Source organism: Chenopodium album, chromosome 8 (assembly GCF_948465745.1).
Source record: "Chenopodium album chromosome 8, dcCheAlbu1.1, whole genome shotgun sequence".
Taxonomy (NCBI): Eukaryota; Viridiplantae; Streptophyta; class Magnoliopsida; order Caryophyllales; family Amaranthaceae; genus Chenopodium; species Chenopodium album.
The window spans coordinates 68,082,389-68,154,477 of NC_137841.1; the positions used below are offsets into that span (position 1 = coordinate 68,082,389).

The 72,089-nt window shown below is 32.0% G+C and overlaps 4 protein-coding genes and 1 pseudogene across 5 annotated transcripts; 3 read left to right on the top strand and 2 right to left on the bottom strand.

Annotated features, from left to right (window-relative positions):
* Positions 1 to 267: 267 nt before the first annotated feature.
* Positions 268 to 9,983, top strand: LOC145556383 (uncharacterized). 2 transcript variants are annotated; one of them, XM_081618029.1, is made up of 10 exons: positions 268 to 416; positions 1,327 to 1,493; positions 1,870 to 2,001; positions 2,085 to 2,135; positions 4,352 to 4,448; positions 6,794 to 6,840; positions 7,539 to 7,755; positions 8,622 to 8,751; positions 8,946 to 8,988; positions 9,472 to 9,983. In XM_081618029.1, exons 1-10 carry the CDS (start codon positions 362 to 364, stop codon positions 9,544 to 9,546), a joined length of 1,014 nt encoding a protein of 337 aa, XP_081474155.1. In that variant the 5' UTR covers positions 268 to 361; the 3' UTR covers positions 9,547 to 9,983. The 2 variants fall into 2 exon arrangements, with proteins under 2 accessions (XP_081474155.1, XP_081474156.1); XM_081618030.1 differs by lacking the exons at positions 8,946 to 8,988; positions 9,472 to 9,983 and adding an exon at positions 8,436 to 8,498.
* A 1,820-nt stretch (positions 9,984 to 11,803) lies between these two features.
* On the top strand, positions 11,804 to 21,507 carry LOC145642092 (clathrin interactor EPSIN 1-like). Its single transcript, XM_081693177.1, has 12 exons — positions 11,804 to 11,997; positions 12,166 to 12,218; positions 12,332 to 12,383; positions 14,610 to 14,689; positions 14,791 to 14,869; positions 14,988 to 15,071; positions 15,179 to 15,324; positions 15,411 to 15,638; positions 17,591 to 17,730; positions 19,083 to 19,279; positions 19,596 to 19,989; positions 20,799 to 21,507. The coding sequence occupies exons 2-12, from the start codon at positions 12,178 to 12,180 to the stop codon at positions 21,104 to 21,106; spliced, it is 1,749 nt and encodes a 582-aa protein (XP_081549303.1). The 5' UTR covers positions 11,804 to 11,997; positions 12,166 to 12,177; the 3' UTR covers positions 21,107 to 21,507.
* Positions 21,508 to 22,178: 671 nt separating this feature from the next.
* LOC145642093 (chlorophyll a-b binding protein, chloroplastic-like) lies at positions 22,179 to 25,503 on the top strand. Its single transcript, XM_081693178.1, has 5 exons — positions 22,179 to 22,338; positions 22,737 to 22,922; positions 23,257 to 23,294; positions 24,283 to 24,797; positions 25,144 to 25,503. Exons 1-5 carry the CDS (start codon positions 22,283 to 22,285, stop codon positions 25,159 to 25,161), a joined length of 813 nt encoding a protein of 270 aa, XP_081549304.1. The 5' UTR covers positions 22,179 to 22,282; the 3' UTR covers positions 25,162 to 25,503.
* Positions 25,504 to 32,761: 7,258 nt separating this feature from the next.
* On the bottom strand, positions 32,762 to 35,135 carry LOC145556385 (uncharacterized). Its single transcript, XM_081618031.1, has 3 exons — positions 34,781 to 35,135; positions 34,180 to 34,309; positions 32,762 to 33,721 (listed from the first exon to the last, which is right to left on the bottom strand). The coding sequence occupies exons 1-3, from the start codon at positions 34,914 to 34,916 to the stop codon at positions 33,016 to 33,018; spliced, it is 972 nt and encodes a 323-aa protein (XP_081474157.1). The 5' UTR covers positions 34,917 to 35,135; the 3' UTR covers positions 32,762 to 33,015.
* A 17,752-nt stretch (positions 35,136 to 52,887) lies between these two features.
* Positions 52,888 to 54,588, bottom strand: LOC145642094 (zinc finger CCCH domain-containing protein 23 pseudogene; annotated as a pseudogene).
* Positions 54,589 to 72,089: the final 17,501 nt, after the last annotated feature.

The following is a 72,089-nucleotide window of genomic DNA, read 5'->3' on the forward strand; positions in this document are numbered from 1 at the left end:
TTTTTTCAAACTAGTATTTTCTTGCAAATATTACGAGCATAAATCCATCGCCGAGTCTAATTTCGGTTTAATTATGTCACTCAAAACCCTTAAACCAATTAACCTATTTCTTCAATGACATGTAAGAATCTTATTGGTCAATATAGGTCTTCATTTTTCTACTAGACTAGAAAAATGAAAATAAAATACTTGTAAAAAAAGGGGGAGAAATTAAGGTGAAATTTCAAATCACTGGGCTATAAATACACTATACTGTCCTGAAAAAAAAAAATACCCAAAATAATAAAAATTAAAAAAACAGAGAAAAAAAAAAGTGAGGTTTGAGCCAAAAATCCGATCAGTCTTGTAATGGTCTGATCAGATGGCGGACGATCCTCCTTCCCACCTCGCTCATGTTCCATTGCCTTCGAACCCAGGTTCAATTTCTTCCTATTAAACTTCTGTTTAATTTATTTTTATGAATTATTTTTGGATTTGCTGATTAATTTTGGGAGTTATGGTTTATAGTTTATTAAATTATTCGAAACTTTTAATGGGTATTCAAATAAACTTTATTTTTGGTTGAAATTTATTGTTTTTTGAATTGGGTTTGTGTTCATTTGTTATTTTGTTGTTGCCATTGTTGCATATATGGTTTGTAGAACTGTTTTATATGTTGTTGTATTGTTTTTGGTATTTTGATTGAATATGTTTATATTGAATTTTTTGGAATTTTTGTGTTATGAAATTGACATTAGGTTTTTGGATGAATTTTGTGTATGATTTTTTTGTCTGATGGAGCTGTAGTTTTGCCTGTTTTGGATTCTGAAATGGTAAAGGTAGTGCATAAGTTAGGCAAAAATGGTGCTGCTGATGTCTCTCGTGGCGACGAAATGCATGCTTAGTTTATTTGATGCTGTGGTTGTATATGTTCATTTATAGAGGATTTGAGGTCTGAGCTATGTTGAGTTGATTGAAATTTAAAATATGACCCAGCATTTTGTGTTTTACCCTAGTTTAGTAGAAATGATTGTTTAGCTCATCTCTAGTTGATTCTCCGTTGGGTTCTGGGATAATCTGAATTGGGGGTGCCATTTTGGCCGATGATTGGGTTTTCGATTGCAGTTCATATTTACATGGGTTGTTGATAGAAATTCTTAGTGGAGAAGTATATACCTTATATATGAGGAAAGCAACGTATTCAAATTCATATTTCTTTGTTATATGTTATTTCCCTCACTATCTTTATGTTTCCTTGAATCTGTGTCATGGAGACGAAGAGGTAAAGATCAAAATCATCCATTTGTATATTTGTTTAGTTGACACGAGTAACTGTGTTTTGTACAGGTGGGTTAGTTTCCGATGATGCTCCACCAGTTCCAATTTATATTGTCACCGAAGCTTCACAGCTTCCAGTGGAGTTCTTAGAGCCAAGTCCTGAAACAAAACTAGTAATTGGCTTCGATTGTGAGGGTGTTGACCTGTGCCGTTATGGAACTCTTTGTATCATGCAGGTGATTGACTATTCCTGTTACTCTCGAGGCATCAGTTAAAACTTGTCTCTGTTTTCTATTTTCTATTTTTTTCTTGTTTATTGACGGGTAGGGTTGGTTGGGGTTTAGGTGGTTTGTTGCTGCTGGGTGTTTGGATTTGATCTGATTTTATGGATTTCGTAATTCACAACCATATGATCTTGCTGTACTAGGTGGCAGCTATACAGTGAGTAGATTTTACATTTCTACTTTGTGTGGGACTTGTAGATTGATATTACTATGGGAGCAGTAAAGTATTGTATATTTATATATTTTGTAAATAGTATGGTTTAGATCATTTTCCATAGTTTGAGCTGAATGTAGACTATGTAGTGGCTTACTTTTCTCTTAATTGCAGATTGCATTTCCTGATGCTATATATCTTGTGGATGCCATAGAAGGTGGAGACATGCTCATAGAAGCATGTAAGCCTGCTCTTGAATCTAGATACATCACTAAAGTTATACATGACTGCAAACGTGATAGTGAGGTCTCTAATTGGTCTATCCACCATCTATAATTGCTTGATGTTTTGCTTTGAACTAAAATATCTGACGACTTTCCATTTTCTAGGCATTGTATTACCAGTTTGGCATCAAGTTACATAATGTCATGGACACCCAGGTTAGCATTTTTCTGTATATCTGAATAGTCAATATTCAGAGTAGCTATAATTATGTACCTCATGTTTTGCTGAATTGCTTCTGTGTGATTTTTGATAGTTGATATTTTGGCTGCATGTTGTAGTGATTCTAGAGATGTAAATGTGAGAAGTCATACGTTTGTTTTGTTCCTATTGTGATTTGTAGTGGACTAAGATTAAAAAGGCATTTTTTAAATTCAAGAACCTGTTTAGGGTCTTCTAAGGTATAGGAATTTAAAAATTTGCAATGCTTCCCTAAGGAATTTATCCTGTTATCTTTAGGAGTCTCTCCCTTTTTACATATCCGTACATTGGCTATTTTGTTTCAGTATCTTCATTACAAACAATATCCGGTCAATTATTTCTGTTCATGATCCCAAAGTCTCAAGTTTTATGACTTTTATCCTTCTATACTTACACCACCTCTCCGTATTCTATAATACTTGGTTTGTTTAAACTGTGTTAGAGGAAGGGCATTGCATTCTTCCAATTTGATGTCTAGAAGATCACAATATTTACTTTCGTTTACTGATATTTGGGCAGAAAATTAAGGAATAAGAAGATGGAAATTTTCTATAAAGCAAGAGATTACAGAAAAATTAACTTCAACTCAAGCTCTTAAGAGGCTTGTTCTCTCTCAAACTGTAAAAACAAAACTGAAATGAACACAAAATAAATTTCCTCATTCCCATTCTCTCACTATTTTGCTCTTATTTATAGCATTTCCCCTCTACGCCACCCACTTATCTTCCTCCTGAAGATACTATTACAGTATTACTGAATTATATTGCAGTATTTGCACTACCTATAATGCCACGCCAGTCCATTACAGTTACTGTCTAAGTATGAAAAGTATATTCAATATTTCAATGACCAGAGTACTGGATCTTTGGATCTTATTGAACTATTTTTGCTGAAGAATGTTATGTTGGGATGTGAAAATTCTCTATCGAGTTGCTTTAACTTTCTTTTTATTTTTATTACCTTTTGTCTCCAGTGTAAATATCCTTATACTCCCTCCGTTATTTTTATGTCATATAATACTCACTATAGATATGTAATTAACAAAAAATAAAATTATTGAAAAAGGGGAGTGGGTTGTAAGATAAAAGTAGGATAAAGTAAGAGAGATAATGTAAATAGGTGGTGGGTGGAAGGAAAAGGTGAATAAAGAGAGAGTGTGAAAAGTTAATTATCGTAGGGTAAAGGGGTAAGATGGTGAAACGTATATGTCTAAAATAGAATAAAGCAAAGTGAGTAAAATGAAAAAGAACGGACTAATGGAAAGTGAGCAGAACAAAAGAGAACGGAAAGAGACTGATTCCTGGCACCTAAATACCAATTTCATTTTACTCGGCTTCATGACTGGGTTTAATTAGCCTTTTACCTCTAACATCTGGCAAGTGGCAACTTATGCGATTCAACTAGTAAAAATGCATAGCAATCTATGTATACTATGTATTAAAAGGCGTTCCTGATCAAGGATACACGCCACGTGTCACCCATCTCTTCCACCAAGAATATGCCATGTCATACAATTAAAAAATATGCACGGTACATGTCAATTAAAAAATGTTTATGTCAGGAATTGAACTTGAGTTCTTTAGAAAATAAATAAGAAGTCATACCATCTTTGCTATCTACTACGTAATAGTTGTGACATTTCATTTCTTACCGCATTTTCAAACCGATTGCTTTTTATATATCGCGTTGGATGATTCCAAGTTCCAACGCTTTGCTTATTTATTTTTCTTAAATATAGTTAATGTAGACCATGAGTTTTTTTTTTTTTTTACAAATTATTTTTTCGACCCAATTATAAAAGTATAAAGATTATTATAATACATGAAAACTATAATATAAGAATATTTAACGTATAGACCCCTGTGCTAAATATTAGTTTGACTAATTATTTGTCACATAAATATGAGCTTTTTTTGTGTGCTGGATTGCTAGTGAAGTATCATTTTGGTTGACCTCACTAAGTGAGATTCATCTTCTCTTGATTGGTTTCTTACAATTGCTTACTATGAATATGCATTTGTTTTTCATTCGCATCCGCTTGTTAAGGGCATGTTACTGACTGTATTGCTTACATCTTTTATTTTTTTAAATTTTTTTTTATCTATTTTTTTATCAAGGATGTAGAAAATTTTAAGTCCTACATGAATTGACGTGATTGATATATATTTCACAGATAGCATATACCTTGATTGAAGAACAGGATGGTCGTCCCAAAGGGCCCGATGACTACATCTCATTTGTTGCTCTTCTTGCAGATCCACGCTATTGTGGTATTATACTTGTCACGGTATTTATTTTATTGTGCCTAACTTTTAAAATGCTTTTACACAAAGATGAAAGTGTAACATTAAGGAGTGCAGTGTAGAAGTAGAATTATAGACCACACCTTTAAAATTTTACTTTCTTAAGTGTGGGTTACTTTTACTAGGGTAGGCTGTACGCCTGTACCTGAACTTAGGTAAATTATGCTTCTAATATGGGTAAAACTGTTTGGGAGTTCATCCAGATTTTTTCTGTGTATCATATCCTTGTCTCGTATGGCTAGACTTTTCTTACTAGTTATTAGATTTTGAAACTAGGAAAGTTCAACTTAGTTACAGCAAGACTAGAATTGTTGGCACTCCATTGCCTGTTTACCAGAATACCAGTCTTAATCTGTAAACAAGTTGATTAATTCATTTGTAAAGAATTCTAGATATTGTGTTAGGAAACTTTCAATGGAGTTGAGATTAGTTGTCCTATAGTGGAGAAAGAGAGGAAGGATGACTGGCTTATAAGATTCATGAGATATTCCATCAAATAAACCAATTGGTTTTTATATGAAGCCTTATTGTGTTTGTAGTCAAATAATCTCCCCGGGTGCGGCTTTTGTCTTATCCCTACCTTTTAAAAAGTATGAGATAACTCTTATGGATAGTGTTTGGACAGTTATATCCATTAAAATGTTTGATGACTTTTTTTACCCTCATTAATGCTAATTGTCTTTTTATTAAATTCCTCAAAGAATAGTGTGTGGACATTTATACCCTTAAAAAATTTGTTTACATATTTTACCTCATTAATATTGCCAACAACTAAGTTTGTGACATAAGGTCATATCGAAATAGCTCAACGGACATGACTAGCTATGGCGCGTGCATCGCACGCGTTAGCCGCCCTATCTAATGAAATTTATTTTCGTAGTCGAGTGGACGATTTAGGCCTATTATTAGCCTAAAGGAAAGGCAAATAACTTAAAAATTGCTAGATGACATGAATATGAATATTTGTTTGGAGCAAGTAGCCTAACAGAATTGTAACCAATTGACCTTGTGTTGGAAATCTAAAGAGGGACCTAAAAGGATGGTATTGACCTAATTATATAGCTAGATTATAGATGGCTCACATGAGAGGTAATGCAATGTGGGTAGTATAGGAAAACAACTTGTATAAGGGCTAGTTAGACCACATTGAAGAAAGAGTGGAAAGATGACCAACTTATAAGACTAGTAGGTTATTCCTATCAGGTCTCGTTTATGTGCCATTGTGCCAATGAAGATTTGTTTTATCAATATGTTGACACAACTTCTTACCTATGGGGACATTCAACTTTTGCATATGGTAATTTTAGGTCAGAGTCTTGGAGAAAAGGGGGAGGATAGAGCGTCTCAAAATGTTATTCTTTGGTAGCACTTGCTTTATTGGTTATTGGAACAAGAGTGATAACATCTCAAATCTCAATTGAACAACTATTTGGAGATAGATTGCGTAATTTGGCATGTATGCTGGCTATCCCATTAACTATAATCTTGATGATTAAAGAATGATGTGCATCTTGGATATAGATGTGAAGATTTACTTTGTAAATCTCTAGTTTCCTTTTTGTATGACCTGGCTTCCTCTAAATTGGGTTTTAATGACAAATGCTCTGAACAAGAATGCAACCTGCAATGAGTGGTTTTTTTTTTTGTTTTTTGGGTCCTGGAATGTCTTCTGGTCTCCCTGAAATTGTCTTCCAGTGATTGGTGAAAACTGATATTGTTCAAATTTTACTATATGTGAATGGCATGCAATCGTGAAACTTTACCTAGAGTTTAGCATTAACATGACATTGGAAGACCTTCATCCCATATTAAGATTGCTTGAGGTGCGTCAAGGTGATAGGGATTTCCCTGTGCCTTAGGCGTGCCTTGGTACAATTTAAATAAAGGTATGGGAAAAAAAGTTGTGCTCCTTACCAAAACCGCCCTGCTTGGACCAAAAAAGGCGCATGGCTTGCTTGCGCCACAGTGCCTAGGCGCACCTTATACACTGGTGAGATAAGACCCTTTACATGATTTCCACGCCACAAACTCAGATTTTATTAAATTCTAGTCAGCAATCAGTCATTTCTGGCCCTGCAAAGCCGTATCAATAGTGCTAATACTCTTAAATATTCACATTAGTATGATGGCATGACCAAATTGGTCAAATTAAAAAAAATTTGGATTGTGTTGTGCCCTTGTTTACTGATGATCTTCTTCATATGCTTGTGTTACATTATGCAATGTGACCTTTTCAGTTTTATCATGCTTGAAGTTCTTGATTTATATTTTCGTTCATATATAACTCTCTTTAAAATGTATGTCCTCTGCAGGAATATCTTATCTTGAGAAGGAGGAGGTTCGGATTCTCTTGAGGCAGGTGAGTTTCAAATAGTCTGTCATTTTTGGTTTAAAGATGGGACCAGACATTGAGTTTCTACTTAATAAGATGTTTTTGAAATGATGCTAAAGCCTAAATGCATCTGCTACCTTTTTAAACTTTCATTTTTGTGTTGATTGAAAAGTAAATTCATATTCTTAAGAATAGGGTCCATTAGGCTCTTTCCCCATATTATTCATGGGTATTTTATATTAGAATGGTTAGGCTTAGGAAGTCAGGATTGCTTGGTTTTAGAGAAGAAATTTGGCATTGCTAATTAATCTATGTAGAAGTTTATATACATGGATGTTTTAGTATAAGCACATTCTTCTCAACTATATTGCACTGTGCTAGTGAGTCACAAAGACAAATTGACAATTTACTAATGAACACAATGGCCCAAATAGTGTAGCTACTGTAGCTCCATGTAGTTATGTATTTTAAGTTTTCTTCTATGATCATATTTTCTGACCGGCTTCCACGCAAGCTAGATGATGATTGTGCAATGATATTTTGCACTATCTTGAGATTTTAGGGAGAAATGACTTAACTGCTGTATGACTTATATGGTTGGACCAGTTATATCTGCTACTTTTTGGACATTCAACGTAATTAACAACCCTCCATTCTGGCCTTTGGCACAGTAACTTTTCTGTTTCAAATTTTTTTTTTTACTGACATTTGTATTTCATTTTCAGGATCCCAAGTTCTGGAAATACAGACCATTATCTGACCTCATGATCCGTGCAGCTGCTGATGACGTCCGTTTTCTGCTTTACATCTATCACAAAATGATGGAGAAGCTAAATGCCCAATCTCTGTGGAACCTTGCAGTTCGTGGTGAATTGTATTGCCGCTGCTTCTGTATAAATGATGATAACTTGGCTGAATGGCCTGCTTTGCCTTCTATTCCAGGTTTGTCAATACTTTTAGCCATAAATTAAACAATAAAAATTTTGTAGCTACTATATGAAGTGCTATAAAATTCTCGTGGGACAAAATAAAAATTCAAGTGCTTTTGTCTTTTTCAAATTAGTGTAGAGAAGTAAAGATTAAGTCACACACTTTTTATATTGAGTTATCATCTTGGGTTCAAACAGCCTTAAGACTGCATGTGGATGAGTGATATATTAATGAAGAGTGTTTTCCTCACAAATTCTATCACGGAATGACTTCTTTTTGGCATAAGGTTTTCTTTAATGTAATTTGGTTCAAAAACTACAAGGTCATGGCTCATATTTCTGTAACAGAGCATGATTTAAATTGAAACATGAAGTTATGTACGATTAAAATCAGTACTTTATTATCAAGAATATATCGAAAAAGAATTTATTGGATCTCAAACAAACCCTAATGAAACATATGAGTAAACCCGAGCCCAAAGGCATGAAAACATTTCTGTCCTATGATAATGCCTGTTTCTTCTTGAATATTATTATTTTTTTTATCATGTGCACATGCATTTGTGCTTGTTACCATTTGGTGTGTGGTCTTGAGGTTATTGTCTCCTCATCTCACCACTGGAGAGTGGCAACTGAAGCTTGTTGATGAATGACAGTAATGAATTTGTTGTTCTCCTTTGCATGTGATGCCAGAATCGAGTTATCCTTTTTCACTTCCTGCTTTAAGAGGTTGTTGTGAGGCTTAAGCCTATATTGGTAATCACCTAATATTCTGTGTTTCAACTTTATGTGTAATTCTTGTTGGAGTGAACACAGAACGATTTGGTTGCCTCCTTGATGAGATGAGAACCTTGTTGACCTGGTGTGTTTATTATTCAGATGACCTGCCTGTGGACACAGAAGCTCCTGAAGAGGAAATCCTTTCTGTTCTTGATGTTCCGCCAGGGAAAATGGGACGTGTGATTGGCAAAAAAGGATCTTCAATTCTGGCAATCAAGGAATCGTGCAAGTAATTTTCATCTACCTTCTTTAACTCACACGATTTTCTAAATACTTGAAACTTTGAAGTATCAGCTGGTCTTGCTGTGTTTAATTTTTAAGTTCCCAGTTTTTTCAACATTGTTTTAAAAGTGATTCTACCTGTTATTCTTTATATTTGCAAGAATTACATCTGACACAGCTGTATATGTTTGTGATCTACAGTGCAGAGATTCTCATTGGAGGCTCAAAGGGTCCCCCTGATAAGGTGAGTTTGGAAATCTATGAAGTAGGATATTAACACCCTATTGGTACTATAGTAATTATGTGTTTCTCCTGTGATGCTACAATGAGGCATGTACCTGATGTGAAACCCTCATTAGGTTACAACAGAGCTACAACGTCACCATCTCCACTTGCTATTCTTTTCTTATTTTTAAGGAAGCAAGAACGGAAAGACCTTCAATTTCCATCGTTAACCTTAAAAGTCATTGCCAAAGGCCCAAAGATAGAAAACAATATACCTCCTTTCTGTTGCAGATTCCCTTTATATCGCTTAACAGTTATTTAGTTGAAAGTATTCCATAACTTTTATGTAAAGGTATTTTGTAATTATGCAAGACTACATTAATCTAAATCCCACTTTATATAGGAGCCTCATCAAAGACATCAGAGGACTTTTGTCTACATATGTGTAGCTTGAAGTACAACCATTGCTATGTTACTTATATAGTACTGTTGTTTTATGTAGGTTTTCATCATAGGCCCAGTGAAGCAAGTGAGAAAAGCCGAGGCCATGATAAGGGGAAGAATGCTGGACATGTAATGAACAAATAGTCTCTTGCAATGCTTTGGATTGTACTGATACAATCTATCTCAATAATAATAAATGGAACTTTTAAAGACACTTCTTTTCTCCAGTTCTGAATTTTGAGGCTGTTTTGCTCTTTAGTTCTAAACCCGCGTTAGTTTATTTGAGCTTCTCCAAGGCACTTCTTGGAGGATCTCTCTAGTATTTTTTAGCAGAGTAGTTTTTGCATGAATGTCAGAGATGACTGGGAGCTCTCCCTGGAATCTAATTGCCGTAGATGCATGAACCTTAGCTTGCTATATGCTGTCCGTCTGTTTTACAATATGTTGAATGTATAGTGTTGATCAATGTAAACGTGAAGCTTGCCATTGATACAATTTGTAGCTTTGATGGTATGTTGCTCGAGTGCTGATATTATATTTTTAGAGTGTGGAATCCTGATTAGCATTGGAGATGTGTCCTTGAATTCTGTTTTATCATAACTTCATTGTACGTGCATGGAATTGTAGGAGTCTATGTCGGGTAGAAATATTAAGTTTCACAGATGAACTTTGGTTATATTGTCTACAAATCTCTAGTTCCTTTTCTTTTTTTGAACATTACATGTTTCCTTTGCCTCCTTCCCTCTGAATTCTTCTTTCAAATTAATTATAGTGGAATCCCAAAAAAAAAATAGGTCATAGCAAGAGTAGTCGTAGAACTTTATGTAGGAGTAAGGGAGTATTTTTACCAAATTTCGTCACTTGAAATTAAGCTAGTCATACACTCATACATAAGTTATATTCACAAATGACAACCTATAAGAGACTAGAACTTGTGAGTTGTGACTAGCAAGAGAAGGTGTAGTAGAATACTTGTTTTTATTTACAACCATTGACATTATATTGAAAAACCCAATGCTAAAACCTTGTCTCATAAAACATAAAAAATGTGACCAAATTAGATGAAAAGTTCACTTCTAGTTGGGAATCGATCTAATGCTTTACTAAAACTTTATTCAATATAAGCCTTTCACAAGATTTTACTGTGAAAATCTTTTAATTCAAGAACTTTCGATCTTTTCTGGATTATCTTTGGCAAAGTGTGTAGTAGACAAATGGTGTCTTGGATTGAAATATGTTATCTTCATAATTATCACTCGCATATATTTTTGTTCAATAAACTATTGTATTTATGGAGAATATCAGTTCACCAATGTCACACGAAAACATTGAATTGTTTTTGCAGTAATGAAACTAGTCTATGAAAAAAGGGTGCAATAATTAGATAAAAATAAGTAGAAAACGTTCATTCAATTTAAATTTAATGAGAAAACATCAATAGCTTTCATGCAATTTAAAATTTAAATCTTTTTTAGATTACATTTTGTATGACATAAATTGTATAAATAAAATAGAGGTGAACATTGGGTGGGCCGGGCCGAGCCGAATCAAGAGAATTCAACTCACTTCTCAGTCGGGCCAAGCTTCGGGCCAGAATTTTTGTGTCGAAACCCGCCCAAAATGGTCGGGTCAGATGGGCTCTTTGGTCCATTTACGGGCTGGGCCAAAAAAAGTAACTAAAAATGCATTAAAAACGTAAACGTATTCCACTGCCAAAAAAAATAAATGTTGGGCCGGGCTGGGCCCGACACAATTTCGGGCCGAAAAATTCTAACCAAAACCTATTTAAAATCGAGTCGGGTTAGGTTGGGGCAACTTTGATCACTTCTAAAGGAAAGAATGAAACCTTTTTTTTTTTTTTAAAGTTAAATATGTAAATTGTAATATTGTCACAAACTCACAATGAATAGATACTAAATTACTTGAGAATGGAATAATAATGTTTTTTTAATTTAATTTTATTTTTATTCACAATATTGCTATATACTAAATTTTTTGTAATCATGCGATAATCACATAACATCATGTGAATAAATTTGAAAAACATATGTATAATAAATTTGTATCAGACTTGACTAACTCGTTTCGTAGTTTCATAATTAGATTATTTTTTTTTTCTTAAACATCAAACCGTGATATTACAATTAAAAACGAAATGAGAATATGAAATTAATTTCACAAAACTTTTAAAAATCTTACTTGACACTGATCAAGTGAAAAGTACACGATTTAAGACAGTTGGCATCCACGCAGTGAATAGTGGTTAGATGCTAAATGACATGAAATTTTTTACTCTATTTTTTAAGTGAACAATTCATCATGTAAATATTCTATCCACAAAAAAAAAAAAAAAAAAAAAAAAAAAAAAAAAAAAAAACCAAAAAAATTAAAAAAAAAAAAAATAAAAAAATTAAAAAAAAATTAAAAAAATCAAACATTTTCAATAAAGAAGGTGACGATAATACGTTCATTCTTCAATTACAATTCGCAATTTCATGGTTTCAATCCTCCATTAAAATAACTTCGGAATCTCCATTGATTGCTCTCTCTCTTCTTGAACCACCGATTCTCGCTACTCAATAAGGTATTTCAACTTTTTTTTTAATTTAATTGTTTGTTTTATGAAAAAATTGAAATCAATTAATTTGATGTGAAAAAATTGAAATCAGTTAATTCAAACTCAGATCTATGTTGATTTTTTTCATAATTTGCTTACACATTATTGAATTTGATCCTGTTATATAATTTTCAGATCTCAATCAACATGGATTTCATGAAGGTTGTCGATCAAGCTGTTCGCGAAATGTAATTCTTCTTAATTTAGTGTAAATGGCAATTTTATTGTTGATTTGTGTGAAATTTTGGAAATTAGGGTTTAGGTTTGTTGATTTTGGGTAATTTTTGAACTGTGATTGTAGAAAACGAGAGGTGAACTTGAAGGTATTGAAGGTTCCTGAGATCGAGCAAAAGGTTAGTTATTGAATTAAAATGCATTATGTTTTTAATTGATTCATTCATTTTGTGTACGCTTTATTAATTTGGTGTTGATGAAGTGAAATTGCAATCCTGGGGTAAGATTTTAGCTATAAGAGCTTCAATTTTAGTCAATACTAAGTATGTTCTAATGTTTTATATTGGGTTCTTTCATTGTATGAATCAAACGACTAAATTTCCTGTACTATTTGATCTGGATGGCTCGGGTTTGATCTGTATTTTTATTTATTTATGTGTGTGATCATTGTGAAGGGTATGATTTGTACTTGGCAACATATATTTAGAACTTTTCTCAAGCTTATAAGGGAGCTAATGACCAAAATAAGCTCTCTTTCAATGTGTTTATTGGATAATGTTACTGATTTCACAGTTCGGTTGTTGCAAATCTGTAGAAGATTTTTTGAAGTTTCCTAATGTTGGACACTGTAAAATGTGATATTTTAGAACTAAATTTTGTTGGTGAAGCATAAAAAAAACATCTATTAAGAACTTGCTGCTTTGGCACTTAGTATTGAATTCTAATGGATAGCTGAGCAATATCACCGTCTAGCCACTAGAATTTTGAGTGTCACTTGGTTTTCTTCCATGAAGATACCATCCACTAGGAAGGGAGTCGTAGGTGGAAATTATTCGTAATCCTTGGGGGATAACCCATACATGTAAATTTCGAATTTTTTTTGTTTAGTTCCAAGGTACCTTTTTCTTTCCTTTTCCTGTTTTTCCCCTCATTTGCCTTTTTATTGGGTGGGCGGATGGGGGAAGGGGGTGGGTTATCAGAGTATGGTGCATTGTGCTATTATAGAGTGATAATGAACTGAGCTTGAACTCTCACTAAGCTCTCGGCTCTTGCTCAGGAAAGTGAGGCTAGAATCTAGCTCTTTAGCTTGTACTTGGAACAGAATTTTATACTGGTGACGAAATCAAATAAGGGCAATGATAATCTGGAAATGGAAGCAGGTTGCTTAGCTGTAATTGCCACTGGCTCCTTTTTGTTTACTTCCTCAATTTACCTTTTCTTATCTTATCATGTATACTTCTGCATGCTTACTTGAAATCTTGTTTTTCTGTGTGCCCGGTCATGGACACCCAAACTGATTTTACTGGTACAAAAGGCGTATATATTTGTTGTATATTATAAACGACATTATGCACTCTTTGGCTGGACTATGGGTGCTGTATATGATGGGTTGTTTTTCATATTTTTCATGGTGCATTGGTTTCTTTCTTTCTCAGTGCACCATCAAACTGCCAAGAGAAATATCTTCCATCAGTCCATCACTGTCTATATATTAGTTTTAAATAAGCTGCAAGTATTGCTTTGAGCTGTTGGCATTCACCTGAGCTTAATTGCCTTGTCTTTCTTCCTCTTGTGGATGATAGAAGTAAAAACAAATGTGATGTGTGTTTCCATGACCATAAGACAAATAATTCCAGTGTTGGTATTCTAAATTATCTGCTTGCTTTGAGCACCCTTTGATCAGATTAAACCCTTAGGAAAAGGAACTGTGTAGATGATCTGTGTCAGTCTACTGTTTTAACACGAGGCTTTTTGGAGACTTTTCTGTGATGCCTTTAAATATTCACATATTCTAATCTGAAAGAACATCACTCCTTTTCATGCCATTTCTATGTATGAATTGAGTACTATTGTCATGGTATAGAATCTAATCAAAATTTGTAGATTGAAATTGTCACTTTGTAGGACTTAGTTTTCTTGATGTCTGAGAACAGGGGAATAATCTTAGTTAAAATTATTAATAAAATCCGACTTCAGAAGTTTATTAATGGTAAGAGACTAAGAGTGGGTAGCTTGTTCTCTTTCTGCTGATTTTTCACACTGTGAGGTTAGATAATTGAATAGACTTTTGCAAGATAATTAGAAAGGATCCGGTATCATGAGCTTCTTGATTGAGGTTGCTGCTTTGTTTTCGGAATGAAATAATATCAACCTTGTATTATCATTGCATTGAGTGCTAAAGTTGGGGTCAATTATACACGACCTTACTTCTTTAGTTTGAAGCAGCAGATATTGAGTGGTACACCAAATGTCCAAATGCACTCATACAAATCAGACATAATCGAGTAACTAAATAACTAATTCAATAATATCTATACTTTGCATTTATTGGGGATTAGATTCTAAATCCTTGTAAAATTAGTTGCTTTATGATTATAAAATCCGACTACCATGATTTATGATAGGTGCTGGATGCAACTGATAATGAGCCTTGGGGTCCTCATGGAAGTGCACTGGCAGAAATAGCTGTAGCCACCAAAAAATTGTAAATTCCTGTAATCTCAAATTGTCTTAGTTATTTGAGCTGAAAGGAGGATTCTGACTTTTTTTCTTGATATGCCTGGCCTTTCTTTTGCTATCTGCAAGTTCTGAATGCCAGATGGTTATGAATGTTCTCTGGACAAGATTGGGAGAAACTGGCAAGGATTGGCGTTATGTTTATAAGGTACTTTAAACTTCATCTGCTGTGATTTGAAACTCTTTCAGCTGGTAAAGGTTTGTAATCCTAAAGAAGTCATGCTAATATTTTGTTTCCCCTTATCTCTGCATTGGTTCTTATCCAGGCACTGGCTGTGATAGAGTATCTCATTTCCAATGGATCTGAACGAGCTGTTGATGAGATCATAGAACATACTTTTCAAATCTCAGTATGAATCCTTTTATCTTATCTTTTTTAGGTTATAGTGATTATTGTCCAAGAAATATATCTTATGTCTTTTTTTCTTTTTTCACATATTGCTTTGGCCTGGTAAAGTCGCTCGCAAGCTTTGAATTTGTTGAACCAAATGGAAAGGATGTGGGTATCAATGTCAGAAAGAAGGCAGAAAACATTGTAGCTCTTCTAAATAACAAGGATAAAATAGAAGCAGCCCGGAAAAAAGCTGCTAGTAACCGTGAGAAGTGCGTTTTGAAGTATTATAATCAGTGCCTAATTTCTCTGTACACATAGAAAATACTCATGAAATTTCTCGTGCATCTGTTTATAGGTATGTTGGACTCTCATCTACGGGGATGTCGTACAAGTCAAGTTCAGCTTCTTATGGTGGTGGCGGTTCCCAGAGCAGCAACAGGTATGGAGGCTTCGGTGGCAGATATGATGATGATGGTTACAAAAGCAGAGATGAAGACTATTCTGGGCAAGATAAATTTGAGAAATTTGTTCCCAAGTCTTATCAAGGAGCTTCTGCTGAAAGGAAAACAGCTCATTATAGCAGGTAGGCTGCTAAAAATTTTCCATGTTGCTTCTATTTTCCCTTTCTAATATTTTAACCCACTTTTCTTCAAAAGTAATGTTTTGCTTGTAGTTGAAGGTTATATGCCACACCTTTTATTTATTTATTATTATTTTTTTTTAATCAATAATTTTAAGCCTAAATTGTAATAAACAGAGATGCAAGTCTCCACTAGCGACTTTAGTTTACAACTCTAAACATCAATATCACAATCCTCATGCCCTTCTACTGCTAAGCTACATGCCTTTTATGATCAAGCAAACAAAAGGTAACATAATATTGATTGTGTTTGTCCTTACTCAAGAGTATCAGAATTCAGTACCATGTTGCCAGTTTGCCACACCCCTTAGTGCTCCCTTAATTAGCTTTGTCTTCTTTTCATCTTTTGCTTGAGTGTCTTCTTTCCCCCCCTTTGCTGCTCACATCACTCCTTTGGTCACTTCATTACATTTACTCTATATTTTCTGTCTTCAACTCTTTCGGTATCAATTTAGCTATAACAAAGAAAATATAGTCAAAGATGATGAACAGAATGGAGAGGAATGGGAGACCTTGAGTGATAGAAAAAAGAGTGAGTTGATATGTTCCTTAGGAATATCATTTTATGGTCTTTCAGTTTGGTAAATGCTTTTTTCTCTAATTTTCATAGGTATATGCTTGATAAGAGCAATAAACATTCGTTAGGAAATTATTATCTGTATGAAGGGGTGTTGTCAACTGACTACACTACAGTATGTTGAGCTCATTACACTCTAAAACAGGGTTGCGAATTTAAGATATGTTTTTTGGAGGATTTTAAGGCTTATCTGCCTTATTTTGTGGACTATTTCTTGGACATTCCACTTATGTTGAAATCCTCATGTTATAAAGATTATAATCTTCTTCTGTATTTTAATGGTCACTATTTCCATTACTCGCATCCTGGTAACTTGGCAAGAGATTTTACTCTTGTGAAAAGTTGATTCCACCAGAATTCAACTATATCAATCTTCCAGCAGCCACCTTCTTTTTTATCATCCACGCCAATAAAAGTTGATATACAATTATACATGCTGTCTAAGAGTGATTTTTTTTTAGCTGTTGTTTGGTGCTTAAACTTTTTCAACAAGTCTATCGCATAGTAAAAAAGTAATTCACAGTCGTGTCACAATAACGTCATCTCTCAGGCATTACCTTACCTTTTCTTGCGGTCGTTGTTTGTGATTTGGCAAATTGATTTTTTTAATCACTGTTATCCAAGAATTTAGTTATACATTTTAGATTTTTGTTGAAAAAAATACCCTTTAGAACCGTGATTTTATATATTTTTTTTTGTTATATATTATAAGCTTCTAACCAATATAAAATGCTTATGAACGTCCCTTATATGTCGCTGTTATAGGAACAATTCTATGTATAATAGCATTGATAAAAGATGATGACTTTTAATACGTAAACGTAACAGTTTTTGGAATGGCATTTCTAGGAATGGAAAGTTTAAATAATTTTCAGTTCTGGCTATACGTACCAGAATGGCTTGATATGTTTCATTACTGTGTGTGTGTGTGCTTTAACGCTGACCATACCACCATATCATTCCTAGGGTAGGTCTAGTGCCCTGGTGGGTAGAGGCTATTGAAATTCTTAGTATTAGAACAGGGTTAACACCTCGAAGCTTGCTTGTAGAATTATTGTTTTTTTTCTTATCCCTGACCAAGTAAATTTATGAGCTTTCTTAGTGATCGAATAACTGTTCTGAAGAGTGGAATTTTGAAGGGAAGGCTGAGCAGTGTAGTTGCATTGCTAGATCTATGATTCTTTACCAAAGGTAGGAGTCTGCAAGTGGTTTGCTGGCTCTCTTCCACCCATGCTTTTGGACTTACTGGATATATGCCATGAAAGTGTGAATTGTAGAATATAGTCTCATTTTGGCTGATTATATGTTGTTTCTGCAGCAAAAATCAGGATCTTCCTTCGGCAGGTTCTGCAAAAGATGAATACTCTTCCGTTTCACAACAGAATGCTAACACTCCTTCAAATGGTCAGTTAGATGAAGATGATGACGATTTTGACCCTCGGGGAACTTCTGCAACAAGTAAGTCCTCGGGATTGATTCCTGTTGAAGTTAATTTCGTCTTACACATCAACTTTTTTTTTTTCCTTAAATTTTATTCAATGATCAATCGATGTAAAATCATAGAAGTCATTTTAGGGCCTTCATTTTATGTTTTTTTTTGGCTAATTTTCTTCACTCATTTTATGAGATCTAGAGTTCAATCTTAATCTTTGGATGAGGATACAAAGTCTAGTGTAAACTAATGATGAGGTACTGTTGAGGTTCCACTGCTAATTGAATGCTCGAAATTGTACTTTGTTCTGTGCGATTTCAATGCACTGATAATGGTTTAATTTATGCCTCCTGTCTAAACATGGAGTTGTTGGATGCGTATCTCAAATTTCTAATATAAGAAACTTCCCAATGGAATTGATTAGGGCTCACATTGGCATTCGTTACATTTAGAGGCTGCTAAATCAGATGTTGCAACTTATGGATGTAGTAGAAGTTAACTTATCTTTTGTTGAATTAGAAGCTATTTCTTATGGATGTAGTGGAACTTGTATTTTCTTGTATGAGTTTTATTTTTTGTGGAGGAATGAGTCTAGATTAGATGACGCTAAATTACTGTTGCAGAACACAACTTTTGGCAGAATAGTGTAGGACAAAAAAATGCGAAGTATGCTGTCCTATACTATTTGAGTTGTTGATTCAAGACTTACCAACATTATCTTGATTATTACAAAGCCAGGTTGGATAGCTGTGTTGGTATCTCTTTTGCTCTAAATGACAAAGTGCTGTGTATATACAAACACATCCAAATCTCACAGGCTTTTAAAATATTACTTTTGGGGTTCTTAAAAAAAAAAAAAAAACACTTTGGGGATTATGGTGATTAATATGTGAGGATCTTGATGTCGATATATTGGGCTTTGAATGATTACTTAGCAGTGAAGTAGTCATGATGCATAATGTGTTTTCTAAGGCAAAGCATGATCAATTTGCTTGCAAGAATCCATATGCTCTTTGTTCCTCACATATCTATAATTATGTGACTTTACTGTGAAGTATGAACAATACATGACTGATAGCACTGACTATGTCTTAATCTCAAACTGTCATTGATTTTGTGGAATTTTTTGGGTAGGAGCATGACTGCAACACACAACATTCATTAGTTATTGCATAAGCATGACTGATATTAGAAAGACTTTTTTTAATTTCAAAAGAAAGTTAGGACTAGTCTTTTAACTAATTCATTGTAGTTGAAACCCACTTACTGTTGGAGGCTTGGAGCTCTAGATGCTGCTGTAGCTCCTATTACTTACCTGCAAATCTCACCATATTTTGCTGCTGCTTCTTATTGTTCCAATGTATGCATTTACTTGTAGAGCCTGCTCCTGCAAGTACACAACAAGTGGATCTGTTTGGAGAAAGTTTAATTGGAGACCTCTTGGATGCACCTACAATTACTCCTCCACAAAGCAATGCTGTTAGTAGCAAGTCATCCGATGTTGATCTGTTTGCAGATGCTGATTTTGTTTCAGCTGCCCCTCCAGTGGAAGGAAGAGGGAATTCTCAAACTCAGGTTGGTTGCTCATTGTTAGTTTTTCATTTTTCCCAAGAATAGATAGGGTTTCGTTCATTCTTTCTTTCTCTTTGCTTTGCAGCTTTCCATTTTTTACTTGTATGATGGGTTTCCATTTTAGAACCCTGTGATGTGTATAAGGAAAAAAAATCACTGTAATGCTTTTTACCTCTGCATGGTTTGTGACAAAAAACCTGTCTTGTGGAGGTCTTCATGTGGGAAGCATGGATGTTATACCCTACTAGTCATTCTTTTGTTGTACCATCTTTTTCTGAATCATCTCTACTAACTTAAATTATCGTGTACAATCATGCAGGCCAATATTGATCTATTTGCTGCCCAACCTGCACCATCCACTGCACAGCCAGCACCATCGGCTGCAGTGTCTTCAACAATGGACTTCTTTGCAGCATCTGATCCAGTTGTTCCACCTACAAAATCTGAAAACACCGGGCCATCAAATGTGAATTTTGTAGATCCGTTTGCAACTATTCCATTGGACAGTTTTGATGGATCTAATGTTTTTGGAGCTTTTGCTGCTCAAACTGATCAATCATCTGCAGCACCCACAGAAAATCCCCTTGTGAATAATGCTGCGTTGGATTTGAATACCAAATCCGCACCTCCAAAAAAGGACAATTTCCAGGTTAAATCTGGAATTTGGTCTGATTCTTTGAGCCGTGGACTGATTGATCTTAATATATCTGCTCGTAAGTTTTTCTATCTATGGTAAATTATTTTGATTCTTCCACTTTTAATCAATGCTTCAAATTTCCATTTGTGTCCTTAAACTTTGGTTGGTCATAGTTGCATTTGATACATAGACTTAGTCAGCAAATAAAACTGAAATGCAACATTTCCGAGTCAACAAATTTTGGCAGTGGAATAGTTGGCTTCATTTTTGAAAGGCCGTCCGGTTTTGTGTTTTCATGCTCCAGTATTGAACCTTCTTTTTCAGGTTTGCACATGTCCAGTTGTCCATGTGCAGGGACTGTAAAAAATGTTTGCATGTATTGGCTCTCTCGTCCAACAACTTAGTTGGATGTCTCGTTGTATCTTTAATTATTCTTAAGAATTGGAAATTGAAAGTGTGGTTATTAAACATACAATGTATGATAACTCTCGAGAAGTGCTTTAGATGTCCGTACATGGTAAAGTAGTAAAACAAATGCTCTCGTCGTGATTGCTAGTTCGGTGTTAGAGGTGTTCGGAAGTGGTAGACCCTGAAATTTAGTTGTGGCACCCTAGATAGATCCGTTATTCTTAGTTCCAATTTGCTGAGATTTTTGTTGATACAGGGCTCTCTTCACTTCCACCACCCCCTTTTCTCTTTGGGTGAAAGAGAAGATGCCAATGATGATTTTATATCTTTCATTTTGCTTCTGTGTATACACAGTAATTTGTTGCTTGCTTATAATGATTACCGCTATATTATCTAGACACTGCTCATTGTTTTGCTAATGAGGTATAAATTTTGGAATCTTCGGTGTTAATTTACATATATGTAAACTCTGTGCAGCCAAGAAGGTAAATCTGTCGGATATTGGAATAGTTGGTGGTTTAAGTGATGGTTCAGAGGAGAAGCAGAAGGCACCTGCGACATCATATATGGGTATGGGTATGGGTGTGGGTATGGGTATGGGTATGGGTTTGGGTTTGGGTACAGGTATGGGTGTGAGTATGGGTATGGGTAACGGCACAGGTACGGGTTTGGGTACGAGTACTGGATTTGGTGGAACTGGTGTTAATCCAACAACCGGCGGGGATGATTTTTTCTCAAGCTTCACCAGCAGCAGCCAGTATCAGTTTGGTGGCTTCCAGAAATGATACGATCCGTTTTAATAGGATTCTTTTGGTGACCTCAATATTTGTTTGTTTGATGGAAGGCTTAATTTTCAAGCATTTTTTCAGCATGGTGGTCTAGATTACTTTTCGAAGAATGCCATATTGTGTTCTAATATTTCGTCAAAGCGAGTTATAGAGCCTATAATGCAGATTAATGAGGAGCTTTATTTTGAGTGCATCCGCTACTCTGTATGTAATGTTGTATGTATGTACTTGAAAAGAGGGATTTGATGTCTCGATTCTGTTCTGTGTTCTTGTATTTGAAATTTTGAATGAATTGCGTTTATATGCTGTATAAAAGAGCTACGATTCATATGAACCAAATTGGTAGAGTATATGATTTTTCAGAAAATTGAATGCCAATTCCTTGTTTATTTTCCTTAGATTTATTTGTTTTAGTTTTTTTTTTTTTTTTTTTTTTATCATTTATTTTTAATTCTTGTTTTTCCATACAATTGTTCTACATTTGGGACAAAAAATTTTGCTCTTGAACTGGGAAAATTTCTGCTACTAGAAGGTCCCTATTAATCTTATAGTCTGGTGATTCTTATTGTGTTATGGAAAGGGGATGAGTTTTTAGCAACCTTTAATAAAAATCCATATTATAAATGTTGGCCATAAGATTTACGTATTACTCAATACAATTTTTTTTTTTGTAACTACTTTCACTTCGAAAACCACAAGTTGTGTATACATGTTTATTGTGTTTGTGTACAAGACTAACCAGATGATTAAATTAAAGATAAACCATTGTAAGCGATAATCCATTTTAAAGATTGAATCTCATTTACATCATTACCTATTACGACTCGATACATGGTCAGCATGACAATTTTTCCTTACAAATGTAACAATTCACTTGTATGATCTAACATACAAATAAAGAGTGGGGCAGTCATAGAGATATTAGTACCAGGCATGCATATAAATGAAAGAGAACCACAAGTTACAGATTATTCCAACCAAAACACAAAACATAAGATTTTATATGCCACATGGCAGTCCATTAACCAATTGGAAATCAAACTTATCTATCTTTCAAGATAAGCCCAGGTTCCTTTGGTAATATTAAGCTAATTTTTGAAGCATCAAAAAACCCATTTTGTAATATTATTCACCCAAAAAAACAGAGGCAAAAATTACACAAAAATAAAGGTTATGGCTTCTGTGTGTGCTTCTTCAGCCACAACAGCTGTTTGTGCTTCTTCTCCCAGGCATGTTCTCTCCACACTCTTCTTTAAATATTTAAATTACTTCTAAGCTTAATATATTTGTTGTACACGTTAAATTGTAACATTGTTTATCATAACATATTTTTATGACTATTCATAAAATACGACTTCATATGATCAACTAATTACCATGTCAACCAAACAATCACTAAATTACGGCATGTGACACACTGACACTTGATTTCCAACGTAGACAATGTCATATTGTAATCCTGATATTGTTTTGATGAGTAGAAAATAGATATGTGTGATCAACCTTTAAAAACCCTTTTGTTATGCTTAGAAAGAAGTTCATATGATACAAGTATTGTACAAATATTATGTAATATGAGAGACATGATTAAGTGACAAAAATAATTTGTTACAAAATGATGAAACAGTGCACAGAAGAAAGGAAATGTATTGGGAGCAACAAGAGCATCATTCCTTGGAGGAAAGAAGTTGAGAGAGACCAAATTCAGGGCTCCTCTTTCATCAAAGTCCTTCAGTGTCTCAGCTGCAGCAGCTGACCCAGATAGGCCTATTTGGTTCCCTGGTAGCACCCCTCCTGCATGGCTTGATGGCAGGTCTATACTTTTTTCTCTCTTTGCCCCTCACCCTACACCCGAATGCTTTTTCCGTAACATATATATGAGGGTAAAATTGTAATTTCACATAATGATCGCTTTTGTTTTAATCTCATAAGCCGATGATTGGAGTCCACGATTGATTTTATATTCTATGACTAGTAATCTTTTTTAAGAGGGTTTTACGTGAGGGTAAATTTGTAATTTTACAGATCGCGTATTTGAATCTAGCTTTAAATTTGTACATATGAGTTAATCTAATCTTTAATTATTACAAGAATTATATCTATCTTCTGGGTGGCTAATTCTGTTTTATATGTTCCTGAAACTGCAGCCTTCCAGGAGACTTTGGCTTTGATCCTCTTGGATTTGGTAAGTCCAATTCAGATCTACAGCTTACATCATTGTTTTAGGTGGCAAGTAGCATAATCTGATCATTATTTTTATCTAATCATGTAACTAAGGAATTATTTTAATTTGTTCACAAATCATAAAACTTATGAATTATTAGCAATACAAACTCAGAGAATAAATTATTGTTTGGTGATTGTATTAAGATTGATGTTTTAATTATGATAAAACCTGTCAGTAATAACAAAATAAGGAGTACTTTGAATTATTTATAAAGGAGATAATGTTGTTTTATTCAGATCGAATGATCAAATTTATTCAAAGAACAAAAGTAAAACTAGGGGTGATAATGAAACTAGTCAGACTTAAAACTTAGGCCCCGTAAACTTTAAGTCAAAATAATTTCAATTCAGTAACTTTAAAGAAGAAATATAGTAAAAAATCAGTAAAATAATTTCAGTTCACCAAAAAATAATTTCAATTTAACAAAATAAGGTGAAGTGGACGAGACCTTAGACTAGCTCGGTTCAGGTCACAACTACTCAACAAATCAGCTAGTTTAATTTTGAGTCGAACTCAATTTAGTAATGCATTTTATAATCAAGCCGAGCTCAAGTAGCTTGCAAATAAGCTGTACTATATAGGCAAACTTGTACGTGTTGAAAATCATTCTAGTAATGCATTTTATAACCAAGTCGAGCTCAACTGGCAAATAGATTGTACGTCTGTACTATATTGGCAAACTTGTACGAGTTGTACCAAGTTTTTTTAATGCTAAGTATTTATTTTATACGAGGAGAAGAATAGAACTCATTCAGGCTACCCGTTTATTGCAAATGAACACCAAGTTTTTATACGAGTTTTAGTAACAAAAAATGTGTATACATTTGAACAGGTTCCGACCCCATTTGGAATTAAGGCTTTGATTAATTGATTGAGTGATTGAACAGGTTCCGACCCCATTTGGGATTAAGGCTTTGATTAATTGATTGATTGAGTGATTGAACAGGTTCCGACCCAGAGACTTTGAAATGGATGGTACAATCAGAAATAGTACATTGTAGATGGGCTATGTTAGGAGCAGCTGGAATTTTCATCCCAGAATTCCTAACCAAAATTGGCATCTTAAACACACCTTCTTGGTACACTGCTGGTGAACTTGAGTACTTCACAGACACCACCACCCTTTTCGTAATCGAAATGGTTTTGATTGGTTGGGCCGAGGGCCGTAGATGGGCCGACATCATCAAACCCGGTTGTGTCAACACTGACCCAATCTTCCCCAACAACAAGCTCACCGGTACCGATGTTGGATACCCGGGCGGGCTTTGGTTTGACCCATTGGGTTGGGGTTCGGGCTCGCCTCAAAAGGTTAAGGAGTTGAGGACTAAGGAGATTAAGAATGGAAGGTTGGCTATGTTGGCTGTTATGGGTGCTTGGTTCCAACACATTTACACTGGGACTGGCCCAATTGATAACCTCTTTGCCCATCTTGCTGATCCTGGCCATGCCACAATTTTTGCTGTAAGTCTTTTCTTATGTTATCTATTTACTTATTTATATTGGAAAATGCGGATTAAAATTTTTAGTCATAAAAGACATTTACTGCCTCCGTCCTTAAATCCTTAATTGATAGGTCATGCAGTCTACATTTTATAGAAGATAAACTTAAATTTCTTAACAAGTCATGATATGGTATATATTTTGGTATGTACTTAATGATATGGTATATATTTCGGTACGTACTTAATGAAGGATAATTATGTTAATTCAATAAGCGTGTGCGTTAATTCTAGAATACATATAGTTCCTCTATAGTTTATGTGTTTGATCACACTCAATCTAATTGATGCAATTGACCTAATTTCAGGCTTTTACCCCCAAGTGAAGAGGAGCAAAGGCTAAAGAAAGAGATGTTGGTTGTTCTAGGAGGAATGAGAAAGGGGTAAAAGGGTCATTGCTGGAAAGTAAGAGCAAATCAGCAGATCTTAAGTTGGTTATTTAGTTTGCACCTACAAATTGTTGGAGCTTTGTACAAATACCTCTTGGATTTAATTAGTACATAACTATGAATTATATCATCTAATCTTAGATTTACTCACATAAATCGTCCAATTTTCAGATATCGATGGTGTGATTAGTGTGAGTGTCAATGTGTCATATGCTTGATATAAAAGTACATGAATGAACTAATGCATAATCCAAGTTGCAACTATTTTTTTTCTTATTATTTCAATTTTATTACAGCGTGCCTATTGTACAGCCAAATGTATCTATATCAATATTAATATTTACGCATGAGGTAAAATTAAAATAATGTCGCTTATGACTCCCTATTGATGACTTTTCATGCACTAAGGAGCAAGAAGTGTGACAAACTAGCATGGTAATTTGGTAGCTCTTCTTAGTCATGAAGTTCCATATTTATCTATATATAAAACTTTTTTATGTAATTTTTAACTTTAATTTATTATATCTAACATTTCGACTTTTCAAATTATATGGTTTTTACATATCCATCAATTTTTTTTTTTTTATTATTATTGATTGAAATTTAATATCATGTCTCTACATCTATTACAAAATCACGCCTTTAACTAAGTGGTATGATGAATACTTGATTGTCTAGATAATTTGAATTATGGGCTTAATTGTAAACAATGAGTAAAATAAAAGTACAAGTTGATCTATAGATGCCAATATGCCATATCAATTAGTGAAATTTTGTCAATGCATGAGTAATATAAAACATGAATTTTATAAAATGGACTTTTCATATATATAGGACAAGCAAAAAAAACAAAAAGTTTATATATATAATTGATTTTCCTATTAATTACTTAGTTTTTGAAAGCTATTAGAGTATTATTATTACTTGTGTATTAAATTAACACATCCGTTGACTCAAATTATGCCGGCAATATAAATATATATATATTAAAGCAATTAGAAAACCCCACTAATAAATTTAAACAATAACATAATATTCCAAGAATTTTACATAACATATGATGTGCAAAAAGAGACATTGAAGAACTCATTCTTTCTAAAACTTCAACCAATTGTAATATTCTTGTTGAATGTCCAACTCTAGGCTAAGTAATTTAAAGCATAGTCAACATACACAAACTAAATAATTTGATCACAAATAACGTATCATTGTCTCTTAGTTATACATATAGGTACACGACAATTCATGGGCGGCTTCAAAGTTTACAACGTTTTTTTTTTTTAGTTTAAATTTGTAGGGCTAGAGCCTAGGGAGTGTTTAATAAAAGTACTAGTAGTAAACTAAATTAATAATATTGATCTAAGCCGACGACTATTTGAATTGGATTAACTTTGATTTACTGGTTAGTGTAATTTGTATTGACTATTTTTTAAATTTTGTAATCAAAACTCAATGTTCTCATATATGACGTGATCTGAATTGACTAAAACCAAATCTAACGTGAAAAAATTGAGCAGCCGATTAGCCGTGAAGTGTAAGATAATATTGGGCTTTTTGAAAATCCTTTGTTTGGCCTAACTTCTATTCCTTAAATTGAGAAGAACGTTCAAAAGCTTGGCCAAACACTACCTTAAAACTCAAGGTTGACCAAAATGGAACCAAAATTAAATGAATTTGATGACTAATCACCCAAATAAAACATATACAAGTATCAATCAACCTAAACCAAACTAATTAGACAAATTGTATTACACCTCTATTATATATATAATGAAGCAGGGTAGTAAGACAATTAAAAAGTGATAATTTGTGTTGGATTATGGATAAGGCTTGTAGCTAGCTAGGTAAAAGGCTAGGTTTATTTAACCATATAAGAAGGTTCGTTTTGGCTATCCCAACAATTCAATTAGCTCGTGTTTTGTTGTTGTCGTATTTACATTTGACTTTAAGATTGTGCACAAATATATGATGATTATACATACAAATTCAACAGCTTCGATATAATCAAAGGAAGTTGCCGCTTGAATAAGTGAATAGTATTCGTAAATCTTCCATTCGAAAGGCAAAGGTTCATTACTTGTGTCTCCTACACACTCTTCTTGGAAGCCTGGTAGGTTTGAGTCCGACTTGTAATTTTTTTTTTTTTTTTTTTTTTTTGAAAGGGTCCGACTTGTAATTTAGTTAGGTGTAAATAAGACTTTATGAGGGGAAAAAAAATTTAAGTTACATTCGTCTGTATCTTGCTTGGTACAGACAATAAACGCGAAAAGAACATGTAGTTGTTTTGTACAGAACATACATTTTTTTTTTTTTTTGTAAAGACTATTCAACTGTTTTGTAAATACTACAATTTTGTAAAGACTCTTACATAAAATTGAATGTTACTTTCTAACTCGACTCAACCCGATTCCAAACCTATTTTACTAAGATAGAACCCGACCTGATCCAAATGACCCAAAATAGACCTAATTTAACCCATTTATCATAATTTGTAATGATCCAAGCAATCCTAACCACTCAAACCAATCGACCTAAATAACTCGAAGTTTGACCCGAACCTGACCCGTTGATCCGAATTGACAGGTCTAGTTCTAGCCTTGAGCGTAACACTTGTGACTATGTAAGAGCCAGAGTTAGTCTTAGTTGGGTTATTCACCTATTATTCAAACCAGGCCAACAATATACGTAGTACGTAGTATATGGCAATATGGCATGTATGTTAAACAAAAGTAATTAATGTAATACTTCGTAATTATTAGTTGTTCTAATACTCTATACATACATATTACTAATTGTTTTAGTGTCTTAATACCTCATATCTAAACATATGAAAAAGTTTCACTCAAATATCCATATTCTTCTCTACAATTCAATTTTACTTAGTATAAAATCATTCTTTTTCTCTATAAATTCGAGCTTAGAAGATGTGACAAATATAATACAGAAATAGCATGTGTGACTAATTTGACTATCGTTTTTAAATAAAGTTATCATTAATAGATGTTAGACTTTTATAGGTACAACATTTTTATTGGCAACAAAATGCACTTTTACTATAAAGATTGAAAAGGCACATATATAAGTATAAGGGTAGAATTTTACACTTTATTTCCAATATAAAGCAAAAGGGAATGAATCGTTAATGAGAATTCAAACCGTGGAAAAATTCTCCAAATTAGGCGATTTATCTACTTTTAGCATTCACCGTAGGCTATTATTATAGCCAGCTCTTTTAAGTTCATTTCATGCAGCTATATTAAACGAATTGTACAACTTTCTCAAAATGTGACCTTATAATAATAATAGTCTCTTTCAATTGAGGTGACTTATTAATCAAGGAATATTCATATGCTTGTAATGACAATATAATAGGAACAAGTTGAAAAGACTTAATATATGTGATCCCTTGTCATCTAATGTATGAGTAAATTTAACCACATGCACCAACCTATGCGGCTGGCCTGTTACGTCTTTTTAATGCACATCTTTTATCATCGATGGTTGAAAACTTGAAACCCACACTTACGAGATTAATAGTGATAACTGTTTAATTAATTTCATGGGAGATTGAAGTAGAAAAATATAAATGTATATAATTGATCATAGGTAGTCGGACTAGGTTTATTTGTTTAATTAGATTGGAAAATCCCGGTTCAATTCGTATAATAGATAAAATTGTAAAGAGTATTAAAGACGCGTTTTTTTTTTTGTTGAATTTTCCGCCTCGGTTTATGATGAGGGACAAGTTAGCTAGGACTACAAGTTTTACAACACACCTTTATTGAGAGCCTCCACAATGCTCAGGAGCAGCCAAATAGTACTAAAAAACACATTGCCTCCTACAACGTACAATGTACAATGCAACAAACTTGTACAAACGAATCCTAGTACATATTATCCATTTTAACCTTTGTAAAATTTTCCAAGGAAATCTTTATGAGCCATCCCACCTTTATTTGTTCCTTAAAATCTTTAAATTGAAATTAAACAACTACGTAATTTTAGTTAGTTCTTTATACATACCGTATAAATTAAACACAAAAGTTTTACTATAAAGGCATCAATATATTTACTTACAAATTATTGATAAATCATAATTATATTAAATGAAGTACCTCATTATTTTTGACTAATTAACAGCATTTTTTTTTCCTTTTGAATTTTTAGTAAGGTCGCGCACTCACTTTTCCTCAAATACTCAGCATTGAAAATATGAAATTATGTTGATTTTTCTTTTTGGGTGCTTATTTTGACTCGTCCATTTGGGTCAATAATTAGCAAAGTTTACATTTCTGTTGGATTATGTAAAATTAGGAAAGTGATTGTTAATTAATGCAACAAACATCTTTTATCTTAAATAAGAAAACTCCATGCAATAAACATCATCTTTTTACTTTGTTAACTCATTATTTTAAACAACATATTACTACTCCCCCCCACCCCATACACACACTTTTAAATATAATAATTGTTACGTTTGATGACTTTAAGCGAATATTAAGGAAAAACAAAGATGGTCGAAAATAATGAGTATATGTCACATATTTCAAGTATTGACATATTAAAAAAATTAAAAAAAAAATTAAAAATGGTAATATTTGCTTTGGGAGTAGGTAAATTTTTTGATAAATTGGCTTAATTGTTTTACAATCGAATAGGTAGATAATAGATATTTTGGTAAATGGAAATTAAGGAAGTATGTACGAATGAGAGAAAATTTGTATCGGAGATAACTTGTAGAAAGAGATGAAATATAACTAGCAAAATATAGTCATCATTTAGGAACGAGGAGAGTAAAAGACTAAGGGTCAGTTCACATTTAGTGAACTGAACTGATTGGAGCTGAATTGAAATTAAGTTAAAGTGAACATGCCCTAAGTAGATTTTTGTATACTTCACTTCGTAGTACACTATAGTCAAATACTACATATAACATGGAATTTTCATAATTATTATAAAATAATTCCTATATAAGCCCCTATTTTATTTTATTAGGAATAATAATTTCTATTGTTATCCTATCCCCAAATTACCCAAAACTATACTATATGTTACCGTACAAAAAATGTCATCGCTTTATGCACTATTCGCCATATAAATGTAGTTTTAATTTAATGCAATATTAATAAATTATCCCTCAACGTCCTCAAGTTAACCATTTCAATTAAAGCTGACGACTTATAAAAATTTAAAAATTATAGTCAATTACTGTACAATAGAACCTTTTCTAATTAGCTAAATTCCAAATAAATCACTTGTGGTTCAAAGCTGTTCTTACAACGCTCCATTAAACTTTGACCATATGAAATCAAATTAATTTTTACAGTTGAGAATTTTGACATATTTAGAAAAACAAATAAATGAGTAATCAACAGAAGAAATTTCAAAAATACTCCAATTAATTCTTGTATTTATGCAAGAATTATTTAATTTTTCGGTGGTCAGTTAGAATTCAAACTTTAGGACAACTGTAATCTATATTTGGTAAATTAAATTACTAATGTCAAAGGAAAAAGGAAAAAGAAAAGTACTGTACTAAATGTAGGAAAATTTTACTTTGCATATTAATATATATGAGTAATGAAGCATATTAACTTGGATTTTCCCGTTAACTTACATACATAAAACGGTAATATTAGTATGGGGAAATGATAATAAAGTGTACAAATTTAGGGTGATTTGGTACTCACCTATTTACATTTAATTACCTAAAGGAGAAAATTGTGCATGAAATTAATCTTTTGGTGAATAGCTCGAGTTTAAACTTGGTTAAAACTTGTTTTAGTCTTTGTTACGGAGTATTACATTGATTAAAAACAAATTTAACGGTTGTTCAATAAATAAGTTTGATCATACACAAATATTAAATATAGATGTTCTTTTCTTTCAAAAAAAAAATTAAAAAATATAGATGTTCTTTGGTATATGGTCATGAAGAATTATTTGTGTAATAAACAACTTGTTGGTTTATGATTGTTTAGATCTCGTAAAATTTTATGATTTTCATAAATAATATTTTAATGTGTTATAAATTACTAGTATGTCTTTCATAAATCACAAGTATTTTTTTTTATAGACATTACTTCTTATACAATTATACATTACTTCGTATTTTATAAGAAATTAAGAAGTATAGAGTAATTTATTTTCTTTAGTGTGTTGAGGTATAGACCTAGCCTATAGTATATGAGAAAACCTTTGTGAAATATAATTGAAGGATCGAATAACAATTGCAATCATGCACAATCAAGATATTTATTGATTTAGAGGTAGAACTTCTAAAGACCCTTGGAAAGAATATAAACAAAGTATTTTGGATTTTTTTGATGAATTCTAGGTTGATGCTTTTAATAAAGAAAGCGAACCTAGTGAGTTTAAGTAGTTTGGTTCAATTATTAATTTTTGTAAACTTTCTTTTCAATGACAAAAAAAAAAAAGAGGATTGAATTAGTCAAAATCCACAACCAAGATAAGAAACTCCTATCTCAATCTTCGCTCGACACTACACATCAATTAACTAGAAATATTTAAGCCAAATTTGTAATTATAAAATTATCTCTTAGGTACCAATTAATAATAATATACTATTTCATGGCAATTAATCATTCTTTTATGATACTCTTATTTGTGGTAATAACGTGAACGACAATGAAATATAATATGTCATATGTAATTAGTAGTAATAGTAGAATACGACGTATGAACACCGTTAGTTATCCCACCAACTCGAACTTAATTTAACTAAATATATTCATAATCAAAATCATAAATCACGCGATGGTCAATACATGTGTATCTATCTATGAAAGCGGATTTCCTCCGCCCCACGGGAGAGGTCTCCCATATACTACAATAGAGAAATAAGAGTAAGAGCGTTAAAGTCGTAGAAATGTCATGCAAGGTGCATGGGGGTGGAAGAAACAATAAAATAACATTTGACCATGATACTCTCATGACTAGTATGAGTACTATATATACTAGTGTAGTGTACTATTTCAGTAGTAATATAGTGAGTTTAATAAATAATTAAGTGAATGAGTGAGTAGCAAATTAAAAAACAGATTTTAATTTGGGATTCCTAAAATAAAATAAAACTCCTTTGAATTGGCCTTACCTTCAACATCCATGCACATTTCGTGACATTTGACCATTTTTCTTAACTGACATGCTGATGCCCCTTCCTTCCTCTTTCTGTTATTCAAACAAACCTCTATTCTTGTAGACCCCACTATTTTATTTTATTTTTTTATAAACATTATTACTCATAATTATTTTTGTAAAATGAAAAGTAGGAAATATAAAATGTGGGAATCACATTTTTGTCTTGGTAAAAACTTTTATTTAAAATAAATACTTGCTTTTACTATATCCGTTTTTGTATTTTTAAAAGTCGGTTTTATGAAAAAACTACAAAGACAAATTTTACAATTAATCGTCTTACTCACTTACATGAATTTCAACATGTGTTACATATATATATAAATAATAAACGATGAACAAAGTAAAGTTTATAAATAATGCCAAAATTCAAAAGGTACAAAACTTAAAGAAATGGTGGTATTGATAACAATATCAACCTTTTGTTTTTCTTGGTTAATTAATTACTTCAATCAGATTCACATTACATTGTCCCCTACTATGAACAACCAAATGAGGAGGTTTAATAACACTTGCTAATTTACTAAATACTACGAGTAAAAGTATACTACTAGTAGTAATTAATTAACAATAAACAAGCGAACTTAATTAAGATGCCTAATTGATCTCTCCTATAAGTCAGAATAATAATAATCAATTAGCCACACTTTGACCAAGTCCTTGAGGCTTAATATCTTCTTGATCACCATAACCACAATTCGGGTTCATCATCACTTCTTGCATTAACCCGAACCCTAACTCGGCGAAAAACGGGTCATCCTCCAAACTTGATCCATAAACAGCAGACGACGATCCGGATACACTAGAACCTTCCTCTGGAGGGCCCACATTCTCAGGAACCGTGAGGGCGGAGCTCGATTGGTGAAGCGGGTACTGACCGGATGAGTAATTCGGGCTAGGAACCGGGTTATACGGGTTATCCATATTTGACAAATTGGCATAATTAGGCAGTAATGACATAGGAGAAGTAGTTGTGCTACATTGTGCCAACAAATTTGAAAAGCTAGGCATTGGAACATACATATGATTATGATTATGATTACGATTATGATTATGATCATGATTAAAGCTATGATTAGTATCAACATAGCTAGGTGTAGGAGAAGGTGAAGATGATAGAGTTGAAGAAGATTTAGGAGCTTGAAAAATGGTGTGATTATTGTTAAAAATATTGTTGTTATAAGTAAAAGGAACATCAATTTTTGGGATATTAGAAGGGTTAAATTTGTTGACATTATTGTTGCTTCCACCAAAAAGCTTCTTCTTAAGCTTAGTATTCCAATGATTCTTCACATCATTATCTGTCCTTCCTGGTAGATTGGCAGCTATCACAGACCACCTACCCAAAATCATATCATTAACCCATTATTTTCCATCATTAAACAAGTACTTATCCATCCATCGTCCGAAACTAATAGTCACGTACTCATCGATAAGATACTGTATTACGAGTATAACGTGACAACTAAATTCAGATGGACGGATGGAAAGGAGTAAAATACTACTACTAACAATAACACAGACAAAATACTTTGATCACAAAAGATTTTATCAATATAATTTAAACTTGATATTCTTCACAATTTGTCACCTTTATATGAAAACAACAGCTAAAGGGTCATAAAAATTATTCTATTAAATTAATCCATATAAAACACAGACTTGAAGTTAAATTATTCAACTTGATGGTACCATTTAGTCAATATTTAAATTCAATTAGTCAATAATTGTATAAATTGTTTAGTAATTTACAAGTAAAGAAATGTTATTTTTCTAAGAAGGAGAAAATGAACTTGCCTGCTCCCCATTTTGTAGAAAAGAGAGATTATGATGTTATCTTCTTCTTCACTGAAAGCTCCATGTTTTATGTCTGGCCTTAGATAATTTAACCACCTTAATCTGCAACTTTTTCCACACCTTTTTAAACCTACCAAAATTGTTAAACCAACAAATAAAAATTCAATTTTTAGCTAATTAATCACAGTAATTAGTTTAATCTACTCTATTAATTGAAAAATTATTGCATGGGTATGAAATTCATGCCAGAAAATAGGGCAAAATTATGGATTAAAACAGCAAAAAAAACAGTGAACATGCAACTGAGTATTTTCAATCTGATCAAAAAATAACAAATATTTGATCTTTTTTTCATTTTTCATATTGAATGATGATAATTATCAAATGGGTATACGATTTTATTTTTTTTTTCAAAAAGTAAAATCAGAAAATCATTCTCAACTGGGATAATCAAAATTTTCACAAAAAAAATTACTGGGTAAGAGAGAAATGAAATGAAACAGTATATTTTATCAAAAAAGATCAAAATTTTCAGAATAAAAATCAAAATTTTGAAAGAATAAAATGTGGGATTTCAGATAAAATAATAAATAGAAATTACCAGCTCTTTGAGGGAGAGAAATCCAGTTACCACCAGTGCCATTTTTATGAAGATAATTCTTCAAAGTGGCGTCTTCTTCAGGAGACCAGGGCCCTCTTTTCACATTTGCTTTATCACAGCAAGGTGCTCTTCCCATTTTCCAATAAAAAACAGAAAAAGCCCCAAAAAAAACAGAGTAAAAAACAGAGGAAAAAACAGAGGATTTTAAGATTTCAGAAAAAGCTCTGAAATTTGAAGAGAAAAAGGTTAATTTTTCAGGATTTTAGAGAGAGAAATAAAAGGGTGTACAAAAAATGCTTAAAACTTGGAAGCTAAGGAGAAAAGAAGAGAGAGAAAGGAGAGAAAAGGAGGTAATTGGTGAGGTTTAAGGGTTTGTTTGGATTTTGGGTTTTATAAATGTAACAGTGGTCTTGACTTCAATATGACTTTGGTTTTTATTATTTTATAAAAAAGAAATAAAAAATTTGAAGTGTGTATTATTGGTGTTTGTTTTGATTATTTATTCCTTTTATTTTCCCTCCTTTTTCATTTTGTAGGGATTAACCTAGTCAAACTATTGCAACACATGTAATTTGCTTTTCTTACTATGATGAAAGCCCCAAAATAAAGGAGAAAGGAGGGAGGCCTTGAGGGTGAGGATATCATGATTTTGTTGATGTACTTTATTGATTTATCTGTAATTAATAGTCACGTCAATTATTTTAAATAATTTTTTTTAAAAATCATAGATTACAATTTTATAGTACCGTTGGAGCATGTTATTATTGTACACTCCGTAATAAACATACTAATCACGAAAACATGGTTTATAATGACCGGGGGTATGGGGAGGGATTTGTCAGTTTGTCACTATTGAGAATCAAACCTCTCCTAGGTCACTACATCGGGAGGTCTCTTTCCCCATAATACAAGTACTTAGTGTTGGTGTATGATTAGATTTTTTGATAGACTATTATTTACTTTTAATTATAGAATAATGATACACAGGCTTACTATGAAAACACATTACCTATATTAATGGTTAGTTTGTGTCTAGTTTGTTTTCCTTTTCTATTAGCTAGGGTGTGGTGATCCAATGCTCAATATATAATTTTAGCCTTTCCAAATTGTCTCAAATATTATAAAAAAGAAATTCTCCCAAAATAATGGCATATTTTGCTTAAGATGGATTGAAATGTTGCCATTGATTAATAGCATAAACGTATAACAAATATACACTTGTCATTCTTTTACAGATTTATCCTTAAATCTTAAGATGTTTGCAAACATCTTCGAAGGGCAGTTTTTTTTTTAGATGACTATCTTCCTCGTGGACAAAGTTCTTGGCATCCTAAGATAAAGCTAAAGCACCGACCAATCTCCCTGAAATCTTTGGTAATGTGACTAATGTCATATTGTCACTTGCTACTATGTTGTGTGTATGAATTTGTTATTGTCGGAATTAATAATTATATGTCTATTCTCCATTTTTTAAAATTTGAAATAGTTTTGTATCATTCATGTTTGTCTCTTCATAAAACCAATCATTAATATACTAATTTTCAATAAGTAAAATTTATAATAAATAAATTAAAAATTGACATACACTTTGATATTTTGAAGATATACTATGAGAAAAGTTATAAAAATCCACGAGACTATATTTTTTTCTTGAATATATGTATTATTATACATATTCATCAAGTAGAATAAACGAAATAATAAGTATAAAGATAAGGCGGTGTAATAATAATGAAATGCATATTCTTTATGGGGTTGCATATATACATGAATACATGCGTTTATTTAGATGGGTAAATGATTTAGACAAGTAGACTAGGTTGTTAACTTGTTATGTGCTCATCTCACCATGACATTGCATACACTTTAGGATAAGAGCAAGATATACCTTCTTTCGGTTTTTATATAAGATCGCTTTTAAAGTGGTTTGTTCTCTAAAGGAGAAATTGCCCTATTTCCTGTTTCCTTTCATGCAACATTTCTTTATGTCATGTATAGATACAAGTATGATGCATGGTTGATATTTTTAAAAAGTTCAAACTTTAGTATGAGAATTTTTTAAAAAAGGAATTTCAATTCAGGGTCTTAATATCTCTAGCTCTTTAATAAATCTCTAATAATGTTAATCATAGAATGTAATAATTATTAGAGGGAGACCTTCCACCAAGGTTATTTGGAGTCCGGCCCTGGTAAATTGTTGTAAATTTAAACTGATGGTTGATGCCCAGGAATATGTTTTATACTCTTTGAAGGAGGGGCGGATGAAATTCGAACCCATGACCTTTGTGTCACGCTGGCTCCGATACCATGTTAACGGACCATCTCAACCAAAAGCTTAAGCTTATGGTTGAGGCCCAGGAATATGTTTTATACTCTATCCCGGCCCCTTTTATATTTTTGTCAAGATCCGCCACCGAGTACTTTATTCATAAGTTAAGTGAACATGCAAGAAAATCAATATGCATGTAGAAATCATTAATAAATTTTGGATTGATCATTCTTCAATTCCCATTTTTATTACACTTTGAGTTTTGACTTTGCTTTATTGTGTATTGGAAAGCTATTTAATCTAATAGAAATCAATAATATATAGGAAAAATTGGTTCTAAAAATTCCATCTTTGATTGGTTCGCGGATAATAATATCACCTATTAATGAGAAACCTTTAAATAACAACGAGTAACTAGGGCTCTTGATGCTTATGAGACGAGATATCTCGCATGCATGTTACTCAAACTCAGCTCATTGAAAGGCTCAAATCAAAATGTCGTGGAGTTTAGTTGAACTAGCTACCTAAAATATAAGTTTGTTGAAAACCAACAGAAAGCTCGTAAAAATTCATTATCAAATACTCCATATTACGGAGTATTAAAGACTAGAAATCACATATATATCCTTTATGATATGGATAGTATTATATATTGAGATTGATCATTCAGTCAAATCACTAGGTCAAAGCTCAATCAAAGCATACTCAACTCATTTAAAACCGACTTAATATATTAGTGACTCGAGTCGAGCTGAGCCAAGCTACATGAACTCAACTTGCATTGTAAGCACCCTCATCACAAGCCAATAATACACTCCGTAAGCAAACTCTTAAATTAGTGATTGATAAATGCCCTTCTTTTGACTAATGATTTACACATTATTAACAAGAGGTTAGCAGTGTAGACTACTCGAAACAGTCGAAAGAAGTACTGTAGTGTAATTGACAGCACAAATCCCGAATAAAAGTACATGTGAAATTCTGGTGAGCGGCTCACCAAATTTGTAACGGTCCATTTTGTTGTGTAGGAGCACAACGAAATTTCAATATTCTTACCATTTTTTGTGCTTTTTAACAATTAAATAATTATTTTCTCTGTTTTATAAATATTACAACAAGTATAAAATTACGCATTTTTAGCACATTTTATATATTAAATATTCATCATTCTATGTAAGTAAATTATAAAAAGTTGATATTGTAATAGTATTTTACGAGACGAATCAAACAAGATCACACGTGACTATATTTTATTTTACGTAAAAGTCATAATATATGGTCAAACAAGCATGATGTCTAATGCAAAAGTTCAGTTGTTACAATATTATTAGAACGGAGGAAGTATATTACAGAGTAATAATCAAACATTTGCAACCTATATTGCTAGGAGTAACATTTTACTCTTCAAACTACACCGAAAATATATGAGAAAAAGATACCTTTACTATTGAGATTTGAGAGGGAATATGTACCACAAGATCTTGGTGGTGACGGTCACAGGTGGCATAAGAAATTAAGAACTACAATGTTGAATATTTAGAGAATTAGCAGTACTAATAACTTGAAATTTTGCTTAATATAGATCTAATATGGACTACGCATTACGGGCCTGTTCTCTTTGGCTTATCAGTTCAGTTCAGCTTTAATAAGTTCAGTTCAATCCACTTCAATTTAATTCTTAATTTCCTTCTCTCATAAAATATTCAGTTTAGTATAGTTCAGTTCAATTCAACTCCAATAAGTTTAGTTCAGTTCAGCTCAGCTCAGTTCAGTTAATCAGAACAGGCCCGTAAGGCCATGGCCCATGTACATATTGCCTTAAGTACTTCTTATAATTTTGGATATATTGGCTCTTACAAGTCTACAAGAGTCTCGCAAAGAAAGTCTTATTATTACATATAAATATACGAGTTGAAAGTTACAACGGTAAATAATTTGAATATAAGAGAATTTTCCACTGTTTTTATACGTCAGTCATCTTTTTTAGACCATGTTCAATTTATCTTTAAAAGTAATATTCAGTAAAATTAAATTCAGTTGAGTAAAAATCAGTAACTTAAAGAAAAAATATAATAATGAATTAGTATAAATAATTTTAGTTCAGCAAATTAATTTCTGCTCAGTAAAAATAATTTCAGTTCAATAAATATAGTTCCAGTTCAACAAAAATAATGTGAAGCGTTAAAAAGCTTTGTTCTGTAATATAATGTTGCACAAGTATTCTAAACTCACTTGTTAATTAATCTAATCTATTAACACTCTTTTATCTCACATGGTAAAGAAGTGATCTCTTAATAATAATCAAATGAACTCATATGTCAAAAGAAAGGGTTAAAAAAACACATATTTTCCCACGTGGAAGAAAGAGTTATTATAACTAATACCCCGTACAGTGAAGAGGTTGCCTACTTACAAATGGATTTCCATTTACAAATTGTATGTAATCAAATTCTTACCTAATGCAAGGTCGATCATTGAAATTTTTAGAATCAACTCGGTCCAAAGTCATTGAAAATTTTAAAATCACCCATCACCTAACGCAGTACTCCGTAATAAGATATAGCCCTCAATGATAATAGCTATTAGCTATTGTTAGGGCTATTCAGTATCACATACCCAATCAAAGTGAACCATACAATATTATATCATTCATTCTATCATTCTTTGATAAAATTGTGCATTTTGGCTCTAAGACAAAATATTATTACACTTTGCATGAACTAATTTCTGACCCATGAGACGACCTTGTTTTATGAAATTAATAAGTTAATTCTTAATACAAACATTAATTACTCTTAGATAACAACACCGCTCCCTAAAAAAAAACAGATTACTAGTGCTTGTTCTGCCAAGATTATGAACCTGCATACATCATCCACCGTTAACAAACCTACTTGTAAATTGTCCTTGTTAATTTAATATTACTACATCTTGGAGATATTGTATGATGACTAATTATTATTAACATTGGACATATTGTCACTTATTTTAGTAAAATTAAATTTAGATAAGAGTTGATAAATTTAAGACAAATAAGTCTAGAAAAGCAAAGAAATAAGAATTGCCTAAGGGCCTGTTCTCTTACGTTGAAATTCAGTTCAGTTCAGCTCAGTTCAACTCCTAATTTCCTTCTCTTATAAAATATTAATTTCAGTTCAGTTCAGTTCAGCTCAGCTCAGTTCAGTTCAGTTCAGCTGAGTTCAGTCAATGAGAACAGGCCCTAAGTTAAAGTTATAATATGTTCGCATTATTTTTAATGAGTTCAATTAAATTCAGAAATTTGAAAATATAGTTTATAAAACGAGGCATTCAATTTATTGAGGATCCTATAGTTCATTTAGTGGTCTCTCTTATACAAGTAAAACCACCATCATGCCAATCAATTGGTACATATATCTACAACTGTTGCATAATTAATTTAAGAAAAATAGTTAATTTGTCATTTGACAAGTCGTGAAAAATTCAAGTGGCATTCTATTGATATGACAAACTCATAAAAGTATGACAATTGTTACGAGTAATGTTTTTCATACGAAGTACTTGTATAAAGTATAAATGATATCATTCACAATGGCATCGAGTCAAACATTACAAATGAACTTTTTTTAGTTGGACTTTTTCTTGTCAATGAAAGATTAAATCGAACTTTTGACTTTTGAGGTTGCAGCTTTATTTAAGTTTCTTATTAGCTTTTAACTACAAACTTAAGGTACGGAGTACAAAAGGTACTTATTGAACAATCACAACTCCATATTCTTTGCCTCATACTTTTTCTTTTATTTGTAACACAATTTCTTAAATTTGAGGAAGAAGTTGAATAAGATACTTCCTCCGTATTTAAATAAATAAAACATTTTGACTTTTATAGAGTTTTAGAAAAGTAGATTGAATTTATTAAAATACTCAGTAATAGATAGTGGGTATAACATAAGAGAGTAAGCGGTTTTGTAGGGACTATTAGTTACTTAGTATAATATTATTTAAAAATCAAAGGAATATTATTAAATATAAAGAAAAGTTACTAAAAAAAGAAACGTTTCATTTATTTAAACACTGAGGGAGTAAACGGATAACATAATATCATACAGTATCGGTATATTATACATGTTAGAGGACCATTTCAACCAAAAACTTAAACTGATGGTTGAGGCCCAGGAATATGTTTTATACTATATCACTCCCCCTCACATGAAAGGCCCTTTGGGCTTGAAATGTGGATATTAATTCCACTTTGAAAGAGGAGCGGATGAGATTCGAATCCGTGACCTTTCTGTCATGCTGGCTCTGATACCATGTTAGAGGGCTATCTCAACCAAAAGCTTAAGCTGATGGTTGAGGCCCAGGAATATATGATTAAGTTAAATAAATTTGATTAAGCTATTGTTAATTCTAATCTAATCTTTTTATAAAATTGTGTGACAAAAAATTATGTTACATGTATTATGAAACAAAAAAAGTATACAAGAATTATTTCTCTATTTAGATACGATGCACCGACATATATGAATAGTCATAAATTAATTAAATAATTAACCACATAAACTATTTGGACAAACTAGTTACTTGTAGCTTTTCCCATTTCTTGTATATTCCAAGAACAACCAAAGTTTAAATCCATAGGGGACCAAATACTACAAATAGCTTTATTTCCTGTTTAAATGTTTGCTCAATTGTAGTTTTATCTCAAATTTAGCAAAACAACACCATCACAAAGTCATGATGCTGTGAGAAGGCAATTCTATTGCTGGAGTTGAGTAACAAAGTGACTTCAGATTATTGAATGCTTATTCTCCTTTTTTTTTTTTTTTCTTTTAATTTCCCTTAGTAATAGTAAAGAGTCATGAATAGTTAAAAAGGAAAAAGGGTATCGTCTAAGATTAATCATCATATATATGCTATATCGAGTATGTATAACATCAATTTAGTGTGATTATCAAGTATGTGCGCCAAGGGGTTTAAGTATCTTAGAGTACTCGTACAATATAGATGTCAAGTTAGCTCATTTGGGTAAAGTTTTCGAGAAATATGAATAATTGACTATCTTGTTTGAGTTATATATTTAGAGGATGTAGAAAACTACTAGAAATAGTAATAAGAAGACTAAGAACTCGGCTAAATTTTATTAGTAGCCAACGATTTCAATCTTGTGGAATGGGTGCGCCTTTAAATGCTACTTTTTACTTCTTTCTTTTTTCATAAAAATTGTATCACTTTGCCTATAAAGCTCTTAGATTTTAGTCAAAGTGTTGCAATTTTTATAGTCAAAGTGATACAAATTTTATGAAAGGAAGGAAGTAAAAAGTTTCAACCAATGCTTTCTTCCCTCACAAAGTCGCAATTGGGTGTATCGATTCTTTAGGAGAGTTTGTTAGTGTTGTTACTAGTCATTCTGTGACGTGAGAGTTATTGTCCAAGGCTATAATTTTATTTTATTTTTGTTTTTTTTTTTTTTTGAAGAGAGATAAAATATTTTTACTAAGGTAATAGACTAATAGCTCAAAGTTGTATCATATAAGGTGCAAAGCCCTGATTTCTAACCGAGATTGGGAAGTTGTCATCTCACATTGTTTTCGAGAAGCTAATCGTGCGGCGGATTGGCTAGCAAATTATGGTGTGAATGCAACGCAAAAGTTCATCCTCTTTGAAGCGGTCCCAAGGAATCTTCGAACCGTTTTATTGGAGGACTTGGGGGGTGTTGCTTTGCCTCGTATGGTCCGAATAATAAGATTGGATAGTTGTGCCCTTATGACATTTTGTTAGCTTTAGTTTGCTTTTTTACGTTTTTGCTTTGTTTGTTTTTCGTTTGTTTATTTTCTAGTTGGTGTGTTTGTTCTGTTTAGGGGCTTGCCCCTCTCTTTCACCAAAAATATATATATATATATATAAGGTTCATTTTTATTGGTTTATGAAAAAAAAAGGTATATTTTTATAAACAAACAATTATAGAAAGAAAAGCAAGCCTTGAAAAAAGAGAGGTAAAGTGGGCTCTTATTGGGCTTCTTATATTTATACTTCGTAATAATGAAGTAGGATAAGTGGGCTAGTTCAAAAACAAAACATTAATCGGCCAGTATTGTGCAATTTTTCACATGTGAAGAAACTAGCCCAGTCAAAGTTCCAAAGTAATAAGCCCAAACTAGGTGGAAAAGTATTGGGCTTCGACTGCTCCAAAGTGTTAGGGGCCATTGAACTTCGCCTAGTTATGGACAGCCCACCCTTTTTTTTTTTTTTTTGGTTCTTCTTTGTGCATTGTGCTGCCTTTAATGACAGAAAATTGAAGTCTATCAAAGAAGGCTACATTGGCTACTAAGTACAAAATTTTGCTGTCTCTTGTTTTCTTAGTTCGCAAAAAATTACTGAGTGTAGACTATAAATGTTAACTTATTTAGTTGGTTAAAATTTTAGACATGGTATCTAAGATTTAAAATCATATCTCATTTACTCCATCTACCTTTATGAGAGTTACGATTCTCAACAAAAGAGGGGGACGGCCGGATGGGGGGAATTATTGAGACCATTGCATAATTATATGTCACATATCATAAGGGTCATTTTAAGAAACTAAGTTAAACTTATACCTTTGTTATCTTTACAGTTGAAAACTTACATCACACTATACCAATATCATCTTAATCTACAAATCTTAATTCAGGTTATCATTAAGAAGTGTAAAAAAAAAAAAGGTTATCATTAAGAAATCTATAAATATAACTAAAGAAATAACCGCTGACATCTTCATTTACAAGTGTCAACTTCTCATACAAAATTTTGGAGATACAAAATTTTCCCTCCAAAATTTTGGTAACATTATTTTTTTTTTTATAAATAAAAAAAAAATGTTTTGAATTAGTACATTAATTGCACATTTCTAAAACTTTTTATGCTAAAATTGACTAACTACATAATTTTTCCATGGATTAAAATTAAAAGTTAGTGGCTAAAATATTTCATTTTTCTATAAACATTTTATCTCCTCCTACTTTATACATTTATAGTGTTGTTTTTGGTGTTTTTATTCCTTATTAGTTCTTAAAAAAAATTAATGAAAGATAAACCAGCAAATTAATGCTAACATCTTATAAATAAGTTTTAAATTTTATTTAAATTACAAAGCATATAGTATAATATGTGATTATAATACTCTATATTTAACATCATATCTTTCGTTATAGCTCAATTTCATCTAATAAGAAGACACACGATTCATGAGTGTTTTTCTTAAATATGTATTACATACAAATAAATAAGGAAAATAAATATTAAATCGTGCATCGCACGACTAACCTAGTATAGGTAATATTTGAAATACAACCTACTAAATGTAAATGGTATCTTATAATAATCAAATTGTATATACTAAGATAGTTGCAAATCAACGGATAAAAATACTATTTTGTAGTCACGAGGATCAAAGTTTTTATGCTAGCTTAGCAGCAAATCAACCAAAATTTTCTTCTAGTTTAATTTGATTGTTTGAATCTTACACTACAATGAATTCATACATATCATGTATGGGACTACATGAATAAAAGTTGTCATAAAGATGAGGTTCACAAGTTTCTTGAGATTCATATAAATAAAGCAATACAATATGGACAAATGCAACGAATTGATAAAAAAGAGTTAGGACCAGATTGAAGATAACTGCAATTCCAAATATTATTGTCAGAAAAATTCAAGTGAGCAAGGTATGTACCAAAGTTACCAAATATCTGAATTTCAATATGCATGAATCTCAACCAAAAATTAAAGTTGGAATTATGTTAGGATGTTACTGGTGGGGTACATTTATTTTGTCTACTTTAGTCCCATTTGTAAGTTCGTAATCCGTACTAGACTAGTGTACAAATAATAAGACACTGAAAGTTCTTGTAATACAGTAATAGCTATGTGTATCTAGAGGTGTCACTTTGGATGTTTAGATTGGTTCTAATGAGATTGGACTGTATCTGATCTGATCGAATCGGGTCAATTTTTTAAGTTAAATCATGTTAAATTATTATGTCCACGCGAGTTGAAATCTGAATCAAATATTTTCGGGACGGGTGTGGTTAGAGGTGGGCAATGTGCCGTGTCGGACCACCATTTAGCACAACCCAGCCCACGGCACAGTCCGGCCCACATGCCTGGTGTGTCGTGCCGTGCCGGGCACCAGATTGTCCATAATATATTTTAAAATCCATATGTTAATATTTAAATAATTTTATTAATTTATGTTTATGTTTTTTATTATTAATAAAATTATTCTTATTTTTATTATTATAATTCTTTATTATTTATGTTATTTTATGGTTGTGCCTGGCGTGCCGTTCTAGCGGGCCAAACTACTGTATCGCCCGGGGATTCGTGTCGTGCTTGTGCCGGATTCTTAAAATCGTGTTCACAGTCCTCTCCTCGGTCACCATGTCGTGTCGTGCTGCTGGCGGGCTCGTGCCGTGTTGGGCCAATCTCGTGCCGAGCTTGTGCCGCCCGCGGACCGGCACGGCCCATGCCTTCTTCTAGGTGTGGTTTTGACACCTCTAGATTGTATCCACGTAGACGTGCTTATTTTTTTTTAACAACGTGTATATGTTAATTGATTAAGTTTTTTTTCAACAACTATATGATGAAACCGTGTCTTAATTATTCTATTTTGTATTTTTGGTTCGCTACATACTCAGTCGTATTGAAGTTAATGTCTGAAATTGATTGTTTGTGGTTTTGGACAAAGGACTTCAATTAGAAACTTGGTCTTTAAGTTAATTAGTTTTTGAAATGGTGTCTTGTAATTTGTCGCAAGTTTTGGACTAGCTATAAGAATTAGTTCTTGACCAATTCCTTTGACAATTAACACCATAGTCTTATATGCTACTTACAACGGTCAATTATTTATTCTTGTTGATTTTTCTATGTTTATTACTTGAATACGAAATAATAATACTGAGTATATTTTAAATTTTCAACCTCATATCTAAACACTTAAACCCTCTATTAGGACTATAATTAAAACCTATGGATTAGCTTAATTGACAAAACCCATAATCTAAATATCGTCATTATTGTTGAAAAATGAAAAGTTTCTATAATGTATAATTGATGATCCTTCATAATCTTTAATGAAACTTTGATAAATACGTACAACAGCCCACAACATGTAAATACTGAGGCTTTTGATTAGTTCCTTTTTTTGCCTTTACATAAACTGTACATGCTTTGCTTTTTTGGAATTTTTTTTTTATGGATGGTCATATCGTGTGATCGGAGTTACTTATAGAGATTACTTTTTCAGAGATTATTTATTCGGGGTCTACTCAGTATGTCATGGGTTAACTATGCAGTCGGTCAGGGGCTCAGGGGGTGCTATAACCCTAAAAATAAGTAACCCCTTATAAATAACCTCGCTCAAATGGTGTTATCAAACACATATAAAAATTGATGTTTTTTATGTGAACCAAACATGAGTATTAGTATGTATTGCAATGCACTCTTTACTTGAAAAATAAAACAAAAGCACTTTAATACTATAACTAGAAGTTATACAATATTTCCATTTAATTTTGTTGCTTAATTTGTTGTTTTGGTATATTCTAGCCTTAGGGCCCAATTGGGTATATTTGTACAATCTACATTTTGGACAATTTACTTGAGAGCAGAGACAGGGAGTGTTGAGATCTCATGAACAACCTTCATGTGAGAGATGTCTGATGTGAATATGGGAGTCTGAGAGTTAATAAGCCTACTATGTAATCACCAATTGATTTCAAGATTGAGCCTATTATAAATCTGTAAATAGTCTATTTCCTTTTCATTAACTAACCGGCTTGGCTCAAACTCATTATTAAATATGATGAAATTCAATATTAGCCCAAAAAGAAACATAAATAGTGAGATTTATATACGTAGAATTACAAACCCTGGAAATATAAAAACATCACATTAGTCTTTCTCAACTAATCTAACTAGTTGACATCGACACATAAGAAATTTTCGAATCATATAATTAACCAAACAGCCATGAGTCCCATAACTCTAGAATGTTCCCTTGTCCATTCAGACGTGCATGCAGTTTAGACCAAGTTGTGCAAGTTGCAATATAATACTTGAAGCATATATAGTACGTTAAATGAGGTTCATGAATCTTGAATTTAATGTGGGGTTATTTCACTAACTTTTCAACCTTCAATGTTACATATTTTGATAATTAGTACAACCACAAACCATGGGTCAATGAATTTCCTGTGTTCTAGTAATGGTCACTCACTATCACTATCCTAAATTCCAGGGCACTTACATAAATAAATATCTAAAACTTTATATTATATAGTTTTCGCTTGATTATATAAAGGCTATATTACATGTGCATGCATGCATTTGTAACATACCAATAATGCAAAATAATATTTGGAATAATGCATGTCAGATTTATTGTTGGCGCCTTTGTTTGTTGGAATAACAAGGGAAAGCCAAGTGGAATGAACTTAGTTACCAATTATTTGGAGTTTTATTTTAGGTATTTGTAAGGCCAAGATTTGTTCCAAATGGCATGGCTTATGTACTTACCGTGTAATCAAATTAATCTATTATTAGTTCTTGATCGATTGTGTTTTTAATTATATGATGGTTGTGAATTGTGATACAACTATACAAGCTAAGGTGTAAGTGTATGTGTAACGATAATTGAAATCAAGTTTTATTTTGATATACCTGTCATTTAGTTTTTTTGTGTGGGTTGAGAATCAGCCGATTATTCTAATACTGGCTTATTTTTACTCATACTAGGGTGGCCTACGCGTGTTGTGCGCGCAATGGGCTAGCTCTTGCAGAGAAGTTGTATACATAGTGTATTTACATCTTTGGTTTGACTGGTAGATCTGGTATTTTTAATACGTATTATTTCGTTTATGTGCCTATGTGGTGGCTAACTGGCTATAAGAAAGCCATCAAAATCTTTTATGACAATTAGTTTTTAAAACCCTCAAATTTCAAAATTATTATTAAATAATATTTAATTGATTTGCATCCGATCCCTTCATAATTTAAGCGACAAGTCGATAATTGTCAGTTTAGAACTCTTAATTGATTTGCATGTTTCAATAATACCTAGTGTATTTTCTTCAAATGAATTTTTTTGTTAGCTTTAGGGTATGTTCTCTTACGTTGAAATTCAGTTCAGTTCAGTTCAGTTCAGCTCGGTTCAGTTCAGTTTAGTTCAGTTCAGTTCATTTCAGCTCAGTTCAGTTCAGTTCAGCTCCTAATTTCCTTCTCTTATAAAATATTCATTTCAGTTCAGTTCAGTTCAGCTCAGTTCAGTTCAACTCAGTTCAGTTCAGCTCAATTCAGTTCAGTTCAGTTCAGTTCAGCTGAGTTCAGTCAATGAGAACAGACCCTTAATTAGTCATACAAGTTTTAAAATATGAAATATTCATTATTGTAGCTAAAAACTTAATAATGTAAGTACTTCACTTAGTTATATTTTTCCTCTTAAATTCTCTCCATGATTAATTAATACCAATTTTTTTTTCCTATCATTGATTTCCCTTGATTTTTGGATTTTTAAGTTTTTTATAGCTCTTGTTAACATTTGCTCAAATATCACTTTTTAATATGAATCTCATTCAAATTCCATAATGTTTTATACTTCTTGATAACATCTACTCAAATATCACTTTTTAATATGAATCTCATTCAAATTCCATATTGTTGTTTATGTGTCATCAACCAGTTTAGATTTTAAAACTAATAAACCTTAACAATAGTTGCAATTAAATGACGACAAGATTGCAAATAAGAAGAGTAACCACGTAGGAGTGAAAATAGACACAATTTTTTTTTCTTTTTAAATAATAATAACATATGAAGTATAAAGCATTAGCATATTTTTATTATATATAAAAAAAAAAAAAAAAAAAACATTGTTAAAAAAAAAAAAAAAAAAAAAAAAAAAAAAAAAAAAATTATATTAATTGATGATAGGTTTAATAAAAAAAAACATTAAATATATTAATGAGAGTAAACATATTAATAAGGGTAAAAAAGTAAATACACATTTTTGTACATATTTTTGAGGGTATATTTGGTAGAACACTATTGTTAAGAGTTATCTTCCACTTTTTATAAGGTAGAGATTTCATCTAGTATTAAATCAATTAAACTTATTTTAAAGCATGAGTTTTTTTTTTGTTTTTGTTGGTCTCATCATCTTGCTCATAGTTTAATGTTACAACTAACCAACTGACCAAGTGAGCTTTCTTTAAAGGTAATGATAATATGTATGTAGTCACGAAGGCTATAAATAAACATTTAATATCATACATGACTAAATCAACCAACGATTAGTGCAATTCATGTTCAGTTTAATTTCAGAATTTTTCTACATGGATTCAAGGGTTATTCAAGTTACTCCTGAATGAGTAATCCCTCGAGTAACCCCTAACCGAGTAACACATGACCAAACCCCTCAAGTAACCTCTGATCGAACAATTCGAGTAACCCCTGATCGAAACCTTCAAGTAACCCTTGACTAAGTAACTCGAATAACCCGGCCCCTGATCGAATATTTTGAGTAACCCTAGACCGAGTAAACCCTCAAGTAACTCGGGTAGTTAAACTACCATTGTCCATTGGTGTCCAACATGTAACAAAGTGCTTAGGTTATCATACAAAGTTATATGGTGTAAGTTTGGATAAAATTAATCATGACTTTTACAGTCAATTCCTTTTATGTATTAACTTACAAATTCGTGCTTCATATTTATCATTGAAGTACCTCATATTTAAATTGACAATGTTGACATGTTATTAGCACTTAAAGTCCAAGCTTTACAATAATAAGTTCATTTGAAATTTGATTTAATTTCATGTAAGGGCCTGTTTACTTCAGATTACTTTCAGCTAGCTCAGCTCACTTCAATAAATATGAACAGGCTCTAAGTCACCTTTTAATCCCTATTTTTATGTCCGTCAAATCACTACTCAAACATTAAATCTGTTTATTTTTACACTTAGCATGAACCTAGACAATCAACTCATATCCAATTACTTGATCCGAGTTACAAGAGCACCATTGCCACATCATTATATACTCACTCGTTCAACAAGCTATCTACATTCACGTGAGAAGATCCATCTCATAATTCTCATCACGTACATAAGATTTAACTATACTTATTTTGATTCCTTCTTCCTAGCTTTTCCGTATTTTTTAACTATTTATGATCTTATACATCAAAAATATCCATTATGTCGTATAGTTCCTTTTTTTAGTTGAAAAAGGGAATAAATTTATCCCCAAACTAAGTATCCCATGGTTCTTTGTCCCCCATTTTAATTTTTTAAAATTTATTTTCTTTTTATGTCTCCTCTTTATACACCCTACTTTACCAAACTCTCTCCCTATTCCTTAGATGATTTTTTTTAATTAAATTAAATTAAAAAAAAATTTTAATTAAAATATACTCCATCCGTCCCATAAAATAGTTCCTACTCCTATTTCTTAAATTAAATTAAAGATTTTCCGCATTTTCTATTTTGAAGAACTAAAATACTGTTCCTTTTTCTAACTTTGAATAATATATAAAGATTATTATACCCTTATTTTTTTTAACTTTATTTATTGTACTCCGTACTTCCTAATTTATCCTTGAATTTCTATTTTCTCTCTTTAACTTTTGTCTATGATTGTACTTTTTACATTTATTATTGTACTTTATTATCTTTCTCCTCCTATTTTTTTAATACATGTGAAAAAATACAAACAAAAACTATATTATGGGATGGAGGGAGTAATAACCTTTTCTATTAAATAAAAAAAGGAGAACCACAAACAAGTAAACTAAAATCCCTAGATTTTGTAAGAGGACCCACGTTGTCACAATCCCTTGACTATATCCTGTCTTATCAATAGAATTTAATTAGCACTACATTTAGGTTAGGTAATTATGATTATAATAAACTACTTAATAAAGTCATCTCTTTAGTAGCAAGTGGATGAGGAAAATTGTTGCAAAAAATAATGTTACCTTATTTTGAGGATAATTGATTAGGACCACGAGTAATTTTTTTCTAATTCCACGTCACAATGATAATCCAAAGTTTCTATCACCCAATAAACATAATTATTAGATCAATCTTTAATTAAATTATTGTTTAATCCTAGTTAGTTTAATTAATTAAATTTCTTAAGAGCATATGCATATGTCCAAGAGCATGCAAAGACTTTAAGTATGCTTTTGTTTTCATCAAGGTTGATTAGCTTGATATAATTAAAGATACATAATTATAATGATAGTGGATGTTTTTAGAACCGGATACCATGAAATTGATTGGCATCCAATATTAATTTAAACACATCAAATTATTATCTGATTAATAATAAGTCAATGAAATCATAGTATCGCTAAAGTAAGGTTAGTTGAAGACCACTTCAAGTATTGGATATTGCTAAAATAGAATGGAAGGGATAGAACTAGAAGAGTTAAATTAAAACCCACAAATAATAAAGGTCGAGTGAATTTCATCATCCAAAGTGAGTTTAAGGTTCATCACAGTTCCTAAGAGGTATAAAAGTGTTTTAAATAGCTCAAAAATCCTACCCACTCTTTCATAAGAAGGTTAGATTTGCTCTAAAACGATAGCCAACAATTAGGTATAAACACATACATTGTGGTACAAACTCGATCCGAACAATAAATGTTTACCAACCTTGACGCTATTTTTAAAAATGAAAAGAAAAGCATACATAATACTTATGCTTCTTAATTTTCCTTTTTTTTTTTTTTTTTTTTTTTTTTGAATCATAGCTTCTTAATTTTCTTTTGATATCTCCATTTAGAGGTTAGGAAAATAAATCAAGGAAAAATAGGAGATAATTAACAAAAAAAAAAAAAAAAAAATAGCGTGATGAATGAGATTTGTGAAGCATAAAAGTGGTATACCAATCTAGAAATATGAAGAATATTTAAATAAAAATAAAAATAAAAATAAAGTGGATTGGTGGATAACTGAATATCAAAGGGTATGTTTCTGACTCCTTAGATAGAACTAGTGAGGGCAATAGAATAAAAATTACATATCATGTACCTCAAATTAAATATTTCAAAAGACAATTCAATTATTTATTTATTTATTTATTTATTTATTTCTATTTTCTCAATCTAATTATGTAGCAAGATATGTGAAAATTGGCTGTAGAAACTAACACTGGTCAATTGCTGAATTGCTCTTAGAATAAAAGTATAATAAGCTGAATTTTGCTTAAGATAAGATCAAATGCCAAAATTTGTGGGGCTAATTAGCTATTATGATTGTATTAACTAAATGGCCTACATTGAGTAGCTTATTGGCTTTAAGCCTTTAAGGCAACAGTTTGCATAAGTCTAACAAATTGGTCAAGATAAGATCAAAAACAATCTTAGTTTGACTTCATATGCTCATAAAATTGGAACAATTAAGTGAAGAGTGTAACCTAAGTGCATCTCTTATTGATTGCGATTGGGAAAATTTGACTCTTGAAAATATCGGAGTAATGATAATCATTCCAAATTTTATATAATCAATCAAACTAAAACACACAATGTAAGTCCGATATTAAATCATAAACCATATCATATGACCCCTTGCTTAAAATATTTACTCTTGTATAAACTAGAGTATTTATTATTTACTGGTAAGGATATCAAGTTACTGCATCAGTTACTAAATCAAATAGTACAACATTAAATTTGAAGTTATTTTTAAAGAATCAACGTCTTTTTCAAAGTTCTTTATCAGTTTAATCTTTATAATACTCGTATCAAAATGTGGCCAAGTAACAAATTTAATTAATCTTGGATGACATTGAATAGAATAACAAGAAAAGCGCTAATAACATAAATTTTAACAATTCACATTGATAGAAACCAAGATAAAACGCTCTAATTACATAATACTACGGAGTACAGTAATATTTTTCATAATCATCAGAAAATCAATAATCTCGAAATTAGACCCATAACCATAATTAACATCATAATATAGGCCATAGAACAATAACAATGAACAGAAGTGCATTCAAAATACAAATTCCTACTACCCTCCAAAAAAAATTTAAAATTAAAAAAAGAAAAATAAAAGTAGATAAACATCTTAATACTTCCAAATCATCCAATCACTAATAGATCTTCGCCATCTGTACATTCTTCTTTTTTTTTTTTTTTTTTTTTTTGCAATTTCCATTTTTACCCCGTCAACCAAATGCCTCCAAAAAAGCATCCCTCAAAATAGGAGACATTTTAGTAATTTCACCTCTTAAATTTTTTTTTCCTCAAATATATTTTTTTTTCCAAACAATATTTACACTAGAAAAAGTTGAAATTCGTCTTCATCATCATCCTATTCACAATCATGAATTACCGAAAATACCCTCACTTGATTAGATCAGAAACCCACCCAAAATCAGGCCCAGAACTCACTGAGTTAACTCGGTCACAATCCAGCGAGTTCTCCTTACTCAGCTTTGCATACATCCTTGCCCTCAAATCTTTCCCTGATTCAACTCTTTCCATTGGAATCTCCTCTTCAAAACCCACTTCAAACGGGTCAAATAGCCCAAGCCCAGATCTATTCGGAGTTGTCGGCCCACTTGACCCACCACAAAGCCCACTTCCCATAAACCCTCTTGGACTTCTCGGCGAAGAACACCCCATCTGAACCCCCCAAACATTCCTTGGGCCTGCGTTTGGGTTCGGACTCGGGTTTGGGTTCAAGCCCATCCCAAGCTTACCCAACTGTAACCCTCTCATAGCACTAGCAAGCTCACTCACTGACGGAGACAACGGCGGCGAGTCGGGAAACGAGTCAAACACCGATGTCGGCGAATACCCGACAAACCCCTTACACGTGTCACCACCTCCGAGTCGGCGGGGTGACTCGGAGAGCGAAGGAAGGACACGCAACTGCTCGGGCGAGTGAGCGAAGAAGCAAACACGGCGTTTACAGTGGGGCCCATCTTTGCACGGCTGAGTCCTGTACCGTGCGGGGTGCAGCCAACACTCAAACACCCCGTGCGCGTACTCGCACGAGTCACCTTTCCGGCAACTCCCACGGCGGAACTCCGGGCACGCCGTGCCGGAGTAATGGTACTTCCGTGGATCCCTCCGACGAGCCTTCTCACCCGGGTGAGCGTACGGACACTCAGTCCAGTCATGTGACCTGCCACGTACGCACTTCCGTACCTTAAACTCGTACATTCGGAAGTTGTCGCATGTAAACGAGTCAAAGGGGAGATCACTCGACTCAGTGTCCGAGTCATCAAACTCAGAAGACGGTAAATACCTCTTCAAAGCAGCAAAGTAATCGTTTGTTTGAGGGGAGAAAATGGGGGTCGTTGGATCTTCATAAGGTGGGTCCCATTGAGGAATATCGACCGTCGGATGTTGGCGATGGATCATCATCATTTCAAACCCAGTATTTGATTTGTTTAGTGTGTTTCTCTCTCTAAAAAAAAATGAAATCTTGTGAGTTTCTCTCTCTTAAGACAGACAGACAAATGAAGGTGGGTTAGTGGTGAAAATATAATATGGGAAGGAAAGAGATATCCAAAACAACTGCTATAAGTAGACGTGGGAAATGGAATTAACTGTGGTTAGGTTAGATTAGGTTATATTTTAACTAGGGTTAGTTTAATTATGGAGAAAATCTATTGGGTTCTACTAGGGTGAATAGGAATGTTAAATAAAATAAGGTTAAAAATAAAAGATGGGTTGTCTGTCACGCTAAATTATGTCACCAACAGCCGACCTTTCATTTTCTGTGTCCTTAAGGTTGTGTTTGGTTGATGGTAACGGGTTATGGGTTTGGGCATGGGTTATGGGTTGGTGGGTGGGTGGGGTGACAAAGAGGGATGTTTTTGGGTTCTTTATTTCTCACCATTCGTACAACTCATTATGATGTGGACGGAGAGAGATTAAGGTATTTTTGTGACGGAAAAATCTTTTGATATCGTAATTGATCGATGGAATCGAGTCAAGTTCTAAACATAGTAAAACATAGTTAGTATAAGCAAAGTAAATCGTATGAGATAGGTGTGTATGACTATAAAGGATCACGTGGAATAAATCGAAAATGGCTTTAAATTGATACGAGAAAGCAAATAAGAAAAGAATGGTATTCTTGGGTATTATGAGTATAATATCTTTTTCCATTTTTAGATGTCTAATTTTGTAGAAAGAATCAATATTCATATAGATATATTGGTAGTGATATAAGTGATCGGATTGATAGATAGATTTGTTGCATGTACCTCATTTTTATGCATTTTTTCAAAGTTTGTAATTATTTTTATTTCTATTGTTTCAACAAGTTATACTCGTAGGTGATTAATCTGTATCGGACAAACACTAGCTCAAGTCGTTTAGGTAGTACAATTGAAGTATTTTTCCAAAAAAAAACCAAATACTGTAGATTTAAATCCATTCGATATTATATTTGGTATAAAAAAATTTCTATATTGATTGGACATTTTTTTATTGGACATATAATTTGTGATAATAATTTTCTACGCATCAACGTCATTATTATTATGATTATTCCTTGCCATTTTTTGAAATATTTAACTAGTACGAATACAATTTTGTATAAAAAAAAAAGTCCAAAAAAAATCAAAACATCATCTATGTTTTGAAAAGTATTATCAATATACTTATATACTAAAAGACACACCAGCAATGACACGTGTCATTTCCTGGTGTGTCCCTTATCTTTTTATTTTATTTATTTATTTATAAGGAAAAAATCTTTCTACATATAAGCAATAATTACATATGAAATATACTACAGTAGAATATTTGATTTAGCTTTCCAAAAAAAAAATATTGACAACTAATAAGTTAAGCAAAAAAAATTAAAAATAATATTCTTAACATACAAGTAATTTGTGACATGTGGAGGTGGACAATTTTTTTAAGGAATGAAAGACATATTATAAATTATATACGTTTATTACAAAAAAAATTATATATTAATTTCTTAATTTTTTAACCATGTAATAGAAGCTACGGGCTTAAATAATAAAATGTGAATATTAAATCAACAAATAATATTTTTGTCATGTTTTTAAAATCAATTATTGAAAAGTTCCGTGCATGGCACGGGAACTAACCTAGTTATGCTCTAAAATACTCCTAATAGTAATCCATCCAAAAGGAAAATGATAGTGGGGAAATTTTCAATTTTTAATGGGAAAAATATATATACTCATAAATTTTATTTACCTTATCTTAAAAAACGTAGCATGCAAACAAAACGCAAGTTTTAAAGGGATATGGATATTTTAGGTCCAAAAAAAAAAGTGGGACCCAAAAATGGTACCATAAACAAGGTGGTAAAAGGCCATGTAACCACGTGGGGTCCACCCCGTACAAAGCGCATTAATATCGAATCAACGAGAATTTTGAAAACCCCATAAACAGCCCATCTGAATGACGTTCACCTAACTCAATAGCTAACCGCCCGTCACGCTTCAGTTTCCCCTCCGCCAATAGATGATCCAAATACATGCCACTTCACTGGTTCCTTGGAGAAAAATTTAAGTAATTTACCATTTTCTAACATCAAAATTACTCGGTATTATTCCTTCTGTTTCGTATTATTTGCATTGATTAGGATTTTTTACCTATACTTTATGTTAATCGTTACAAATAATGTGTGAAAGAGGTAATATTTATTTTTAATATTGATGGAAATAATAAAATCAATAATAAATTAATAATAGTAATATAGGTCCTGTTCTAATCAGATTAGTTTCGGTTCAGTTCAGTTGAACTTTTAATTTCCTTCTCTCATAAAATATTCATTTCAGCTAAGTTTAGTTCAATTCAGTTCAACTCAGTTCAGTTAATGAGAGCAGACTCATAGTTTTAGCAATAATTAATAACTGATAAATATTAAGCTAAACAAATGTGTAATACATAAAGAATAATTTGTTCTAGTTCCTTAAAGTGTATGAATGGAAAATAATAGGTACCAATTTGTTCTAGTTCTAGTTCTAGTTCTTTAAAGTGTATGAATGGAAAATAACAGGTACCAATTTGTTCTAGTTCTAGTTCTAGTTCTTTAAAGTGTATGAATGGAAACTAATAAGTACCAATACATAATTAGAATTAGGGCCTTCACTTCAGCCTAATTTCATTTCAGTTTAGTTCAATTTAATTCCGTTCAACTCCAATCAGTTCAATTCAACTCATTTCATTAAATATGACCAAATCCTTACATAATTATGATATGGATAGAATTTGATTGTAAGTCTTGACCATTGAGCACTAGCAATACTAATAACCTTCAAAGTTCAAACTATACTAGCTAAGCCTAGATCAATATTTGAGCATCACCCAAAAAGACAAGAAATATGCTTGTTTATGAAAAGTGACTGATTGAGTTTAGTGTCCTAGCTAATAAATTAAGAGTGGTTTGTAAAAGACAAGATCACACATATTAATCAAGTACAGACTGGATGAATGGACGAGTGATGTACTGTTGTGGCCTTATATATTGCTCCCGTCTCTATTTATTCTTCATAATACTAATTGAAAAATCGTGAGAAAAAAAAAAAAAACGAAGTTCCAAAGATAAATTGTGACAAGATAATGACATATTTTGTTTACCCTATTTTTCACTTATTTTAGATATAATATAATATTTGTCAAGCCACTGGTTAAGGGGCCTCTATTGGATGTTCATTCCCAAAGAGGATTTATATTGTACCTTCTGGTGTGCTCTAATTCTAAGGACACTCACAAGTGAGGGGGAGTGTTGGAACCCAATGTGTATCACTTGTGAGTGTCCCACATTGGAGAAAGAGGAGAGGTGGTTTCACTTTATAAGGTAGAGGAGTAACTCCTACTATTGCCAATTGGTTTTAGTATGGAAGCTCCAAAGCCTTGTTTGTAAACAAAACTCTCCTCCTCCTTATTCGGGTTGCCCAGGCCCATTTCATATTGTTTTGAAATTTATCATATAATTATAAACGTGTTGTCATACTTCTAAAAGGGGTAAATATGTAAATAAAATATTTTTAGAGGTATAATAGTCTCTAATAATATTTGTTTCCTCTTTTCTCCTTGGGAGGGTGTTTCCTAATTTTTGCTAGGGTTATCCATCCCCATCTCCCTCGTGATTATTTGTAGGAGCTATCACTAGTTCCTAGGTTAGTGGTAAGTCCCAAAAATCCCTTTTTAATCGCTTATAATAATAGACCTCATCATTATGATGGTCTTGATCGGTGTATAAATGATTTCTCTTTAGCCATCGGAGTTTCTAATTTGCTGGTAGTGGTTTGTACGACGTTGAACCAGTTGTTAGATCAACAACTACAATTAGTCGAATAAGGTTTTAGTCAATTCAAAAACTACCAAATATCGCAAGGTCCCCTTGTAGAAGAAGGCTGCAGAGGACAACAAATCAAGTGATGAGGGTATTCATCAATGTCAATACTCACTCACGATCGTAGTTCTACAGAATTAGAATTGTTATTTGATTCAATTTTCTCTCGTAAAAAAAAAAATAAAAAATCATTATATTAATTGTTTTTGATCTATTTTATAGTTACAGTATGAATTATTATTAATGAATTGATCTTCCCTTTAAAAAAAAATTTGAGCTATCACTAGTAGAATAAACATAATGGCAAGCGGTTCAAACTCCCTAATGGGAAGCGGTTTTGAACCGCATGCCATTGGGGGGCTTGCCATTAGCCTTTTAAATGGCAAGCGGTTTTGAACCGCATGCCATTGGGGGGCTTGCCATTAGCCTTTTAAATGGCAAGCGGTTCAGAACCGCTTGCCATTTGTAGTGAAAGGGCAGCGGTTTTGGCGCCAAACCGCTGCCCATTATGGGTATAAAATTTTATTTTTTTTTTTTTTAGTTTTTTCAATTAAATTGAAACACAAACATAATATATGCAAAAACATTAATATTTTTATTAATTAATTGTTGTAATATTACATTTTCATAAAAAAAAAAAAAAAAAAAAAAAAAAAAAAAAAAACAAGCAAAATAAAATTGATGCTGCTCTTGTTCACCAGGCCAGCCGTGCACACCACCAGCCGCCACCACCAACCACCTTAACCCGTATTACCACCACCACCCTATCCCGATTCACCGTATCTGCCAAACAATAAATTGAAAAAATAAACAACAATAATTATTAACTTAATTTCAGATCTTTTGTGTAAAAAAAAAAAAAAAAAAAAAAATCAGATCTTAAATTATGAACAACAAAATTTTAAAGCTAAAAACTCGAAAATTATACACAAACATACCGGGTTCAGATCTTAAATTATAAACAACAAAATTTTAAAGCTAAAAACTCAAAAATTATACACAAACATACCGGGTTTAGATCTTAAATTATACACAAACATAATATATGCAAAAACTCGAAAATTAGCTAAAAATTTAATGAAATACCAGAAAATCAAGTGAGATATGACTTGAGAAGCAACGATCTGAACCCTAACGTCGAGCCGGAAAACTGAACCCAAACGTTTTCTTCATTCTCGTCGTTGGGTACTGAGGCGTTCGTCGTTCGGCGTTCTTCGTTGTGGTGAGGCGTGAGATATGTGTCCGTCGTTCTTCGTTGTGGTGAGGCGTGAGAAAGGAAAGAAGGGAGGCTGAGAAAGGAGATAAGAGAAGAAGATAAAGGATGGAGGGGAGATAGAGGAGAAAGAACTGAGGCGTAATGGAGGGGAGAAAGAGGAGAGAGAACGTGAAAATGAGAGGAGAGAGAAAAAATAAGGGGATAGATCAGAGGAGAGAGAGCGTGAAAATGAGGGGAAAGGGGACGGAGGAGAGAGAAGATGAGGCCGTGAGCTGGGTTTCACCTTTCTAGGGTTTTTTTTTACCAAATGGCAAGCGGTTCAATGCTCAAACCGCTTGCCATTTACATTTTGGTAAGCGGTTCATCCAAAACCGCTTGCCATTGACATTTTGACAAGCGGTTCATCCTAAACCGCTTGCCATTTACATTTTGGCAAGCGGAATTCAATAACCGCTTGCCATTTGTGGCTGCCCATCAAGTTTATTCTACTAGTGTATGTGTATTGAATAAGACAAGTTAAGCTAAAAGCCAATTATCTCAAGAGGACGAAAAAGGGAAACAAGGATTAATTACAAACGCCTGTTACCCCCCCAAAAAAATAAAGGAAAATGCTATACATAGCCCTTAGGGCTACATATAAGCATTAAAAATACTCTTGAAAACTGTTTAAATTTAGAAAAACATGACAAATTCACACTAATTACACTGATCTACGCGTGTTTTTGTCATGAATTCCTAATTTTATACAATTTCCAAGAGTGTTTTTAAAAAATCTCCATCCCCGTCTCCCTCGTGATTATTTGTAGGAGCTATCACTAGTTCCTTGATTAGTGGTAAGTTCCAAAAATCCTTTTTTAATCGCTTATAATAATAAACTTCATCATTATGATGGTCTTGATCGGTGTATAAATGATTTCTCTTTAGCCATCGGAGTTTCTAATTTGTTGGTTGTGGTTTGTACGACGTTGAACCAGTTGTTAGATCAACGACTACAATTAGTCGAATAAGGTTTTAGTCAATTCAAAAACTACCCAATATCGCAAGGTCCCCTTGTAGAAGAAGGCTTCAGAGGACAACAATTCAAGTGATCAGGGTATTCATCAATGTCAATACTCACTCACGATCGTAGTTGTACAGAATTAGAATTGTTATTTGATTCAATTTTCTCTCGTAAAAAAAATAATAAAAATAAAAATAATAAAAAACCATTATATTAATTGTTTCTGATCTATTTTATAGATACAGTATGACTTTTTATTAATGAATTGATCTTCCCTTTAAAAAAATTTGAGCTATTGAATAAGACAAGTTAAGCTAAAAGCCAATTATCTCAAGAGGCCGAAAAAGGGAAACAAGGATTAATTACAAACGCCTGTTACCCCCCAAAAAATAAAAAACTTACTCGTATAATGGAAAATGCTATACATAGCCCTAAGGGATACATATAAGCATTTAATTTACTTTTGAAAATTGTTTAAATTTAGAAAATCATGACAAAAATACACTAATTACACCGATTTGCGCGTGTTTTTGTCATGAATTCCTAACTTTATACATTTTCCAAGCGTAAATTCAATGCTTATATATAGCCCTAAGGGCTATGTATAGCATTACCCATTTACCCTAATTAAATTTATCCATCATTTTGTAGATATTTATCACGAGAGGTAATTTGACACGCGGAGAAGTAACAGTGATCACTACAAAGTGTACGGATTAAAGATAAATCTGTGACACGTGGGAGATGATCGGGCCATTTGATTAGGAAGTTTACAAAAATAGAAAAAAAAAAAGAGTGGTAGACAGAGGACATGTGGCAGTTGATTAACCGCCGGATTTCAATGAAACTTGATGGCGGCGAAGTGTAGTAACCAACTTGCATCGTCCTCGATTTTCGAGGTCGGCCTAATTTTTATTTTTGTAAATTTAGGGTTTGCGCTTTTAGTGTATGTTAGTGATGAATGATTATGTTTACTAATGTGAACTACTACTACATGACGTATTTGAGTACGATAACACTTTATAAGTTTAAAAGACTACTGATTTTGGTAAAGGTATAACCTTTCAAAAAAACACACGTATGTGTTCTACATTGATAAAAGACGAGAGTATTTGAGTACAATAACACTTTATAAGTTTAAAAAACTACTGATCTTGTTGTTGTATGGTGTTGAAAGAAAACATTTTTTGACGTGTGGAATGAACGCTTACTCTTAATAACGCAGACACGTTTACACATCTATGTTTCAGTGTTTCACATGTGATGAAAAAATATATGCTAGCTTATTGTAATTTATTTTCATCAATGTAATCATATTGATTAGGTCCAATTAGATATAGCTATTAAGTAAAATTAGGACTGGTCGATGCCCTACATCTAATAAATTCAATTCAAACAAGTTCAAGTAAAGCAAACGAACCTTTGTATAATACTCCACAGATTTTATCTTTAAGTTTAGATGGAGTCATTATTGTGAGATCTAAAATGCATATAAATTATTGGTTTAAATCATGCAAGTGTGCAACTTTTAGGTAGAGAATGAATTCTTTTTCATGATCGACATCAACCCCTTTTGTTCTTTTTATTTATTTAACCTTACAATTGACTAATGGAGTGCACTATTGAAGAACATCCAAGCTTAAGGCTGTAGTTCTTAAATTGATGATGACTGATGATAGACAGGCACTAATAACTTAGGACCCCTCCAATTTTTTGGACTAATTTGGGTGGATTTTATTAATTTTTTTATGCCTCATTTAGTAGTGAGTTCCTAAATTTGGGGCGTAGCAGGTCAGATGTAGAGTATGCCAAAGCCGGCGCTATACTATTTGGGAAAGAAACATACTTCAGAATTTATTAATGTTTATTTCATTTTTTTTTAAAGTTGAATCAGCTACATTATTAGCTAGCTTAACTTATGTAGAAGTAGATGATTCAACTTTACTCTACCACGTCCCCTCACTGCCTCACATGAGAGCGTGACATTTGTGTTATGCTGACTCTTAATACTATGTTGGAGGGTCATCTCAACCAAAAACTTAAGCTGATGGTTGAGGTTCACAAATATGTTTTATACTCTATTACAATAATTCATCACGATAACTGATAATATAGAGTTTTATGAGAATATAGTATTATAGCCCTTCCAAATATTCCTTCAATCAAACACTTAGCTTCTTTTAATTTTTAATAAAAAATCACAAGTGTTTGGAAAAATGAATTTATTTGACCAATTAATTTAAAGGGTTAACCCGCTCTACAAATTCAGTCTTATTGTTATTTGGTGAAATAAAGTTGGTTATGCTCGGCATTTACAATTTTCTAAGACATGGGGAGAGTAATTTTTTTTTTAAAGGTAGTTAATTGTAAAAATTCAATAATACTTATAACAACTTTATCCTCAAGCTGCTAAGGGATTGTTAGTTACGAGTAGTCAATTACAAGTTACAACAGACTTACAGAGTACCAGTATAACTTATTTTTGTACTAGTTCGTCATTTTGTAAGTTCAATTAATAAAACAAACACAAGTTACAAGCCAATTTTATTATCAAATAGCTTTACACAATGTAATTCTTTTAAGGTTGTTTGTTGTGTGTCATCATCACCTCCGATCCTTAACAATTAGCTAGCTAGGTCAAGATAAGTCTTTAGTCACTTTACATACGAAGAACCAATCAGTAAACTTTCTACTCCTTCCGTTACATAATATTTACTACAAAGGAGTATTATTTATAAGACATAAAATATTCTTTTATTGCGAGTAAAATAACTGGCTCTCGAGCTTTAATAACCATCCGATAATTAGTTAACAAGACAAAGATCTAAATTAATCATACTCGGTACCTCTATTTTGTCCCAAAAATCTCCCTCAATTAAACACCCTTATAGAATGAGCAATGTGAGCAACTAACTATCACGTGATATATCGGATTAGAGATGGTAAGATATTATTATAACAAAGTCACGCGGATCTAAAACATATGACACGTGGTTGGTAGATGGGAAAAAAAATGGGTCCCACAAGAGTATTCCTTTGCACCATTCCGTTTCACTCGTGGCATTTGGATAACACTCTACTCAGATCTCCTTGATGTTGACCTTCTTCCTCTTCAACCTTATCCACAACATTTTACTTTTTTTTTTTTTTTTAATTTAAGAAATAAAAATAATATTAAAATAATAAATTCCTAATTTCTTGGATTTTATTTGCCATTTTTACTCGTGTAGTCATATCTATACCATGCTTTCTATTTGTTCAACTATATAGTCTATATGAGATCTTTCCACATTGTTTGGACCACTTTTGGTCTACTTCCTTTTGTCTTCTTCCTACAATTATGAACATTTTTACTTGTGAAATTAGTGTCATATTAAGTGCATTTTCATGATTTGGTTGGATTATTAATAGATCATTTAAATTACACCAACCCGTAGAAAGTTTATAATTGATCCTCAATTCAGGATCATGGAGCAGATGAACGGTGTGTCCCTCACTCTCTCCCCAAGTAATCTGAGTTCAGCTTGACCTTTGTGTCATGCTGGCTTTGATAATATGTTAGAGAACCAACTCAACCAAAAGCTTAAGCTGATGGTTAAGGCTTAGAAATATGTATTATACTCTATCATTATACGAATTATTACATGTTCAAAACTTAAGACGTGCTCTTTTCTTCTAACATTTTTCAAATTTGTCTAGTACTAGTATTCCATAAGAAAGTCCAATCTATTTGATTTTTTTCTATCCGGACTATCCTAATACAAGCATGCACTTACCAACGTATTATGTGAACTTGTTGGAATTAATTATAACGTACCATAATATACTTCGTATTAAAATTTGATATTGTCAACAAAATTCAAACTAAGTTAAAATTATCTTCATTGACTAACTAAAACTTATTTTTATTGAAAATCGATTTGTATTAATAAAAATTTACTTTTGCAATCACATCAGAATATTGTAAGACTATTAGAAATCATATATATTAGAAATAATAAAAGCAATAATATAACCAAGCAAAGTACGTACATACGTAAGGTAGGAAGCAGGGAGTTGTTAGTATTTATCTGATGCTGAGTATTTAAATTAATTGGCTATCATTAGAGATGCAAGTTGTGAGCTAGCCAACAATAAATTAAAAGTCTCACATCAATGGAAAATAAAAATGGGGAAAAAAGAAACTGATAAACACTCACACCAGTCAGCAAAATTGCGACATGAGAGCAACCTTGTCTATTTTCCAACATAAAATCTACGGAGTAGGAAATTCAATTTTCCATTTTCTTTTGTACTAGTAATAATAATAAAGTCACTTTCAAAAAAATGTCCTCAGTTTTATCCGCAAAATATCAGGCTGGTCTCGTGATTGGTAAGACTTGGTCACAACTCAGTGACTCACAACTTCACTACTCGTAGAATAGTGCACTCCGTAAATACGTTGTACGCATTAATGGTATACTCGGGAAATTGATTTTGATACACCCCTATGTGAGAAGAGTATAGAAAACTGTGCTCTCACATAGTGGTGTGCCAAAATCAATTTTGTTGTGCTAAAATCATTTCTCGTATACTCGTACTCTCGTAGTATTTTCGTGATATTTAATGATTCCAAACTAATTGACCTAAAACTCTTCGTGATATATATATATAGTTTGATTGATATGAAAAATGAATATTTACATTAATTGAAAATAGCTTAGATTGTTTATATTATTTGATGCGGATTTATGTTGCTCAAATATGTGACTTGTAAAGGTTTGATCTCCTCGTTAAGTTGAAAGCAAGAAGATTTGGTACGAGTACGTACTTTGTTTGATTTGGTCCAATTTACATGAAAATTGGATAAGCAATACGAAGTATATAATATTTAATGAATACAAAACCCCAAAAGTGATCATGATTTACAATTATATACATCATAAGTACATTCATTTAATTAACATTTTAGTCCTCAATTAGAGACTAATACTATTCATGCATAGTGTTTAAATTAATTGGGCCTTTGCATATACCACTATACAAGTATATAAATGTACTTATAGATGCATAAATATTAGCAATCATAAGACCTATATTATGTGAGGAATTGGTAGAAGTAAGAATGTAATTTAGATACGCAGGGAGTATATTTTTATTTAATACGAATTTAGCGTTTTTATGATTAAGACAAGTTTGGTGGTAAGGGCTAAGTATGCTAACAACGAACACTTACTACAATCACTTTCACTAGAGCAATAGAGGGATGGGGAAGGAGGATCAGGATAATGATGAGGAGGATAATAGAATTTTTTTTCACTACTTTCACCCACCTCTCTTTATCCAATTCTAAAAAAGTTATAGTATTGTTTTTGTAGGATTTTACTAAAAATGTACTCTTATCTTTCCAAAATCCAAACTACATAAAATGTCCATTAGAGTGTATTGAAATTTACTTCCAAAGACATGTGCATCAAAAGATAACCCCAAGAAAAAAAAAAAATGTGTATAACACAATAATTGTATCCATGATGAAGCTAAGTTATACTCCGTAATTAATTGTGAGTTGATGCATATTTCAATCATAAATCTATTCTTCAAAGAATTTTATTTATTTATTTATTTTTTAACTAGTCTTCTGGCCCGTTCCATGCACGGGTTATTACTTAGAATATTTTCCTTGTAATGTGTTGCTTATTTGTGTTATATGAGTCAGCATTGTTTTATTGTACTTTATAGGTTTATATAATGTGGACTAATTAGCTCAACTTTTTTTTTTTTTTTTTTTTTTTTTTTTTTTTTTTTACTATTACTATATTTTAAGTTTAGGAGATGAAAGACTACGACTTTATTTTGGTGTAGTTGAAACATTCGTTTCCTTAAATTTGCAAATTATAGAATGCATAAAGACATGAACTTTATTTTTTTGATAAAAAAGGTGACATGTGGCATGTGAGTGATTTGTGGTGACATGTGGCATATGAGTAATGTGTGGTTTGTGTTTTTAAATACTAATAAAGTATAGAAGTATAGATTTGGACATCTGCATATTATTAACTTGATTAGCTTCCATGTGATGCGCGGATCTAACAAAAAGAATTTATAATTGCGCACATTTTCAAGTCATATTATCACACAAAATACGTAAACTCTTGGTATTAACATTAACCAAACTACAAAAATTAAAATAATATAAACAAAAAAAATCATATCTACAACAAAATTTAGCGAACTTTATGATTAGACGGAGTAATCAAATATGTATAGGGTTAATATTTGCTTTTTTAGAATTTAGCTATATGTACCTTAAGATGATGTGCTATATGAAAGTACTTTTCAGTCAATATTCAAGTTTTCCCAAAAAAAAAAAAAAGTACTAATAATTGGAAGAGTAAAAAAAATAGTTTAGACGGGAAAAAATTGAAAGAGAAGATTGACACATGTACAAATTGGGAAAAAGGTTGATGTCAACGTCATTATTTTAGTATAGATTGTAATCAAGATAATTTATAAATAAACAATACAAGTATGATTCAAGAGAAAATGTTCCAAACATTCAGCAAATTTAGTATTAAGATATATAATACATACACCATATTGTGATAAAGAGACTAAGAGTTTGCATCAAAAAATAAAGAGACTAAGACAATACTCTCTAAATAAAAGATCCTTTTTAAGTATGGCTCTGTTCACTTGACCTTATTTTTGCTGAACTTAAAATTATTTTCACTGAACAGAAATTATTTTTGCTGAACTTAAAACTAATTTACTAAACTTAAATTACACTACAAGAAAAATCACTTTTCGTAGCGATTGTTCAATCGCTACAATATGCAAGTATGTTTGTGAAATAATTAAGGATGTCGTATCATTTTTACAATCGCCATGGTTTTCCCATATAAAATCGATACGGAAAGCATAATAATACATATCCACACTATTTTTACACATTTATATAATTTTGAGAAATCGTATCATTTACAATCGCCACTAAATCCTAAAAATCGATACGAAAAGCCTTTTCAACACTAGATATATAAATATTGTTTGACAAAGAATACATAAAATATGTCATAGCTTATTGGTAAAACATTTAATATAAGAGTATGAGGTTGCATGTTCGAATCTTGTAAAGATTATACGCATGTTTTTTTTTTTTTTGAAGAAAATGAGTTAAACATTTATAGCGATTGTAATCGCTACAATAATCACCACGATTGAATGTAGTTTTTCGTATCGATTATTGAGGCCAACCCCAGCGATATTGAAAACCACTACTAAATGCTAAGGCAACAGGGGATATTGTATCGAATGACCATTCGTTGGGAAAGCTTTTTGTTGCAATTACAATTGATACTAAAGGTTAAAATTATCGCTACGAAAAGGTTATTTTCTTGTAGTGTTATTTTTATTGAGCTGAATTTTTTTTATTTTTTTTTTTACTGAATTACTGTTATATTTCTTTTTTAAAAAAACTGATTTTTAATGAACTAAAATTATTTTTAATGAACTAAAATTATTTTTACTGAACTAAAATTAATTTTACTGAATATTAATTTTAAAGACGAAGTGAACAGGGCTATGCGGTAGATAATATTATTTAAAAAAAAAATTAAAATGGAATAATATTACATGTGATTAAATTTCTATAACTTACCCTAATTTTGAATTTTGCGTGTTTATGTGAAGGATTGATGGATATCTTAACATGGTAATGCCTAGTGGATATACTACTCAACTTCCAACTAACCATAAGTTCATTCTTATCAACATAGCACTAATTAATTTAGGTCAACTAATGCAAAGTACGATGAATTACTAGCCTTTTTAATTACACGTAGTATTCTTGTCAAACAAAAAAAAAAAATAATTACTCGTAGTATTTACCATCACACTCCATGTATTGTGATATTACTACGAGTATTGATAAAAGATTAGCATTGACATACGTGGCCTGTAGAAATGGATCAAGTATTAAAAAATTGGAAAGAATATATGACAATGTAATAGAAGTAACGTATAGTCTATACTCTATAGTGTAATTGTCGTATAAAAAAGCTTCTTCGAAAAAAAGACTAAAGGTTCCAAGAACAATTTAATGCACCTTAAAAGCATACTCTATTTTGAGTTAGAAAACAAACATAATTACTGAAAATGCTTGGTGATATTGAAAGAGTCCAATTTTCGTGCTTTAGAAGAACAACACATGCAAATGCATACTTCCTCAACTACCACTGTCATCAGCTTAAGGATGAGGATAATATTAAAACACAGTGATCACATGATCTTTGGCTACTTTTGGTCAAAAGATTATTGCAAGTACATAAAGTAAATTACACTATTACATTTTACCAACTTTGGATAATATCAACTTATTTAACATATGATTCTTTTACTAGTTTTAAATTGTACGAGTAATAGTCAAGCTCAAGGTTTTAGGACAAAGTAATCAGTTGTTATTCGTTCTCCAAGTTGTCTACTTTGCTTCCCTGTGTTACACATACTTAACTTAACCCTAAAGATTAGATTATTAAACCACTAGGAGTAATGTAATCCATGCATATCCATTTTCACGATCGTGTCACATTTGCATTGGATGCCATTTTAATAATGGACCAACATAACAAAAAACTTAAATTGATGATTGAAATCCATATTTGTATATTCTATCAGTTATGTATAAATTGTTTTGATATCTGATCTAATTAAATATATAGATCGATTAAACCTAAATTTATATTCACATTATTATAATTGATTTTAATAAATCAAGTGGCATGGCATATCGAATGACATCCAAGGGGCACCATGCATCTTTTAAATCTCCACATGTTGAATGACTCGACTTTATTTACCATATTCAAATATCAAAAGTTATTTTAGGTACGCTTAATTACTGTATCCAAAAGTCTAATAAAACAATAATATAAGTATATAAAAGCATAGCATGTACTTCGTAACATTGTGCTTTTTGGATGGTAATAATATAGAGAGTAGGCAATTATATATGCTAAACGGTTCCCCATGATCGAATTTCCAATGGGTTAACTTTGATCCAGTCAGTCTTCAAAAAAAAAAAAAACTTTGATCCAGTCATATTCTAGTAATAATTGTATATTATATAAGTAATATTGTATGTTGGAGAAATTATATACGTAATATAGCATAAATGACACTTGCATTTTTAATTTGATTGTTACAAGAGTCGAAAGTCTCGAGACACACAGGTTTCTCGTCCGACCATGGGATAGTGCATTAGTTGGGATTTGGCAAATCAGCTTCATTCAATTCATATACTATTCATGCATGCATCATCATGTAGTATATTTTTATGATACAATATTACAACATATTGAGATTTGTCTTCTCTCGGCCAAGTAAACATAATTATTTATCTAAGAATATAAATAAGATTATCTATATAACAACAACATTAATTTCAAAGCAGAGTATATTTTAACTATGAAAATTTGGTATTATATATTGTATTGATAGAGAATATATATTCACAGAATGATAATCATGTACGAAGAGTTTTATGACAGAGGTAATATAGTGAAAATTTTAAGGTGCAGGCGGTTGTACTTGGTACGGTCAAAGAATGCAAAATGAACATGTAACTATTTTGTAAATAACATACAATTTTTTGTAAAGAACATATATTTGTTTTGTAATTAACATGTGTAATATTAATAAAGAAGATGATAATATTATGTAATAAACATTATCTATATATAACCACCATAATTTGAAGACAAAATTCAATAAACATTTCACAATAAGCAATGAACATTATGTGGCAAATAAAAGTGCATTACACTAACAATCAATCAAAGAACATATTTTCATTTTTTTTTTTTTTTTGTTGCAAATTTGTTCTTTTCACTCTAGGTATATGTTCATTATTACATTTTGATAGTATGTTATTTTCACTCTATGTATATGTTCATTACATTTGAATTTTTTTTTTTTTTTTTTTTTTACTATAGTTATATGTTCATTACTTTTATATATCATGTTATTTCCTACAAAACAACTGTACACGTTGCATCGTACAAGCGCCTGTAAGAACCAGCTATTGAACACAGTATGTACGTTGACTAACTCGATCGACCCTAAGCTATGGGGCTATAAGCTCACAATAGACATGACATAGGTTGATAGTGTACCTTAATTACATGACTTCATTAGTCACCCAATATCTAAAATAAGATTGAGTTAGTTCAATTCCAAAGGGTACAAGGACTTTGACAAGTCATGTAAGCAAAGTTACAAATGTTCCAAGTCTGCCAATTCAATCCCATTAAATAGCTACCAATATACTATATATACCATGCTGTCCAATTGTCCATGCATATATGGCCCCCCTCTTTCTTTTTAATTACTATTGTCGAAGATAGTAAAACAAATATAAACAGTAAGTAGTATTGTCAATTGTCATACTAGTTGATTTGCAATGCCCTCGATAGGAGGGAATAGAAATTATTTAAAGTTAATGGTTATGTTTTTCCACATAATTTAATTATTGAAAGTAATTTGGGCAGTTAAGATTGCAATTTGTAGCAGTAAAACTCCTGCAGCAATTAGTATGACATTTTACCAAGCTAAGGTCTAGACTCTCTAGAGTATGTTATAAACTTATTTTTCATTTGCACATACATGTATCTTATATTCCTAAATCCTAATATTTCCAAATTCTTGTTGTGACATTGGTACCACATACGATATAAGTAGAGAAATAAACATATTTAAGTTACCCTTGAGTCTAGACTAATGATCTCATTAACATCAATACAACTAGATGTACTACTACTAATTACAAATAAATTACCTAATTAAATTGAAAATGCCGAATTATAAAACATGGGATTACGAGTAAGCAAGTAAATTTGTGTTGCACTATGAACTTTCCCCTAAGTCATCTTCCGAACTCACAAGGATCGACCACCAGATCTGAATGAAGATGCCAATTGGGATGAAATGGCGTTATTGAGAGTAAAGGGTTTTGTTTAAAAAATTCATTTATCCGTTTGCGTTTGATGTAACGATGTTACTTGGCACGCTATATGGCCCATAGTAACGGCTGATTTCCGTCCGTTAGCAAAATCCGTACACATGAATATAAAAATATTATCTAGTACACTGTATGGCCCACAATAATGGCTAATTGACAAAATTTCATCAATCAGGCTGGGTCTAGGGCTGCCTCTATTTAAGTAACTCTTGAATTCAGACTAATGATCTATCATTATTCATTAACATAAATACAATCAGACATACCAAATGCATAAATAAGAATCAATTAACACAGCGGGATCAAATGATCTTGAATTTATCACGTCAAAATCAATATGTTATGCCAGCCAAAGTTTTACTTCTTTAAAACGGAGTTTGCTATTTGCTAAAATTAATGATATACAAGTATTGTTTTTTTTTTTTTTTTTTTTTTTTTTTTTTTTTTTTTTTTTGTTTATGAATAAATAATAATAATAAAAAAAATAAAAAAAGTAAT

Excerpts from the sequence above, each read along its gene's own strand:
- LOC145556385 (XM_081618031.1), bottom strand. The coding sequence starts at position 34,916 with ATGGGAAGAGCACCTTGCTGTGATAAAGCAAATGTGAAAAGAGGGCCC. Across the intron at positions 34,310-34,780 it reads TTCTCTCCCTCAAAGAGCTG|GTTTAAAAAGGTGTGGAAAA; the intron begins GTAATTTCTATT and ends CAATTTTGGTAG. Across the intron at positions 33,722-34,179 it reads TTCTACAAAATGGGGAGCAG|GTGGTCTGTGATAGCTGCCA; the intron begins GCAAGTTCATTT and ends GATTTTGGGTAG.
- LOC145556383 (XM_081618029.1), top strand. The coding sequence starts at position 362 with ATGGCGGACGATCCTCCTTCCCACCTCGCTCATGTTCCATTGCCTTCG. Across the intron at positions 4,449-6,793 it reads TGCAGATCCACGCTATTGTG|GAATATCTTATCTTGAGAAG; the intron begins GTATTATACTTG and ends TGTCCTCTGCAG. Across the intron at positions 6,841-7,538 it reads TTCGGATTCTCTTGAGGCAG|GATCCCAAGTTCTGGAAATA; the intron begins GTGAGTTTCAAA and ends TTTCATTTTCAG.
- LOC145642093 (XM_081693178.1), top strand. The coding sequence starts at position 22,283 with ATGGCTTCTGTGTGTGCTTCTTCAGCCACAACAGCTGTTTGTGCTTCT. Across the intron at positions 22,339-22,736 it reads GTTTGTGCTTCTTCTCCCAG|TGCACAGAAGAAAGGAAATG; the intron begins GCATGTTCTCTC and ends ATGATGAAACAG. Across the intron at positions 23,295-24,282 it reads CTTTGATCCTCTTGGATTTG|GTTCCGACCCAGAGACTTTG; the intron begins GTAAGTCCAATT and ends GTGATTGAACAG.
- LOC145642092 (XM_081693177.1), top strand. The coding sequence starts at position 12,178 with ATGGATTTCATGAAGGTTGTCGATCAAGCTGTTCGCGAAAT. Across the intron at positions 14,870-14,987 it reads ATTGGCGTTATGTTTATAAG|GCACTGGCTGTGATAGAGTA; the intron begins GTACTTTAAACT and ends GTTCTTATCCAG. Across the intron at positions 19,280-19,595 it reads GAGGGAATTCTCAAACTCAG|GCCAATATTGATCTATTTGC; the intron begins GTTGGTTGCTCA and ends ACAATCATGCAG.